Source organism: Oncorhynchus mykiss, chromosome 11 (genome assembly GCF_057628025.1).
Source record: "Oncorhynchus mykiss isolate SJ-2025 chromosome 11, ASM5762802v1, whole genome shotgun sequence".
Lineage (NCBI taxonomy): Eukaryota > Metazoa > Chordata > Actinopteri > Salmoniformes > Salmonidae > Oncorhynchus > Oncorhynchus mykiss.
The window spans coordinates 59748713-59820801 of NC_143032.1; the positions used below are offsets into that span (position 1 = coordinate 59748713).

At 43.9% G+C, this 72089-nt stretch overlaps 2 protein-coding genes and 1 long non-coding RNA gene across 6 annotated transcripts in view; all 3 read right to left on the bottom strand.

Moving 5' to 3' along the window:
* Positions 1 to 24886: 24886 nt before the first annotated feature.
* LOC110536046 (transcriptional activator MN1) lies at positions 24887 to 44051 on the bottom strand. Of its 3 annotated transcripts, XM_021621558.3 has the most exons (3): positions 39405 to 44051; positions 34110 to 34180; positions 24887 to 26638 (listed from the first exon to the last, which is right to left on the bottom strand). In XM_021621558.3, exons 1-2 carry the CDS (start codon positions 42973 to 42975, stop codon positions 34140 to 34142), a joined length of 3612 nt encoding a protein of 1203 aa, XP_021477233.3. In that variant the 5' UTR covers positions 42976 to 44051; the 3' UTR covers positions 24887 to 26638; positions 34110 to 34139. The 3 variants fall into 3 exon arrangements, with proteins under 3 accessions (XP_021477233.3, XP_021477232.3, XP_021477234.3); XM_021621557.3 differs by lacking the exon at positions 34110 to 34180; XM_021621559.3 differs by lacking the exons at positions 24887 to 26638; positions 34110 to 34180 and adding an exon at positions 30820 to 31122.
* A 6116-nt stretch (positions 44052 to 50167) lies between these two features.
* Positions 50168 to 68055, bottom strand: LOC110536047 (phosphatidylinositol transfer protein beta isoform). 2 transcript variants are annotated; one of them, XM_021621561.3, is made up of 8 exons: positions 66135 to 67547; positions 65780 to 65854; positions 65533 to 65616; positions 61094 to 61171; positions 58023 to 58133; positions 57775 to 57897; positions 54759 to 54827; positions 50168 to 52901 (listed from the first exon to the last, which is right to left on the bottom strand). In XM_021621561.3, the coding sequence occupies exons 1-7, from the start codon at positions 66159 to 66161 to the stop codon at positions 54780 to 54782; spliced, it is 546 nt and encodes a 181-aa protein (XP_021477236.2). In that variant the 5' UTR covers positions 66162 to 67547; the 3' UTR covers positions 50168 to 52901; positions 54759 to 54779. The 2 variants fall into 2 exon arrangements, with proteins under 2 accessions (XP_021477236.2, XP_021477235.2); XM_021621560.3 differs by lacking the exon at positions 54759 to 54827 and having other exon boundaries at positions 66135 to 68055.
* A 2067-nt stretch (positions 68056 to 70122) lies between these two features.
* The window catches only part of LOC149979649 (uncharacterized), a 24754-nt gene continuing 22787 nt past the window's right edge, over positions 70123 to 72089 (bottom strand). The window contains exons 3-4 of the long non-coding RNA XR_016484615.1: positions 71490 to 71635; positions 70123 to 71271 (exon numbers count right to left, since the gene is read on the bottom strand). This is a non-coding gene — a long non-coding RNA (uncharacterized LOC149979649). The remainder of the gene's footprint in view (positions 71272 to 71489; positions 71636 to 72089) is intronic.

Consider the following 72089-nt stretch of genomic DNA (forward strand, 5'->3'; position numbering starts at 1 on the left):
GCTGCCTACATACTGACTCAACTCCAGCCACTTTAATAATGGAAAAATGTATGTAAAAATGTATCACTAGCCACTTTTAACAATGCCACTTAATATAATGTTTACATACCCTACATTACTCATCTCATATGTATATACTGTACTCGATACCATCTACTGCATCTTGCCTATGCCGTTCTGTACCATCACTCATTCATGTATTTTTGTATACATACTCTTCATCCCTTTACACTTGTGTGTATAAGTTAGTTGATTTGATTTAAATTCACACTGAAAAAAATTGTGACTATAAGGTTCTATCTACAAAAAGATGATTCTGAGATAAGTGGCTTTAAAGTTCTTTAAATGTTGTCCTTAATTCCACAATGTTTATCTCGTATTCTTTTGAACTTATTAACATGAATTGGGTTATTTAGAGTACTATATAGGTAGAGAACATTGAACAGAAAAGGGCTTTGTCAATAACTCAATTTCTTCTTGTGGTGTAAAAATTATAAATATATTTTTGGGTTTCTGGGTTTGATTGAACTGAACCCAATGTCTGTCTTCAACAGGGACCAATCATCTATTAGCCTCTTTAGTTCCAGCCCTGTGTATTGTAAAGCAGCTTTGTATTGCCTGTGCATCATCACAGCTAGCATATAACCTTCCATAAACATCACTGTGAAGTTTTGCACTCTTGTGGCATCGCTCAATGACCACTTCCTGCTGTGCCCTGTGACCAGACTGTCCTGTGTATCACTTACTCCACTGACTTCCTGTGCCATGTCTCCTCTTCCTGTCTAGGTCTCTGTAGGTTCAAATAAATATTACAGGTATTACAGACTGGGCCAGGTAGAGGTTGAAAATATCAATGCAGACCAGTTGGTCAGCGCATGCTCTGAGAACGCGTCCTGGTAATCCGTCTGGCCCTGCGGCATTGTGAATGTTAACCTGTTTAAAAGTCTTACTCACATCGGCTACGGAGAGCGGGATCACACAGTCATCCGGAACAGCTGGTGCTCTCATACATGGTTCAATGTTGCTTGCCTCAAAGCGAGCATAGAAGACATTTAGCTCGTCTGGGAGGCTTGCATCACTGGGCAGCTCGCGGTTGGGTTTACCTTAGTAATCCGTAATAGTTTGCAAGCCTCATCCACATCTGACAAGCGTCAGAGCCAGTGTATTAGGATTCAATTTCATTCCTGTATTGAAACTTTGCTTGTTTGATGGTTTGTTGGAGGGAGTAGCGGGATTTCACTTCCGGATTATTGGCCCGCTCCTTGAAAGCATCAGCTCTAGACTTTAGCTCAGTGTGGTTGTTGCCTGTAATCCATGGCATCTGGTTGGGATTTGTATGTACGGTCACTGTCGGGACAACGTCATTGATGCACTTATTAATGAAGCCGCTGCCTGATGTGGTAAACTCATTAATGCCATCGGATGAATTCTGGAACATATTCCAGTCTGTGCTAGCGAAAAATTCCTGTAGCTTAGCATCCGCTTCAGCGGACCACTTCCTTATTGAACACGTCACTGGTACTTCCTGTTTGAGCAGGAATCAGGAGGACAGAGTTATGCTCAGATTTGCCAAATGGAAGAAAAGAGAGAGCTTTGTACGCCTCTAGTTGCACATGATTGACGGATTTCAGTTTTCCTGCATTAAAATCACCGGCCACTATGAGCGGCGCTTCTGGATGAGCGTTTTTTTGTTTGCTTATGGCCTTATTTAGCTCATTGAGTGTGGTCTTAGTGTCAGCATCAGTTTGTGCTGGTAAATAGACAGCCACAAAAAATATAGATGAAAACTATCTTGGTAAATAGTATGGTCTACAGCGTTACATGAGGTATTCAAAACTGGTTTCTCTTGTGGGTTGCTCTGGATGGGAGTGTCTGCTGGATGACTGAATGTAATATACCTTTTGAGCAGCTTCACTGCAGGTAGATGTGTAAGTTTCAAAATTCAATCAAATAAAAACTCAGGCTAGCAGAACCTAGAGACTTCTTTAATCAGAGATTGAGCACCAGCTGTTGTTAACAAAGAGACACACCCAATGTTCCCTCAAATGTTTTCATCACTGAGAAAATTTCAGGTCTGCTGACCACAAACTTGAACGTTGTGAAAATTCTGTGCAACTTCCGGCGTGCTTTTACTGTGAACATTTAGGCTGTACGCGCTTTAAGTTAGCCTACTTGACCATTGTTAAAACTATGGGGCTATTTGATCATAATGTAGGCCTACCCGAGTGGCTTACCATCAAAAACAATGGAGAAGTGCCTCATTATTACCATACCATTATAACAATCAGACAAATGATGCTACCCTCTGCCTATTGGCTACTTAGCTTATTCAATCCTGTCTCAACATAGAACATCGCCGCTTTATGACAAAAAAAGTTACTTACCTGACTTGCTTTTCAAAGATGTCGAGAAATGCAAACGTTTTGTGCCCTTGTGGGAAGGAATCACTCCCCCATTGCTGACTACAAATGATCTATAACTGAGCTAATAACTCACTAACTAGCAAAGAATATGAACACATGTACACACGTCGCTACATGTAGCTCTCGATTTGATCTCAAAACCAAGACATCTACACACCACTGCTGATACTGTAAAAACAGTCCAGTTCAAAGTGAATGGCACAGATCCATAAATGGCAATGGTCTATTTGCATATAGGCCTACTGCAGCTCTGATTGGTTATGGCGCACCGTGAAGAGTATGTGCCTGAGTCTGCCTGTCAATGCAGTAGAATCACTCTCCGGTGCGTTCTGCCGACAACAAAATCTCTTGCATAGTTCATTTTGTTTCAGTAGGTTGCATTGAAAGAAGCTAATATTGGGCTGATTCGATCACAATTCCCACAGTAAAAAGAAACATTGATAGTGTTAACTAACGTGGAAAACTCTAGATAATTGAGTGAAGTTCAATCTCGTGCTTCTCTGAGCACGTACTCAGTTTAGAGGGAACATTGGGCACACCCTACCCCCCCTGAGTTTAGTCGACGTTGTCGTTCTGTCCTGCTGACGTATAGAAAAACCAGCTAGATTTATATTTTCCATGTCCTTGTTCAGCCACGACTCTGTGAAACATGGGATATTACAGTTCTTCAGATCACATTGAGAGGATAGTCTGGAACGGAGCTCCTCCAGTTGTATGGAGAGAAGGAGAGAGAGAGAGAGCACACTGCTCATAGGGGACATGCAGCTGGGTTCACAGACAGTAGCAGTTCCTCTTCTGTGTGGATTAATCCTATTTCTCAGGGGGGACTTTAAAACTAGTGGCTTGGAGTATACTTACTCTCATAGCATTACATCAGAGTCAATATTTTAGAAGTATCTTTGTTACTATTGGTGCTGACCTGGGTACTCTAAACAAAGTTAACATGTGTACACAAACTAAACTAAATGCAAACCACGGCCACAAATTAAGTTGAACCACTACAAACACACTGTCAACTCTGCACACAAACGAAGATGAAAAGGCCTACAGTAATCCTCACATGGGCCCTAGATTTCCCTAATCTCCTGCTTTTGTTGTTGCTGGAGCCCAGGTCAGGGGTGAAAGTTAAGAGCATGGAGGGAGGGAGGGAGGGAGGGAGGGAGGGAGGGAGGGAGGGAGGGAGGGAGGGAGGGAGGGAGGGAAGAATGAAGTTTCAGTGGGCCATGCCTTTGGAAACACAAACAGTTCTTTGACTCCCAGAGGTCAAGGGTCAATGTGGGAACTTCCAGCAGTGTAACACATATCCCTTTTCTAGAGCTCCTCAAAAACACACACACACACACACACACACACACACACACACACACACACACACACACACACACACACACACACACACACACACACACACACACACACACACACACACACACACACACACACACACACACACAGAAACCCTAATGCATGTGAAACTGGGTGTTTTTGCAATATTAATTTAGTTTCATGCTGATTTACTTTCAATGAATTGACCTGAGTGGATGATGAAAGAGCATGCTTTATTCCTGGGTCTTGCAGTAACTTTTGTCCTGCTTCCCACCCTGAGCAGCATTGTGGTAGAAACATCCCCTGTATGCAGATGGACAGGAACCCGAAGATGTACAAAGAGCAGAGGCATAAGCAGAGCGAGTAAGAGAGTTTCTCTGACGTATGTCTTCACCTAGCTACTGCCTCCCTCCACACCCACTCTCTCCGTCTCCGCCCACACCCACACTACCTTCCACAGGCTGAGGTGTGAAGATTCTCCCCCTCCAGCCAAATACCTGTAGGATTATAAAGGCAGACCTTGAAACAGGCCTGGCCAATTGAGCCGTGGCTCTGTGTTAAAACAACAGCCAAACCAGAGCAGAAATCCCCTTGCTTTATGTCAGAGGAGACTGTGGGATATGAAGTTGCACTAGCATGTCTTCTCCTCTGTGACCCTGGGGGGTGATAGGTGGAGAACACTGGCCTGCATTGTTTTCCCATCCCTCCCCCCGCCTGCCTCCCCCTCCCAGTACCTAACTCAACTGAAGATGAAGTTAACTCTTGCCTGCGGTCACTCCACCTCGCTGGAACCCAATCCCTCTCTCCTTTGTGTCTCCTGGGCCAGTCAGCAAGAGGTTAATGCTGTGCTGCAGTCTCTGCCTGCCTGCCTGCCTGCCTGCCTGCCTGCCTGCCTGCCTGCCTGCCTGCCTGCCTGCCTGCCTGCCTGCCTGCCTGCCTGCATGCCTGCCTGCCTGCATGCATGGGTGATTCATTACCACAAGGCCTGAATACTGTAGATCAAAAACATAATGAAAAGCTATAGGTGGGCAATTCCAGTGTTATGGATGTGAAATTTGCACACAAAATAAGAAACAAAATGCCTCACAGAATTGACTTATCAAGCATAAATTAAAATTATATGTATATTTGTAGAAATGGCTAGGTAGTTAGCGGGGTGCGTGCTAATAGCGTTTCAATTGGTGACGTCACTCGCTCTGAGACCTTGAAGTAGTTGTTTCCCTCTGCAAGGGCCATGGCTTTTGTGGATTGATGGGTAACAGTGCTTCGAGGGTGACTGTTGTTGATGTGTGCAGAGGGTCCCTGGTTCGACCCCAGGTAGGGGCGAGGAGAGGGACGGAAGCAACATGCTCTTAGACGTAGACCCAAAATTACAACATTCTAACTAATACCAGTAACGGGACACCAAAACTGGACAGATATTTTTGGGAGCAAAATTCTGTGAATCTCAAAGTCTTGGTACTGCAATGGATGTGACATTCTCAGTTATGGATGTGATGCTGTGAAAAAGGTTGTGTTGATATATTAAATATTTCTTCACCAAACTTCATAATAATTATTTTCTTGTCATCTGAAAATGCAGTGTACCTCAAAGAACCAAGAAATCACCAGTATCTTGAATGGTTATTGCGTAGGCTATCAAAGTGGTCCTGTCTTAACCAACCATAAATTCACAAATGTGCTAAAAAAAAAAATGCATTTAGAATTCTTTATTTGAAAATCTCTATTTTCAATGTGAATTAGAGGGCTGCATACCTCAACAATTACAGAAATATTTGCACTTTCATATTAACACTAGAGGAACATTTCATTCTAGATCATTAATGACAGATGTTTTCTTTAAAATATTTAATGGTATTATCAATCACCTACTGAGTAACACAATAAACATACAAAAAATCAAACTCAATTCAAAAAAAATGTATGAGCTCCTGCTTTGTGTGAATCTCACACCCTTTAATCTGACAGTACAGGCTCTATGAAATGGTACCTCCTCCCCGTTGTCCACTAAAGGACACAGGGACTTGACAACTTGACCTGCAGCCACCCAAGCCTTGACGTCCTTGGCTGGCAAGATGTACACACATCCTGCGTGGTCGTTTCTCCTCAAGGACTGAATTTCAACCTCATTAGAGTCAGTCTTTATCTGTTACCAGTCCCACAAACTGCATTTTTTAAGTATTCAGACCCCTTTACTTTTTCCACATTTTAGTACATTATAGCCTTATTATAAAATATATATTTGTTTAAATGTTCCTCATCAATCTACACACAATACCCCATAATGACAAAGCGAAAACGGTTTTTAGATATTATTATTTACTTATTTACATAAGTATTCAGACCCTTTGCTATGAGACTCGAAATTGAGCTCAGGTGCATCCTGTTTCCATTGCTCATCCTTAAGTGGTTTCTACAACTTGTTTGGAGTCCACCTGTGGTAAATTCAATTGATTGGACATGATTTGGAAAGGAACACACCTGTCTATATGAGGTCCCAGAGTTCACAGGGCATGTCAGAGCAAAAACCAACCCATGAGGTTGAAGGAATTGTCCGTAGAGCTCCGAGACAGGATTGTGTCGAGGCACAGATCTGGGGAAGGGTACCAAAAATGTCTGCAGCATTGAAGGTCCCCAAGAACACAGTGCCTCCATCCTTCTTAAATGGAAGAAGTTTGGAACCACCAAGACTCTTCCTAGAGCTGGCCACCCGGCCAAACTGAGCAATCAGGGAAGGACCTTGGTCAGGGAGGTGACCAAGGACCTGATGGTCACTTTGACAGAGCTCCAGAGTTCCTCTGTGGAGATGGGAGAGCCTTCCAAAAAGACAACCATCTCTGCAGCACTCCACCAATCAGGCCTTTATGGTAGAGTGTCTAGACGGAAGCCACTCCTCAGTCAAAGGCACATGACAGCCCGTTTGGAGTTACCTGTTGTATTCGGCGTATGTGACAAATACAATTTGATATGATTTGATGAAACACTTTGACCTGAATTCCAAGCGTCACGTACCGAGGAAACATGGCACCATCTCTATGGTGAAACATGGTGGTGGCAGCATCATGCTGTGGGGATGTTTTTCAGCAAGCAGGGACTGGGAGACTAGTCAGGATCGAGGGAAAGATGAACGGAACAAAGTACAGAGAGACCAGACACGAGATGTACGTGGCAGGGTCTACAGACAATCACGGATTACAAAGGGAAAACCAACCACGTCGCAGACACTAACGCCTTGCTCCCGGACAAGATAAACACCTTCTTTGTCTGCTTTGAGGATAACACAACACCGAGGTGGCCCGCTCCCAAGGACTGTGGGCTCTCATTCTCCATGGCCAACGTGAGTAAGACATTTAATCGTGTTAACCCTTGAAAGGCTGCCGGTCCAGACGGAATCCCTAGCTGCGTCCTCAGAGCATGCGCAGACCAGCTGGCTGGTGTGTTTACGGACATATTCAGTCTCTCCCTATCCCAGTCTGCTGTCCCCACTTGCTTCAAGATGTCCACCATTGTTCCTGTACCCAAGACAGCAAAGGTAACTGAACTAAATGACTATCACCCCGTAGCACTCACTTGTCATCATGAAGTGCTTTGAGAGACTAGTTAAGGATCATATCACCTCTACCTTACCTGACATGTAGACCCACTTCTATTTACATACCGCCCCAAAAGATCCACAGACAATGCATTCGCCATCGCACTGCACACTGCCCTATTCCATCTGGACAAGAATGGGATGCTGTTCATTGACTATAGCTCAGCCTTCAACACCATAGTATCCTCCAAGCTCATCAGTAAGCCCTGGGCCCTGGGTCTGAACCTCGCCCTGTGTAACTGGGTCCTGGACTTCGTGATGGGCCGCCCTCAGATGGTGAAGGTAGCAAACAACACCTCAACTTCGCTGATTCTCAACACAGGGGACAGACAAGTGTGTGTGGTCAGCCCCCTCCTGTACTCCCTGTTCACCCATGACTGTGTGGCCACGCATGCCTCCAACTCAATCATCAAGTTCGCAGATGACACAACAGTTGTAGGCCTGACTAGCAACAATTCTAAGACAGCCTACAGGGAGGAGGTGAGGGCCCTTGCGGAGTGGTGCCAGGAAAATAACCTCTCCATCAACGTCAACAAAATGAAGGAGCTGATCGTGGACTTCAGAAAACACAACAGTTGTAGGCCTGGACATCAAGGACATCAACCACCTGAGCCACGGCCTGTTCACCCTGCTACCATCCAGAAGGTGAGGTCAGTACAGGTGCATCAAAGCTGGGACTGAGAGACTGACAAACAGCTTCTATCTCAAGGCCATCAGACTGTTAAACAGCCATCACTAGCCGGCTACCACCCGGTTACTCAACCCTGCACCTTAGAGGGTGCTGCCCTTTATGCATAGACATGGGATCACTGGTCACTTTAATAATGGAACATTAGTCACTTTAATAATGTTTACATGTATTCTTTTCTACTGTATTTTAGTCAAGTTCATTCCGACACTGCTCATCCTAATATTTATATATTTCTTAACTCTATTATTTTACTTTAGATTTGTGTGCATTGTTATGAATTGTTAGATATTACTGCACTGTTGGAGCTAGAAACACAAGCATTTCACTACACCCGCAAAAACATCTGCTAAATATGTGTATGTGACTAATAAAATTTGATTTGATTTGAGAGATCCTTGATGAAAACCTGCTCCAGAGATTTCAGGTCCTCAGACTGGGCCGAAGGTTCACCTTCCAACAGAACAACGACCCTAAGCATACAGCCAAGACAACGAAAGAGTGGCTTCGGGACAAGTCTCTGAATGTTCTTGAGCGGCCCAGCCAGAGCCCGGACTTGAACCCGATCAAACATCTCTGGAGAAACCTGAAAATAGCTGTGCAGCGACGCTCCCCATCCAACCTGACAGAGCTTGAGAGGATCTGCAGAGAAGAATGGGAGAAACTCCCAAAATACAGGTGTTCCAAGCTTGTACCGTCATACCCAAGAAGACTCAAGGCTGTAATCGCTGCCAAAGGTGCTTCAACAAAGTACTGAGTAAAGGGTCTGAATACTTATGTAAATGTGATTTTTCAGGGGTATTTTTCTTGCAAAAATGTCTGAAAACCTGTTTTGTGTAGCCGTTATGGGGTATTGTATGTAGAATGACGAGATATTATTGTAATTTTATACATTTTCTAATAAGGCTGTAACGTAACAAAATGTGGAAAGAGTCAAGGGGTCTGAATACTTTCCGAATACACTGTACACTGAGTATACAAACCCCATTTGCCCTCAGAACAGCCTCAATTAGTCTGGGCATGGACTCAACAAGGTGTCATAAGCGTTCGACAGGGATGCTGGCCCATGTTGACTCCAATTCTTCCCACAGTTGTGTCAAGTTGGCTGAATGTCCTTCAGATGGTTGATCATTCTTGATACACACGGGAAACTGTTGAGCGTGAGAAACCCAGCAGCGTTGCAGTTCTTGACACAAATCGGTGCGCCAGGCACCTACTACCATACCCCGTTCAAAGGCACTTCAATCTCAAAATGTCTCAATTCTCTCTAGGCTTAAAAATCCTTCTTTAACCTGTCTCCTCCCCTTCATCTACACAAATGTTACGTGGATTTAACAGGTGACGTCAACAAAGGAACATGGATTTCAGCTGGATTCACCTAGTCAGCGCTTGTCATGGAAAGAGCAGGTGTTCTTAATGTTTTGTAAACTCAGTGTGTACCTCTAACCCTAGACTCAAGGATTGATACACCTATTTCCTTCCCTTGTTAATTTGAGCTATCTGGACTCATTCCTCACTCATCCTTTATCATCTGTACTATATCTTGATGTCTTTCCTATGCAGGGTTACACTTCTTCATTTTCGTTAAGTGAAATGGCAACAAACAAAAAAAGAGGTTAGAACGAATACTGACAAAGAGAGACAGGAAACCAGTTATACATCACTTAAGCCTTTGATGAAAGTTAACTTTGCACAGAAAGTTTGATTGCAATCCTACTATCAACCTTTCCTCAAAAAAACGTTACAAATGTGACACTGCCTGTCCAAATCAGCTTTCTATCATTACTAGATTGTAGAATTCTGTATTAGCACTTAATGGATACAAATGTGTTTGATATTGTTTCATTAATCTTCAGACTTGGTCAGAAACACAGGGGGACAGATGTGAGTACCAAAACAAGTTCTGTGAAAATAGTTATTTTGAGACATTGTATCCTACTTTGTAGTAACAATTACATTCAATTTAGCAAATATAAAGGCCATATGTAGTCTTTACTTCAAAATACACACATTCAAGGTAAATATGAAAGTAGTTTAATTAGGAAAAAAGCAATTTAGTTTTTTTCATGCTCAGCTTGACCTTACCATGGAATTGCTGAGGTGCTAGCTGCAAAATATGGTTTAATTAGTTTGTTTAATGGGTGTGCACTGACATGTATTTTAGTGTAAGCTATCTGTATGTCTTTGTGGTCTGTCCATGTATTTATTTGTGTACGTGTGTGTTTGTACCCATAGGCACGTGTGTTTTGTGTTTCCCTGCACACGTGTGACTGTTTGTGATAGTGTGTACAGAGGGAGCATGTCTCTTTGTCTTGTCCCCTGTGCTAAGGGGCAGAGCAGAGGAGCAGGCCTGGCCATTGACTCATAAATCACAGGAGAGGATGGAGAGTAACAGCTCAAATTAAGATAAAACCTCCTTAATTATCACCTAAACAGCCTGGCGTATCCTCTCTCCCCAGGCTATCTGTCACACACCCAGCAGGCCCAGGCACCAGGGGACAGGTTGCACTGCTCCAACAGACAAAGTGGAGGGAGCTGGACCCACACACACATGCACACGCACACACACATACTGGGAAAACAAGACTGCACACTAGTGTATAAACACACAATGTCAATACACAATGACAAACAGGAGTAATACATGAACACACAAACTCATAAGGACTAACAAACATACACCAGAGTCAAAAACACAATTGTAAAGAGACTCACGGGAATAAAGAGAATTTAAAACAATCTTTCCCGTTCTGATTTTGCTGTCAGTCAACAAAACAAGTCGCAAATCATCCCCCATTACCTCTCCTCTGCCTACATCCACGCCCCCTTTCTCTCTCTGCTTATTCACCCTGCTAATTATCATTAGCCTAATGACTTCTCAATGGCCCTCACTCCTCTCCTTCTTCAAAGAATATCTCTACCTTGCCCTCCTCCCTCTCTCTCTCTCTCTCAATTTGTGTCCTGAGAAGTCCTTAAATTCCAAGCGACTGCCCCCTGTCACACACACAAACACACACACACAAACACGCACACTTAGGCTCCTCTCCCGCTCCCTAGGGATTCCTAATGGAATAGTAGATTGAGAAGTTAGGTGGGCTGGGCCTACTCCTGCTCAGGGCTGGAGAAGGTCAGAGAAGTCTGTGTGCGTATGTGTGCGCGTGTGCATTTGTGCGTGCAAGCAAGAGAGAGAGAGAGGAAGGGTGAGGGAGGGAGGGAGGGAGGGAGGGTGGGGGAGGGAGGGAGGAAGAGGGAGCGAGAGGGAGGGAGGGAGAGGGAGGGAGAGAGAGAGAGGAAGGGAGAAAGAGAGAGAGAGGGAGAGAGGGAGAGAGAGAGAGAGAGAGAGAGAGAGAGAGAGAGAGGGAGGAAGAGAGAGAGAGAGAGAGAGAAAGGGAGGGAGGGAGGGAGGGAGGGAGGGAGGGAGGGAGGGAGGGAGGGAGGGAGGGAGGGAGGGAGGGAGGGAGCATTCATCCTTCTCGTTTTTTTCTCTTGGAGGGAGAGTATTGATTTTATATTAGGTCTGAGCTGCCATCTGGCTGCTTTTTATTTCTCTGTTTTTACAAAGCAATTGAGTAAGAGAGAGGGAGCGAGAGAGAAGAAGAGAGAGAGTGAAAGCAACAGAGTTTAATTCGTTATGCGTTAAATAAAAACAGTGTGGGTGAAACAGAGAAGAATACAGTGTGTGTGTGTGTGTGCAACTAGCTCTCACAGTCTCACTTCAAAATTAGACGTTCATTCATGTTTCTCAAACATCAAATTTCGAAGTTGTTGCAAATGTCAAATTTCAAAGTGTTTAAGGTTAAGTTAAGGCATTAACTCCAAAGTCTTACTGTTAGGCATTAATGCCGAATGGTTAAAGCAGGTGTTCACAAACATTTTTGGCCCACTACCCCATTTTGATAACTGAAAATGTTAGCGACCCCAAGCATGTGAAAAAAATGATGTAATTAACAGCCAATGTTCACTTTGTATTTGGGGCTATGGCAGTCCATTGAAAAATATATATACATATATATAATATATAAATATAAATAACAGTATTTCTGATTGTCTTCTCAACTCATTATCACATATTTTTAATGTGGGGCTACGACAGTCAATTAAAATAAGTTTGATAATGTATCTCATCTCTCCACCACTAATGAGATGGGTGTGCTTGATGCATGTCGTGTCGTAGCTTCTCTTGGTCAGGGGGCGGACTTGAACCCGATCAAATATCTCTGGAGAGACCTGAAAATAGCTGTGCAGCGACGCTCCCCATCCAATCTGACAGAGATTGAGAGGATCTGCAGAGAAGAATGGGAGAAGCTCCCCAAATACAGGTGTGCCAAGCTTATGGCATCATACCTAAGAAGACTCGAGGCTGTAATCGCTGCCAAAGGTGCTTCAACAAAATACTGAGTAAAGGGTCTGAATACTTATGTGAATGTGATATTTCACATTTTTGTTTTAAACCTGTGTTTGTTTTGTCATTATGGGGTTTTGTGTGTAGATTGATGAGGGGGAAAAAACTTTGATTTTAGAATAAGGCTGTAACGTAACAAACAGTGGAAAAAGTCAAGGGGTCTGAAAACCTTCTGAATGCACTGTATGTTTATCCCCGTTTTCTTCCCTTTTATAAAACGTTTTCCAACAGAATCGGCCAAATGAATACACCCCTGATTACACGCAAACAGTTCACTTTCATAGCCACATACAAACAGCTTGTTGTATTCATTCTCGCATCTACGCACTCTCCTCCTCTCACCTTTTCCCTTCGCTTGTGGACTTCAATGCACAACACATCAGCTGTATGTGACCAGGCAAAAAAAACATTCCAAAGCAAACCTTCATATCATAACCACTACACACAGCCTACATCGTTGTCACCATATTAGCTAAAGTAATGTCATAGTCAACATAACTAATAGAACTAACGCGTTAGTAAACTCGCAGTAAGCAGTTTAGCAGTTACACCTGCAGGCCCCGGTTGCAATAAATTATTAAAACCTAAAGCTTACCTTGACTTGGAAGAGTTCCAGTGTTGGATAGTCATAGCCAGCTAGATAACATAGCATCCCTCTGTTTGAGCCATATGTTTGAGTATGCTAAACTAGCTACATAGTTGTATTTGCTAGCTGTGAAAGTGAAGGTTTAAACAATGACTCTCTCTCTCGCTCTCTCTCTCTCTCTCTCTCTCTCTCTCTCTCTCTCTCAATTTAAGAAATGCAGTGCTAGCTAGTTGTAGTTGTTGGGTGGATAATATGTCTGTTCATGCTGCAAAAGCTCTGATAGGTTGGAGGATGTCCCCCGGAAGTTGTCATAATTACTGTGTAAGTCTTTGGAAGGGGGTGAGAACTATGAGCCTCCTAGGTTTTGTATTAAAGTCAATGTATCCAGAGGAAGACAGAAGCTAGCTATTTGTTGACGTGAATATATTTTGTATAGTTTTATCTAAAAGGTTTACTTTTTAAATGTTTCACTTTTTATTTTTATAAAATTCACTGAGAACGATGGTCCTCCCCTTCCTCCTCTGAGGAGCCTCCACTGCTGTAATATCGTATAGCTTTGGAATCATGACATCACATACTTTCAAGAATAATAGGCACGTTTCTCTCCATATACACTGACTTTGAGAAGGGATTGCATGATGATTATCTTAGCAACTGCTTGACGCAGCATGACAACGTGAATGCGATTGGTCGACAGTCTGCTGTGTGGGGTGTTAAACATTCCTTCACCCTGGGCTAAAGAGGCAGACAAAGAGGGAAAATGGGCTCCGTTAAATTGCACATTTCTCGAGTTAGGAATCATAAAAATATGATCGATGGCTCATTCGAGAGAAGACATCCTCCCGCATTATGACATTGGCCAGTATTGAAATCTAACATGTATGATAGATGTTTTCATGATCTAAAAGTAGTTTTCCTATTTACTTCCAGTGTAGTGAGAGAGACTTTATCATGGTGCTAGGTCCTACCAGACGGATTTCTGCCTGCTTCAACGCCAATTACTCCAGACACACATGAAAACATGAAATGACCCAGGGAATCAAAAGATAATGACTCTGAGATGCACAAAAACAATTTAACATTCAAAATGGGTGAACCTTTCCTTTAAGGTTAGGGATAGACTTGAAACAAAAATAACTTTCTATCACCGTACTCAAACTTCCAACCTTTGGAATCAGAGGCAGCTGCTTACACCCATCCACCATCCCTGTCCACAACACCCTAACAAAACTGAAACCTACTTGAAGGTAACAGTGCTCACTCTTGCCCCTAGTGGCAGGTTTCCACGTCTTCTTCCGACGTCCTCAGATATGGATGGAAGTCGAATACTGACTTGTGTCAAAGGTGACCTGTGTGTGTGTGTGTGTGTGTGTGTGTGTGTGTGTGTGTGTGTTTGTGTGTGTGTGTGTGTGTGTGTGTGTGTGTGTGGACGGACAGGGAGACAGAATCCCTCTCTAAAACTACAAAGAGTTGAATTTTCAAAGGAGGGGCTCAGAACCCCGTCCATCCCCGCTCTCCCTCCATCCATACCTACAAAGAAAGAGACCCTTCCCTAGGGAACACCCTGAGTCCTAGTCAGTCAGGAATCCAGATTTTTCTCTGGCAAACCTCTCTCTCTCTCTACTTGAGGAACAGGATAAGCAAACAGCAAGCATGCAGCCTGGTCTCATTCTTTCTTATAATTTATTGATCCGTTCAATTGATGTGTGATCGCCTGATGACAAATATTTTACATCCTGCTCCATTATTGATTGGAATACTCAGAGTGAATGAGAAGTTCACACTGAAGCTTTGTTGTTTGAGTTAGGATTCAGCTAGTATTTCACCATACCATCCACTGGCACTGGCCAGAAACCTGAAGACTACACACACGTTTGTACCGTCGATGATTTAGCCTTGGCGATTGCAAAGCAGATAATCAAGATCAAAGCTAAGCATAAACCAACAGAATTATGGTAATTATGGCACGTTTCTTAAAGTCAGAGTCTTTTAGACTGTGCTAAGTTAGTAAGTTAGTGATCGGTTTGAGCAGACTATTGGTGTGTGGGTGCTGTCCCAGCAGTGAAGGAGTGTATCGGAGTCTATGAGCGGGGTCCTGAGCCGGCAGTGCAGTGATTAATGGTAGGGGACACGCCCCACTAATTGTGGTCCCTGACACAGGCACACGTCCCCCTGACACAGGCACACGTGGTGTAATGCTCAATCACCTTCCCTTGGTACCCTGTGTGCTGTGGTAGAAGGATCAGCTAAGGAGAGATCACATAGGATATCATCATACAACCACAGTGAGACAGAGGACACAGCAGAGGAATCAGCTCTTACACACTTGGCTAACATCAATCTAAGTTGGTCCCTCCGCGACGGCAGAGAGCTTCGGCAGGGAGAGAAAGGTTATATATAGAGGAAAGAGAGTAACACGGGAAGAGAGAAATGTAAAAACACATACGGTAAGGGCAAAGAGAGTAGAGCATGAAGATAGGCAGAAACTGCTTCTCCAATATAAATCCCTGATCACACTTGTAGGTGATGTCATGGTTACGTTGGCTCGCTAAGCTCATGCGCAGAAACACATCATCGGGTATAACGGTTGTCTCACGCCAAACTGTGAGAGCAGACAGGTGGAAGCAGTCATGAATCCCCTTTATAGGGGAATCCAGTCAGCCACCTCCCTTAGCCCAACCATAGGAGGATATTTTTGTAATATAACCTTTATTTAACCAGGCAAGTCAGCTAAGAACAAATTCTTATTTGCATGACGGCCTACACCGGTTAACCCCAGACGACGCTGGGCCAATTGTGCACCGCCCTATGGGACTCCTAATAACAGCCAGTTGTGATACAGCCTGGATTTGAACCAGGGTGTCTGTAGTGACACCTCTTGCACTGAGATGCAGTGCCTTAGGCCGATGTGTCACTAGGAGGTATAGACCACAGAGGAAAACACTCCTCAGAGCACTGGACTACTGCCACCTGTTACTAGCTGGTGAAATTTGGAATTCTGGCCTAAGAATATTGTACTTTCAATCTACTGCCTCAATGTTCTCTGCTGTTGCACTTTTACTTGTCTATTTACTTTGGATCTGAGATGACGTTGTGTGTTACAAAGTCCTTATTAAGCCTAGCTATATTCTTTATACTGTGTCTTAAGACTCTGAACTTTACACTAATGTACCCCAACCAGGGCCGGCCCGATCGTTAGGCAAGATAAGACAGCACATGGCGGCAGATTGACGAGGGCGGCATTTTCTGAGCTAAACAGACCAAGACGCACCTCCAACAAAAATTAAAACCTCACCTAACACTGCCCCAAAACAATGACAAATTCTTTCTCAACTATTGGCATATGGGCTTTTTAGGTGAGCGCTGATTCCGCCAGTAATAAACAGTACCCATCTTGTCAAAGGCAGTGACACAAAATATTTATCTTGTCCATTCCCAGCGCGCCTCTTCATGGTGCTGTTGGAGAGACGCATCGCTGCGGCGCTCCACCAACATTCAGTCAAAAAAAAGAATCGAACAAAAATCATGTAGCAGATATAGGATGTGGTAGAACGAGTATGTGGCCATTTCTGTAGCCTACAGGCTACAGATCAAATGTACGACAATGTAATGAGACGGAAACTTTCTCCGTTCAATTAGCCTAACCTAAACGGCGCCCAATAAAAAAAGAATGTGCTGACATGTTAACAAACAACATCTCCTAAAAACAGGTCAGGCCAAAGTTTAATGGACTATATGGAATGGATGGTCAGGCTACTCACAACCGCTGTCTAGGAGATTCATCTAGTGAGCTACATTTTCATGATAAGTGGTTTCAAGTTTGTGTCTGTACATTTTTTATGAGCTGATCATGGGGAAAAATAAAATACTTGTGTATTTCCCGCTGTGTAAACGCATTTCAAATAGGCTCAGGATAACTCCTCCTAATAAAGTTGGGTAGCTGATACTGAGATGAAATAGCTAAATTGATAAGTTACAAGGAATCAGGACTAATAAAGCCAATGCAACGGCCTGTTTTACAAATGGTGGGCCTACCATGTGGATGGGCATTCATAAAATTATATTGAGGGCCGACATGGTAGGCTACAACCCAGTAAGGAACGACTTTTGGACGTCATTTTTGGTGTTTCACAAACGGTAGACTTGCCACCAGTGGAGGCTGCTGAGGTGAGGATGGCTCATAATAATGGCTGGAACGGAGAGAATGGAATGGTGTTTGATGTATTTGATACCATTCCACTTATTCCGCTCCATTACCACGAGCCCGTTCTCCCCAATTAATGGAAACCATGTGTTTGATGTACAGTACCAGTCCAAATGTTTGGACACATCTACTCATTCAAGGGTTTTTCTTTATTTTTTTACTATTTTCTATGATGTAGAATAATAGTGAAGACATCAAAACTACGAAATAACACATTTGGAATCATGTAGTAACCAAAAAAGTGTTTGATTTCCACCGGTCTGATGTCCATTGTTCGTATTTCTTGACCCAAGCAAGTCTCTTCTTATTATTGGTATCCTTTAGTAGTGGTTTCTTTGTAGCAATTAGACCATGAAGGCCTGACTCACGCAGTCTCCTCTAACCACTTGATGTTGAGATGTGTCTGTAACTTAGTGAAGCATTTACTTGGGCTGCAATCTGAGGTGAAGTTAACTCTAATGAGCTTATTCTCTGCAGCAGAGGTAATTCTGGGTCTTCCTTTCCTGTGGTGGTCCTCATAAGAGACAGTTTCATCATAGCACTTTACGGTTTTTGCAACTGCACTTGAAGAAACTTTCAAAATTCTTGAAATTTTCCGTATTGACTGACCTTCATGTCTTAAAGTAATGGTGGACTGTCATTTCCCGTTGCTTATTTGAGCAGTTATTGCCATAAAATGGACTTGGTCTTTTACCAGATAGGGCTATCTTCTGTATACCACCCTTACCTTGTCACAACACAACTGATTGGCTCAAAGCATTAAGAAGGAAAGAAATTCCACAAATTAACTTTTAACAAGGCACACCTGTTAATTGAAATGCATTCCAGGTGACTACCTCAGTAAGCTGGTTGAGAGAATGCAAAGCTGTCATCAAGCAAAGGGTGGCTACTTTGAAGAGCCTCAAATATAAAATATATTTTGATTTGTTTAACACTTTTTTGGTTACTACATGATTCCATATGTGTTATTTCCTAGTTTTGATGTCTTCACTATTATTCTACAATGTAGAAAATAGTTAAAATGAACAAAACCCTTAATTGAGTTGGTGAGTCCAATCTTTTGACTTTTCTTTTTTACCAATCCACTTATTTTGCTCCATTACCACGAGCCAGTTCTCCCCAATTAAGGTGCCACCAAACTCCTGTGCCTACCAGATAGATGGGCATTCCTAAAATTGAATTTCAGGTGACACTGTAAGCTATACTTCAGTAAGCATGGACCGACGCTGATGCCTTTTGGACATCTTTTTTTGCAGACGTCTATGTTTCGCTCAGATTTGATCCGGTCTGGGCCAGCCTTTATTTGGCCCAAACATAGATGTCTATAAATGACGTATTTTCAACTTTCATTCAGAACCGAAAATGTACCTGATTTTAACATCCAGAAAATACGTATTTTCACTTTTCATTCAGAACCTAAATTGAACCTAACTTCAATGTCTGGAAAAATAGGTATTTTAATGTCATTTCAACATCATTTTGCTTACTGGGACAATTCTAGTGGGGGAAGCAATTCTTTTGTCTAGCCTAGGGTGGCAGAATGGCCAGGACTGGCCCTGACCCCAACTCTTCATCCCCGTTGTGCGTGCGCGTGCGTGCATGTGTGTATGGCTATCAGAACATTCCAGTGCCGTACCTTGGTCCCTCCAAAACGCCATCTTCCTCAGTCAAGCCATTCAAGGCTGTGCCCCCCTCCGTACCTCTCTGGCCCCCCAGTCCCCCGTGTGCCTCCCACAGAAAGTCCACAATGCTGTTCAAACAATAGACCAAGGGACAAAGAGCACATTTACACAAGTGGAGCTTTCTTGAAAGCAAAAATGCACTGTTTGGAAAACGTCCAAACCTCTCTCCTGAAAAACCAGAGCCGCCTCGCCCCTCGACCTCCCCTCCAGCAAATCCCTCTGCAAAAAAAAACACTGGTGTGCCATTCCAATGATGTGGGAGCCAAATGTACGACGCCAAGCCCCAGCCCACCCCCCCAAATCCACATGCACCCCAAATCAGCCAAACCCCATCTTTACAGGACAAAGGCCCTTTAGAGTCCCAGCGTATGCGAGTGCTCTGGTGGATGCCATAGTGACTTAAAGACAGTGGAGGCCTCTGAGAGGACGACTCTTTCTCCTCCCCCCAATCTCCCTCCATTTTCTTTCTCTCCCTCTCTCCCTGTTCCTATGCCCTCTACCTTGGTCACTTTCATTTTTATCTATATACATCCTCTCTCCCTCTCCCTCTCTCCCTCACTCTCTCTCTCTCGCTCTCTCTTTCCTTCTCTCACTCTCTCTCTATTTCTCTTTCCTCAGTGGTCAAGAATTTGTCAGGCATTGGAAGGTTAAAAAGTTGGGAGAAGAGAGAGGAGAGGGAGAAGGGAGGGTGAACTTATGTCAACACAGTGGTATTTTCCCAAAGATGCATATAGCCTCTAAACAAATAAGATGTATTTATAGGAGTGCATGGAGAGCTGCCTGAGAGGAGAGCGTTTGGCTCTGGTCTGTGGACATGGCCCCTTGGCTTCATGGATGGTCTTCATGGCGAGTGAAATTGTTATTCTTTAGATGCGTGTTGGCTGGGAAACACAGGAGTTCTCAGGCTACCATACAGCATTCTCTCCCTCCCAAGATGGCCGCTTCGCAGCCAGACCATTGAAGGAAACCTATACATCTTGACATCAGCCAACATCCCAAGCCCCTCTCCCACAGTGTCCCACAGTGTCCCACAGGGCTAACGTCATTGAGACATGAGGCATGTTCTAGGCTGCTGTGTTTCCCTCATCTACCATCAGCTGGTTACATGTAATGTATTGCAGTTTGTGTTTAAATTCATGAAATGTGTCGTAATATTAACCTTGGCATTTGGGGGCCATCACAACGATAGACCACAGAGTTTGTAAACCCAGAGGTGTAACATTGCAAGACTTCCGGGAATGCTTGCAAAACAGACCAAGCAGACCAGGCCGGGGTTTGGGGTTTGAGAAGTCAATGAGAGAAGTGAAAAAGCATGAATTAGTTGTTCATTTTCTCTAAATCTAAATGCACAACCTAGACCGGAGACAATGTCTTAAGTAGGTGAACATGTTATTACTCCAACCTTTGAAAGTCGCAATCTGACACGTTTTAATTTTTGTAAAAAAAAACAACTTTATCGAAGTTGAGTGCCTTTGATTTGACGGCCTGCACATGCACCGTTCGGCGCGAGACCCGATAATGTGTTTCTGAGCATGAGCTTAGCTAGCCAACGTTGCAATGATATCGACTTCAAGTGGGATCGGGATTTCTACTGGAGAAGCAGTTTCTGCCTATCTTCATTTTGACTTCTCCTGGAGGGACGGCCTGGGCAGTGACCTTCTCCTGTATTGCCACCCAAGGACAGGAGAGACAGGTAAACCAGACAGACAGACAGACAGACAGACAGACAGACAGACAGACAGACAGACAGAGGTACAGTAAGGTGAGACAGGTAAACCAGACAGACAGTCACAGTAAGGAGAGACAGGTAAACCAGACAGACAGTCACAGTAAGGAGAGACAGGTAAACCAGACAGACAGGTACAGTAAGGAGAGACAGGTAAACCAGAGACAGTCACAGTAAGGAGACACAGGTAAACCAGGCAGACAGGTACAGTCAGGAGAGACAGGTAAACCAGACAGTCAGACAGGTACAGTGAGGAGAGACAGGTAAACCAGACAGACAGACAGGTACAGTCAGGAAAGACAGGTAAACCAGACAGACAGACAGGTACAGTCAGGAGAGACAGGTAAACCAGACAGACAGGCAGGTACAGTCAGGAGAGACAGGTAAACCAGACAGACAGACAGGTACAGTCAGGAGAGACAGGTAAACCAGACAGTCAGACAGGTACAGTCAGGAGAGACAAGTAAACCAGACAGACAGGTACAGTCAGGAGAGACAGGTAAACCAGACAGACAGGTACAGTCAGGAGAGACAGGTAAACCAGACAGACAGTCACAGTAAGGAGAGACAGGTAAACCAGACAGACAGTCACAGTAAGGAGAGACAGGTAAACCAGACAGACAGGTACAGTAAGGAGAGACAGGTAAACCAGACAGACAGGTACAGTAAGGAGAGACAGGTAAACCAGACAGACAGGTACAGTCAGGAGAGACAGGTAAACCAGACAGTCAGACAGGTACAGTCAGGAGAGACAGGTAAACCAGACAGACAGACAGGTACAGTCAGGAGAGACAGGTAAACCAGACAGACAGACAGGTACAGTCAGGAGAGACAGGTAAACCAGACAGTCAGACAGGTACAGTCAGGAGAGACAAGTAAACCAGACAGACAGGTGCAGTCAGGAGAGACAGGTAAACCAGACAGACAGACAGACAGGTACAGTCAGAGAGACATGTAAACCAGACAGTCAGACAGGTACAGTCAGGAGAGACAATTAAACCAGACAGACAGGTACAGTGAGGAGAGACAGGTAAACCAGACAGACAGACAGGTAGAGTCAGGAGAGACAGGTAAACCAGACAGACAGACAGGTACAGTCAGGAGAGACAGGTAAACCAGACAGTCAGACAGGTACAGTCAGGAGAGACAGGTAAACCAGACAGTCAGACAGGTACAGTCAGGAGAGACAAGTAAACCAGACAGACAGGTACAGTCAGGAGAGACAGGTAAACCAGACAGTCAGACAGGTACAGTCAGGAGAGACAAGTATACCAGACAGACAGGTACAGTCAGGAGAGACAGGTAAACCAGACAGTCAGACAGGTACAGCAAGGAGAGACAGGTAAACCAGACAGACAGACAGGTACAGTCAGGAGAGACAGGTAAACCAGACAGTCAGACAGGTACAGCAAGGAGAGACAGGTAAACCAGACAGACAGACAGGTACAGTCAGGAGAGACAGGTAAACCAGACAGTCAGACAGGTACAGTAAGGTGAGACAAGTATACCAGACAGACAGGTACAGTCAGGAGAGACAGGTAAACCAGACAGTCAGACAGGTACAGCAAGGAGAGACAGGTAAACCAGACAGACAGACAGGTACAGTAAGGTGAGACAGGTAAACCAGTCAGACAGGTACAGTAAGGTGAGACAGGTAAACCAGACAGACAGGTACAGTAAGGTGAGACAGGTCTGAAACAGGTCTTCTGGCTGGCACACACAGACAGAGATGACAGACAGACAGGTACAGTAAGGAGAGACAGGTAAACCAGACAGACAGGTACAGTAAGGTGAGACAGGTCTGAAACAGGTCTTCTGGCTGGCACACACAGACAGAGATGACAGAGAAAATCCTGCATCTTGGTATGAAGCAACATTGTTCAAGGTTTAGTCAACAGAGAAGCTTGAAATGCTGTGTATTCAGTAAGCAGTCACCCAACCCTGACGAATAGGGTTGGACATATCAAGCGTCAGAATTCAACAATACTGCCAAATACCAGTCAAACCAGTATCATCAAGAGCTGTCGGGCGATCCTTGTCTTAAAGACACACACCTCTGAAGACGCTCAAGGTTGAGTTGTCCCCTATTTTACACTAGTCCAAAAATACCAAAAGAAGTTTAAGTAAGCCTTGGGCTGTATTGGGACACGCAACAGTGCATTCGGAAAGTATCTAAAGCCTTTCACTATTTCCACATTTTGTTACATTACAACCTTAATCAAAAAAAATATGTTTTTTTAAATCCTCATCAATCTACACACAATACCCCATAATGACGAAGCAAAAACAATTTTCCTGAAATTTTTGCAAATGTCTTTTTTGGGGAAATATCAAGGATGTTTGATCAGGTTCAAGTCCGGGCTCTGGCTGGGACACTCAAGGTCATTCAGAGACCTGTTTCCGAAGCCACTCCTGCATTGTCTTGGCTGTGTGCTTAGGATCGTTGTACTATTGGAAGGTGAACCTTTACCTCGGTCCTGAGCACTCTGGAGCAGGTTTTCATCTAGGATCTCTCTGTAGCTTGCTTCGTTCATCTTTCCCCCATCCTTGCTAGTCTCCCAGTCCCTGCAGCTAAAAAAAATCCCACAGCATGATGCTGCCATCCCCATGCTTCACCGTAGGGATGGTGCCAGGTTTCCTCCAGATGTGACGCTTGGCATTCAGGCCAAAGAGTTCAATCTTGGTTTCATCAGACCAGAGAATCTTGTTTCTCATGGTCTGAGAGTCCTTTAGTTGCCTTTTGGCAAACTCCTAACGGGCTGTGATGTGCCTTTTACTGAGTGGCTTCCATCTGGCCACTCTATCATAAAAGCCTGATTGTTGGAGTGCTGTAGAGATGGTTGACCTTCTGGAAGGTTCTTCCATCTCCACAGAGGAACTCTGGAGCTCTGTCAGAGTGACAAGCAGGTTCTTGGTCACCTCCCTGATCAAGGTCCTTCTCCCCCGATTGCTCAGTTTGGCCGGGTGGCCAGCTCTAGCAAGAGTCTTGGTGGTTCCAAACTTCTCCCATTTAAGAACGATGGAAGACACTGTGTTCTTCAGTGCTGTAGTGCTGCAGAAATGTTTTGGTACCCTTCCCCAGATCTGTGCCTTGACACAATCCTGTATTGGAGCTCTAGGGACAATTCCTTCGGCCTCATGGCTTGGTTGTTGCTCTGACATGCACTGTCAACTATGACTTTTATATAGACAGGTGTGTGCCTTTCCAAATCATGTCCAATCAATTGAATTCTCCAATCAAGTTGTAGAAACCACTTAAGGATGATCAATGGAAACAGGGTGCACCTGAGCTCAATTTTGAGTGTCATAGCAAAGGGTCTGTAAATAAGGTATTTCTGTTTTTCATGTTTAATAAATTAGCAATTTAATAAATTGTCTAAAAAACAGTTTTTGCTTCATGATTATGGGGTATTGTGTGTAGATTGATGGGGGAAAACCTTTGTTTAATCCATTATAGAATAAGGCTGTAAAGTAACAAAATGTGGAACAAGTGAAATGGTCTGAATGTGTATGTGGATTGACACTGCTAAAAATAATACATAAGCCGCATGCACAATAACACATGCATTAAATGTCAATCTCACCCAAACACTGATCAATATCTCCACATCACATCTATATGTGTGTGTGTGTGTGTGTGCGTGTGCGTGCGTGCGTGCGTGCGTGCGTGTGTGTGTGTGTGTGTGTGTGTGTGTGTGTGCGTGCGTGCGTGCGTGCGTGCGTGTCTCCCAGGCAGGACGATGGCGGGGATGCTGGCTGATCACTAGCCCTGTTAGACAGCATTGACATCTCCACCTCCCTCAAGGCTGGCACACTGGGGAGCTATTGATGACCATTAACCATCCATGTAGATGGCCCATAAAGAGCAGGTGAGTGAGAGTGAGCTGGGGGGGGGGGGGGCAGAGAAGACAAAAAGCGAGGTGAGACAGGCAATGAGGTAGGCCTTTAAAAAATGCTGAGAGGAGAGAGAGAGGAAGACTATTATCTAAGATATATAATATCTTCATGACAGTTTACTTTGTGTCGTTTTATGCTGCTGATTTAGACTACAGAGTCCACAACCTCCCCAGACAAACTTGTCACAATAAATATTTCTGTGATATATATATATATAGATATCTTCAGAGTATAGCAATATTTCCCATTATTATATTATTATACAGTATTAAATGTTATTTTCATTCATAAATTGCGACTTTGTTATTATGACAGACAAATATAAGGGCACAACATGAATAAAAACAAGCAATCATAAAATTCACCATTAACGTCATATTTATTGTTATTTAGTTACTCAATAAAACATATACAGATATATACAATATGCAGGAAAACAGACGACTGCACTTTACATATTATTAAAAAAAGAAAACAAAAAAGAAACAGTTCGCACGTTGCCGTCACAGGCCTCCATCTATTGTTTCAGAAATTCAAATTCAACAGAAGCTTTATTTAAAGGTTACAAGATTGCCTAACACACAGCAAATGTTCTCTTATTTTACATGTGCAATACCAATATTCCTTTTTTCAAATCCCTTATTAAATGGTTCCTTGACCTCCCCTACAGTTTACATTGGCTGTATTGTATAACTGTGTTGGAGCCCAAGCTAAATAGAAGAGGAAATGAGTGAAAGAGAGGAATTTGTATTCAGGAATCCCTTTTTGCAGATACCCACACTAAAAATAAACTATTTCTCTCTCCATCTCCCTCCCACTCTTCCTCCCCCTGTTTCAGGGTCCAGGCCAGTTCTATTGGACCAGGAGGATGGCCTGGTGAGGTTGTGAGGTACAGTGTCTCAAAAGGTCCAGATCTCATCAGGTTCCTGTGTCTCTGGGTAACAATGGGGTTCCAGGCCTGAGGGAGAGGTCCTGGTGAGAGGGCTGCTCTCCTCTCCCTGTACCCCTGAGAGCCATGGGAGGGAGGAAGGGCTGGTTCACACACATATCCTCCAAACTCTGGCTGACAAAGATGACCAGAGTCCCTCAACGGGTGAATATGGGTCAGGGTGGTTCTGCTTGAGGCCATACCCAAGCCCAGTCCCAGTGATCTATACACTAGGCTGGGGGCAGGCATGGTGGGTGGTACCACCTCCAACCCACAGAGAGAACCACGGCTAGGAGGTCACTGAGTACAGGTACAGGGTACAGCTGGTGAGGATGGGGTATTAATCACAGAGCTCCCAAATACTAAGAGACAACTTTCATGTCTAAAGAATGTAACAGAACAGAGACTCAACACTGTTATCCCAATACAGCCAAGGACATTTTGTCTTTCTGTTTTCTCAGTTTTAGTTTGTTCCTTTCCTCCATTGACATTTCTCCTGTTTTCTTCAAAAAACAACAAAAAACTAAAAGGGTGATTTGAGGTTTCCCAGATGTGGGCACCACTGAATAGAGCCCAAGCTGTATAGTCCAGCGATGCATGAGTGAGTGTGTATGTATTTGTGCCCAATAGTGTGTGTGAGTGTGTGTGAGCATGAGTGTGTATGTGTTGATGTGTGTGTATGAGTGTGTATATGTCCTTCTCTCCCTGAACAGGCGAGAGCCAATGCAGACGCCTCATCAGCAATACCTTTACATCATCCTCATCATCAATACCTTTATGTCATCATCAATACCTTTATGTCATCCTCATCATCAATACCTGTATGTCATCCTCATCATCAATACCTTTATATCATCCTCATCATTGCTGTCGTCTTCATTATCATCTGCCTCTGACTCTCTCCACCCCCCCCCCCCCCCATCTCTCTTTCTTTTGATCTTCCCTCCATCTCCTGGGCTGCCCTGGTTGTGTTCAGGTCAGGGCAGCCACGAAGGTCCCAAAGCGGTTGGAGATGTCGGAGTGCAGGGAGCGCCAAGAGGAGACGGGCCCCCCTCGGCCCTTACTGTCCCCCAGCTCATCTGTGCAGTGGACGGACAGGCACTGCAGGTGGCTCCCCCCATTGCCCCCTCCGGGCCCCGGGGCCCCCACCCCTACTCCAGCCTTACTCTGAGACAGCTCTGACTCTGCACAGGAGAAACAAACACAGAGAGAGGAGAGGGTTAGTGAGTGGGCCAGCACTGAGGAACATTAAGGATACATTCATTCATCCTCAACAACCAAAGTAAACTTCTTCAGTCAATATGTCAACACTAGAATTAATCATAAAATCCTATATCTAAATTTGATCCTAATTCTCATCCCACTCAAAATCTGTGCAGTAAAATGACCTCAACAACCCCTCTCCTTCTCCCTCTCCCACCCCCATCCTGCAGGCTGGAAAACGACAACGCTCTAAACCCATCCCCCACCTTCTCCTTGCCTATGAGGACCCCACACACACACACACACACACACACACACACACACACACACACACACACACACACACACACACACACACACACACACACACACACACACACACACACACACACACACACACTGTCGGTCCCGGTCACCCGTGCAAATGGGGAGCACTCCTCCCTAACCTCTGGTCATGAGGTCAGAGGGCTGTGAGGAGGCTGACCTTTAACTCTGCATGACCTAATTTACTGGTATAATGACCCTGCTGCAGAATCGACCCCACGTCACCAAGGTGTCAAACCCATATTAAATGGAACCAAGCTTCCAGAAAATCCATATATAGGTTTATCGAAGGTTGTATAAAAATCAGCCGTGCAATTCTAGAGGGACATGGGGAACGCTGCCGGTTGAGATGCATAATCCATCCTCTGAGTCAAATCGCATGCGTTGTGTAAGAAAACATTTGCGAGAGGTAGATTGACGAGGACAGAAAGTGCTAGGCTAAATTATACGCATCTGCCATGATATAGACCAGCAGCATTCTGAGAGAGTAGGAGGGGCAGGAAGGAGAGAAGGGCAAGGAGTTAGAGGTAGAGATGACGGGAGAGAGAGGTTGTCAGACTCTTACTATCGCTGGTTTCAGTAAGCCCCATTGGTGACTGCAGCATTGCCTCATGCGTTTGGGGTCTGCCTCCAAGCATGCTCTGAGCATTCTAAAAAAAGAGTGCGTGAACATGGTGGATACCTGCTGTAAAAATCAATCAGGCTATTCCCATCTGTCCTTAGCACTCAAAACACTGTTCTGCTGTGTTCCTCAGCCCCAGGTTGTTACTACTGCTTTGAGTGGGAGCGTAGCCGCAGAGACAGACAAGCTCTAAATAGCTCAGACATGCTGAGGTACAGGCGTCAGAGACAGGAGACTATGATACACACTCTGCTCTAGGCACAGGGCCTGTACATCACACCATCACTACTCTGATCTGCCCACCTCACTACTCAACAAAGTGACAGAACAGAGAGAGAGAGAAGAAGAGAAAAGATACTCTGACCTCAAAACAGTCTCTGTGTCACACTTTCCTTTTTATCTCTTCTCTCTCTTCCCAAATGCTTTTTTGTTTTTCTCACTCTCTCTGTATATATTTCTCCCTTCTTTTACTTCCCTGGAGCAACTATGACACGGTGTTAACAACACGCAGCCAGAGAAACAAGGCCAGGTCAGGACAGAGAGTGAAGGAGGCAGGGTGGACAGGCTAGGGCCAGGAAGGCAGGGAGGTAGTGAGGCAGCCTTGCCCCCCAGCCTGTCTGGGGAGCGACCACTGGAATGGAAAAGCGGAGGGATTTGGTAAAAGGTCACGCAGCCAAGCTCCCGCCGCTCCCGCATCTCTCTCCCTCCTCCTCCACACAAATCACCCAAGGACTCTGGAGACTAAGCGGAGCGACGGTGGGGGAGAGAGGAAGGCAGAGGGGGGGGGGGGACGGGTGTGTGGGGTTGTGGGTGTGGGGATTAGTGGTGATGGTGGCAAGAGCCAGCGTTTGCCAGAGGGCCCTGCCATACACCTCTGCATGGCTGACACCCACACTCAGTGAGCCTGGACCACAACCCCCTCTCCAAGTGCTTCCTCCTACCCCCCACCCCCATCCCCAGCACTGTGCCCTCCAGCACCCGCCGACAGCCCATGGTAGCTGGGCACAGCAGGGTCCACACCGGCCTGAATAGGCAGCCAAGCGTTCCCCTGGCTCTCTGCTGACACACAGCAATCTGACAACACAGCCACAAAACACACCGCCAACCACCGCCACTGCTGCCATATCCACACCAGCCCTCAGCTGCCGCTCCATACACAGTCTGCATGGTCCCAAAACAGACAGACATGGCCCCCAGCCTCATACATGCAAGGACAAGGACTGTAAACACACAGTCAAAAGCATCCACTCCCACTGTCCCAAAGCCATGCTCAGACGTGTGCTCATGTGACCACGTTACTTTATTTATCAAAATAAAAACATTAGCATTACCAATGATACTTTCACATAAACAATCATTTACAATGTAGTGATTGCCACCAGTTTCCTAGTTACATTTTTTACATGTTTTTATAATCAAAACACTGTACCTCTCAAATTGTATTATTACAAGCAGAAAAACATTTTCTTTTAAAAAATACAAAGCTCTCCATTTAAGGAGTAAGCCAGTCAATTGTAGTGTATCTGTGGATATTTCTAGGTAATACCCTGGGAGCCGAGAGAGATGGAATTTTGGTGGAAAATCTACACGCTACACTTAAATGTTAAGCATTATCCACGGCACCATATTTGTTCAAAAGTGGAAACGGCAGTGTGAAATTCTACATCACACAGGCCTAAATCCCAAATCACCGTGACATTTTACAAGCTGTGGAATCTCTTTTCAATAAAACCTTGTTAAGGCTGTTCAATGACTCACATTATTTTGCCATGCAGCGTACTGTTCATATCCACAGTGATATCTCAGTGATAGGCTGGCTATTCATTACAGAGAACGAGTGCTTAGCATCACACAGGGCGAATACCCAATAAAGAAGAAAACAATAATATCACAACCAACTAAGCTGAACCACAAATACAGTTAAATATCCCTAACCATATTACAAGTCAAAAAAGGTAACCATGGCAATTCAAACGCTCCATTTTTTAATCCACCTCTATTCCTCTCCTCTTTCTAAAAGTGTGTGATTTACAGTGTGACTCCTCCACGTAGGCTTATAGAGCCGTCACACAGACACACAGACACAGCTCGTGACGATATACACAGATGAACAGCGCTTTCCACTAGCGTGCTGTGAAGAGAACACACACACGCACAGCACAGCACAGCACAGCACACTGCTCTGTTTCGGTTTTTCTCTCTGGCTGACACCAATATGTCGGAAGCTGACGGCCTGAATCGAGTGCACGTCATGCCATCAGTTCTCTAAGTCTGTAAACAACACTGGGAAGGAATCCTTATTGAACGACAAAAAATGTCATATTCTCACAATCTAACTATAATTGCCAACCTAAACATTTTATTAAACGATTCATGTAAACTGATGAAGCTAAAGGTAATTATTATGTTGTAAATGCACTTAAAAATGAAGTGTTATGATAGTTAAATGCACATTGTGTACCAAGTCCTTGTGCAGATGTGTGCATTAGAAAAAAAGTCTATGCTAAATAACACTATGTATATGTGTGTCTTGGTGTTCGCTGGTCTCTCTTTCGGAGCCAGAGAATTTCACAGAGCCGTCACATTGATTTCCGAGGTCCATTCTATCCCAAGCTATACTTTTATGACGACACTTCACCTTTAACCCTGTGCTCCCCGGGGCTCGACCTTACCCTCACCGAACACAAACCAGCTCTCTGGTGAAAACACCTAGAGGCCTCTGCTCCTATGACAGTGAGTGAATTCAGATCAGATTCCTGTAGCATAACAACCATAGAATTAGAAATTAGAAGACATTTCATTTAATAGGATCGCTATGATAAAAAACTAACACTAAGGACATTAGAGAAGATTCTAAGTTCGGGAGCACAATGCATCTAAGGAGTGATGGTAAAGAACACAGAAAAATGATGTAACATTTCTGTTATCATAGAACATACTTTAAAGGTTAGTCATTTAGGTCTTTAACACGTTTCCTGAAGGCTCATGGTACCTAAGAGCAGGACATGTGATCCGGCGCCTCTCTACTGCACTAAGCAGACCGACCAGCAGAGCAAGGCTTCACATTAAATCACAATCACCAAAATATATATACAAAATCATTAAGTTATCTGCTTTCAACTAGCTTGGTGAGGGGCTACAGGAATCCCTGTGTGAGGAATACGGGAACTACTGGAGGTATGACCCAGGTATCTGATGGTGGCCTGGGGGTTGGTAGTTGGGAGGCATGGGAGGCCTTCTCCGACCCCCACTCAACCCCACTGCCACAGGTTGACCTTTCCCCTCAAAGAAGGGTGGATATGGAGGGGGCACATTTCTCAATCGAGGGCACAGGGGTTATTTTGGTTTGAATTTCCTCTCTGTTCCCTGGCCTGCAACAAGAAGGAAAAAAACTTGCCCAGGCAGGCAGGCCTTGGCCCGGTCGCTCCTCCTCATCCCTTCTCTAGTAAACTCTCTCCCTTCAGCCATCCCCTCGTACACACACACCTCCCCCTCAGGCTGCAAGACGCGCTTAGGAAACTAGACACAAAAGGGAACACGGGAAGTGATTTAGTACCTCCTGCATAAATCAAAACCATGTCCAGGACCTGTCATCCATGTCATCCAAGTAGGTGACATATTGATCTACGTCTCGCTCTCTATTTTGTTTCAGCCCGTCACTACACACTCTGTGTATGTATTTTTGGCCCATTTGGAAACCCCAACCACTCATGAAAACAGTGGAAATGTAGGGATTAGGAGCATCTGCTAGGGAGACGCTAGGAGAGGAGGGGGGTCGGAATGGGTTTAGGGGGCTGACTTGCACAGCCACAACCCTTAACATACAATCCCTATTTCAGCTAGTCCTCAATGTGGGAAGGTAGCTGGTCAATTCAAGGAATCTTACACTTTCATGTTTTTGTGATAGAAATAGTTTAACACTTGAAATCAAATGACTGAATATAATTGACTGAAATAATAATTATCCTGTTATTTATTTTTAATTAATTGACCCTTGATTGAAGAAAATAAAGATTTACTTGGAAATGTACATATAATGTCTTCAAAATAATTAGCACTGGTTGCACAATTATTCTTTTTTATGTCAAATATAATCACTCCTTTTCCATTTCCAAGATAACAACACAAAGTTGAAAAAACACAATGTTAAAACTGTAAATAAAATATAATTAGAATTATTGAGTTAAAGGTGATATTGCTGTGTGGTATAATGACAGTATTAAGCTTTAGTGATGACAGTTCCACTGTTGAAAAGACTCAAATGTGCTGTTAAAAAAAATCCGAACCATTGTTTCTAACATCCGAGTATCTAAACTGCCCTAAAAAAATAAATAAGGAAGGTCCAGAGGATGGAATTGTGGAGAAAATGTAAGACTTATTTTCTCTCTTTCTCTCTTTACAGTGAGGCAAATGACAGCCATTACCATCTTGCTCGACCTCGCAAGTCGAAACCTAAGATGTTCCCAGAAAAAAAGAGAAACTTCTTTCCATCTCTCTCGCTTTCGCTAGTACTCGATCAGTCTCTCCTCTTCTCTCCCAAGAGAAACAGCTCTGGTGTCATAACTCATTTGTCAATTTTTCAATACGAATTAAAGAAATCTGACGACTACCTGTATGCCAAATAACATAACTGCTGCTGGCGTTATGACAACACCTCCACATGCACGCACGCACACGCACGCACACACGCACACACACACACACACACACACACACACACACACACACACACACACACACACACACACACACACACACACATACATACACACACACACACACACACACACACCCTAGTAGCTTTAGCATGGTACACCTCTGCTGAACAGAGGGAGTGTTAAGGATTATAATCTATTTAATTGATAAAGACAACTTGCATTTCTCACAAACTATGTTAAAATCATCTCGACAGGGATTGTTGGTAGCTACATATAAAAATATACATCATTTTCTACAGGAATAGTAGATGCCTTGTTTTTCCAGTCCCTCTGGGCACTGGCTTATTAAGACCCTGGACATTAGGAAACGTGTCACATACATCCAGGCAACCGGAGCCTCCGGTGCCCACCCCTCCCACCCTGCATCACCAGACAAACTCAGCCTTCCATTCCAAGGGGAATATTCACACCCACACACACAGACAAGTTTGATTTTATTTCAGCGCTCTTCTCCAGGGAAAACAAAACACTGCTATTTTGAAGAGTCAAAAATCCAGCTAGCAAAAGGCATGGAACGTTTGTTCATCTTTTTCTCTCTACATCAGTCACAAAGATATTTTTTAACACGCCTCCTTTGACTGTCACTGGTGGTAAATGTATTGCAAAGGCCTCAGCATTCAATGGATACACACATACACAGTAACATCTAGACAATCAAAACTACAGGCAGAACTACAAGCAGAAACCATGTAATGTCCTGTTATGAGCTGCAATATCTATAAGACAGGAGACTACACACTTTCCCACAGCTTAACTATGCTACTACTGTACTCAGCTGGGCCGGTGTTATACGTGCTAGCAGTTCATCAGTAGTAGTGATAATTACAAATGTATTGGGGTCTGCTGTGGATGTACTACATACTAGCGGGGATTGTACTTCAAGCAGGCCAAACTGACGTAAAGCAGGCCAAACGGACGTAAAGCAGGCCAAAAGGACGTAAAGCAGGCCAAACTGACGTAAAGCAGGCCAAACTGACGTAAAGCAGGCCAAACGGACGTAAAGCAGGCCAAACGGACATAAAGCAGGCCAAACGGACGTAAAGCAGGCCAAACGGACGTAAAGCAGGCCAAACGGACGTAAAGCTAAAATAAGTTGTGATGAACCCTGACATAACTTGTCAGATAATTTATCATACTGTGATGAATTCTCAGAGCTGGAACTGAGAGAGGTGTGACTACCAGCAACTATTTCCATTTCACTACAAGTCAGAGAGTCTATTCCAGCATACAAGACACCTGAGCAAAGGTCTGAAACCACAAGCCTGTGACCAAGTCTGCATAAATCAAACATGATGTCACACTATCGAGATTCCATGTCTTCATCACACACACATACACCTCTGGTCCCTGCAGCTGATAAACCCACACTATCGAGATTCCATGTCTTCATCACACAAACATACACCTCTGGTCCCTCCAGCTGAAAAACCCACACTTTCGAGATTCCATGTCTTCATCACACACACATACATACACCTCTGGTCCCTCCAGCTAATAAACCCACACTATCGAGATTCCATGTCTTCATCACACACACATACACCTCTGGTCCCTCCAGCTAATAAACCCACACTATCGAGATTCCATGTCTTCATCACACACACATACATACACCTCTGGTCCCTCCAGCTAATAAACCCACACTATCGAGATTCCATGTCTTCATCACACACACATACACCTCTGGTCCCTCCAGCTGATAAACCCATTTACATGCGTCTCATATTTGTCTTAGCCCCGGTAACTGTCGATGGGGGGGGGGGGGTAAGGAAGAACAAACACACTTACATGGTGAAAGCAGTCCTAATGCCCACTGATTCATGCTGATAGTGTAGGAATTGTGTGACATTCCTTCAACCCTAGGGATCAATTCACAAAGGGAGACAGAAATTACTTTGTGAAGAGACATAAGAAATTAAATGCATAAAAATGAGGAAAGGTCCAACTTAAAATATCTCAAAGTCTGCACTTTTGCGCCGTTTCCGGCTATAGCAATAATATGTTCCTCACAAAAGACACGACACACACACCTCACTAGCCTCTCTGTATCTGTCAATAACCAAGTTAACTCACAGAAGGTGCCAGAGGATGAATTGGCACTTTTGAGAACAATATTACCAGGGCTAATTGCTATGATTATGATAATGATCATTATTACTGCAGTATGGGAGAGTGCAGAGAACACTATGCTGCCTGGGTGTGTGTTGTTAAGGAAGTCAATACGCAACGCCTTGCAAGGAGGGATATGGAACATGGACCGCCCCAAGCTGTTTTCTCTTCATTCAAACACATGTCAATCACATCTATTTTCTGCTTTAAGAAAGGAAAAAAGGGAAATAAAAATTACTCATGTGATTTATGAGTTGTCGCTGGAATGAAATGTCAATACGATAAGTATGATTTCAACAAACTAAGAGAGGTGGGAAGGTGGGGTGGTCTTATAGGAATATTCTCCTTTCTTCCTAGGTCTCTTTAGGTGGCATGTCAATATGCCTGTTGCGCTGTATTAAATTGCCTCCTAATCAGGGTGTCTAAGCATGAAAATCCCCTCTCTACCCACTGCTCTCCTACACATGCCAACAGCAAGCCAGCGCATGCTCTAACTAATAGTCACTCCACCACCACTAGAACAGTCACTCTGTTGCATGAGACACCGTATTAATCCAGAGGACAGATCCTGGCACAGTATGTACAAAGTGATAACACACACCGTAAATAACTTTCCCTGTGTGGTCAAACCGGAAGCAAAAACTAAAAAAAATAAAACCAACTGAATCATTTCCTAGGGTGACAAGTTGCTTGTTATCAAGAGTGTGCACGTCTTTCAGAACAAACCGTCAGGTCCTGGCTATAATATCAGGAGCAGAGAAGGAGGGACGAAGAGGGTACAAGAAGACGAGATAGAGAAAAGGAGATGAAAAAGGAGGGGGAAATGCATTCTCATCATTTTGCTGAAAACGCAACCAAGTACCTTCATTCACATATACACCCACTGGCATACGGAGGCCATACAGTATATGGGCCTCATGCCTACAATAGACATGACTATGTCTTAGTGAATAGCTTTGGCTGAATGGCAGTTTATCACACAGACAGAATAAGCTACGGACGGGTCCAATGGGGGAAGTTACTGACAAACACATCAGTCTCTAAACAACCACAGTGGGAACTCATACAGGGAGAGCTGAGACACACAGGGTAAACAGACATCAACACAGAAAATACAACACAACACACTCCCAAACAGGCAACCTGGACTTTCTCATTATCTATGCTCAATCTCATATTTTTCTTTAACATTATTGTTTAATGCAATAATATTATCAAATCCCATATACCTATGAGGCACTTCTGGCACCACGTTCTGGCCTGAAAACATCCCCCACTACCTCCATTAACTATATATATGAGAATACAGTCTGTTCTGTGATCCCAACTCCTGCACTGGCTGAGACCTCACCTATAGTCACAGAGCCCCAAACACCACAGCTCCTGTCCTCCCCATGCCACTACCACCCGTACCCCTGCTATAGACACAGGGAGGCCTATTGCCAAATGTCACTTCAACCATCCCCCTCCCCAAATAAACAGAGGCCCATAACCCACCTGTCTCAATTGGGCAGTTAAACTCAACTTCCCATAAAAACACTGAATGCAGTCTATAAAGCGCCCAAGTAACACAATCACTCAGGACTCCCACTATTAAAGCTGTTCCCAGGATGTAAGGACCTACGCAGGCCCCCCCCCCCCCCCACCCCACCCCAGCTTCAGGACACTGTGATGGGGTATAGGACAGGGGCATGAAGACAGATACCAAGAGAGTGGGTTGCCACAATATTAAACTAAATTGGTTTTAGTGGTGCACAACACCTACACACGGGTGTCATATGATCAATTCCAAGGGTGACATAGAGAAATTTGCAAAATGCAGAAAGAAACGTAACTTCAATACAAAAAAAACATATGATCAGACCACAGCAAAATGTGCTGTGTATTCAATTGAAATGTGTGATCTGATTGATTAGCCACATCATGCAGGAATTATAGAAAGGAACCATGATGAAATTGTGTGGAAAAAAAGTGTTATTTAAAAAAAAATGGTAGACCAGCTATCATTACCATTATAACATTATTATTATTACTACTATTATATAGGATAACTATAAGTTATCTTGTGAACTATACTGAGAACCTTGATAACTAACAAGACAATTCGAAAAAAAAAAATCTTTAAACTGTCACTGTAAATCTTAGGCTCAGGCAATGACCATTAGTGTTCACCTGTTAACCAGTTGGTGGACTTGCAACAAGACATCAATAACAAACATAAATAGATTCCCCAACTTAAAAAATACTGACATATTCCTACATTCATCAATATTTTTCTTTAACTTCTACGGAGCTCAAGTTCAAATTTATATGACAGGGTCGTCAAACTCATTCCCCAAAGGGTCAAGTGTCTGCGTTTAAAAAATAAATAAATGAAGACCTAGACAACCAGGTGAGGGGAATTCCTTACGAATTAGTGACCTTATTTTGTCAATCGTATACAAGGGTGGAGCGAAAACCCGCAAACACTCGGCCCTACACGGAATAAGTTTGGCACGTGTGTTCTATGAAATCTTCCAAAATAACTTTCAGAATCCTGGTCTTTAGCATTTTCCAAGAGAATATAACTGTTCATCGATTGTGCCTATAGGGGTAATATTTACTAGCCTACTGAATATGTGCAACTAAAACCATAAGGCCCTATTTATCTTTATCTGAAGCGTAGCGTTTCGTTGAATGCATAGGATTTCGCGCGTCTCTTGAAAAACATCCAATTCAATCTCAAAATCCAGCAACACACCTCAACCCTTTTTCATCTTTGCCGTCTGCAGCACTCAAATGAGAAACTGTCAAGATCCGTGATTTGTGCTAACTAGCTATCGATCGAGCCGAGCAGCATGGGTTTTGTGCTTGCAAGGAGCTGAATTGAGGAAGGAAAAAAATGTGCGGAGATAGGAGAGACGAGAGAGAAATACTTTAACAAAATCGAAGTGGCTGTTGCTGTGCATTTTCTGAAGAATAAGTGCGCCTTGCTAAGACATGTGGATCTTGAAAAAATGAACTATGGACAAGGCGAGAATGTGGCTGCCTGGTCTGGTTGACTGCTCTGCCTCCTAAACAATGCGCTATGACTCCAGATTCCGTGCCCTGCGCCCCCCTCTCCTCTCAGCTCCCGCAGTTAGCCAGAACAAAGGGATAGTGAATACGCGCTGGGGGCTACCTATTCACAAGAGAGTTTTGGTGTCTCGTCTCTGGCGGTAGCGATTTAATAACGTCTCACTGCGACCTACCGCCTTTTGCAGCACTGACTGACTACCATTTCATTCTTGCTATAGATTTTCAAATGTCTATAGAAAAAAAGAGTGGCCTCAGAAAACAATATCGAGACACAAAAGACATTACAATTGCACAGAAAAATATTGCGACATAAAATACGACATAAATCAGCAATATTGAATTCATAATTTAAATATTTATTTGAAGTAGGTTTTGTTTGATGAAGGAGCAGTCAATAAAAAGTAACTTCAGCACTGGAATAAATTGAAGGGAAAAAATGTGCTTTTAAAAAAATTATCCTGTTGTAGCTATAGCACAGTCCTAATATAAACAATAATAGGAAATAATAATAGATCATAATAATTATTATTATTGTTATTATTATTTTAAATGCATGTTATTTCATTTCCTATTTATGAAATAAAACAAACCAGATGCCTTATGTATGACCGGTAATCCAAAAACAGGAGAACATTTTTTGTGTTGTTAATGTCAAACCTTGATTGACAGGATTTCAAACCGCTTACGTAAAATGTTTTAAGTGCCAGCCAGCGTCTCTAATCACACTATACCAATTTCAACAAGCACTTAAAATTAAAGGCTACAACAGTTTCGTGGCATAGGCTACTAGAATACTAGAATTTACATTTGTTCGTGAAAAAATAAGCATTTGTATCTCACGACCAACCATTTTATTCCTGAACCATGTTGGCGAAAAAGTGGTTGGCAATAGTCTACAATAAAACCAAAAGTTTTAAACCAATTAGAAAAAGTGAATGACGCATCCATTATTATTATAGTATTATTTTATATTAGTATCATATTATCATGTTCAATGAAAATCTGTTCTTCGAGGACACATATATTCGAGGACACATATATTAGGAGAGAAAGGAGATTAGGAGAGATTAGGAGAGAAAAAAGGTTCGAAATAAAAAAGATTAAGGTAGGCTACTCTTGTTTATAGTAATATCACTCTTCTTCATATATCCTGACAATGCTGCCCTTTCCAATAGTAGGCTAATCTAAAATCAATCCACTTTCTCCAATCCCGTTTATTATCCCATAGTAATAACAAAAACCAACAGATATATATGGAGGGGAAGCCCTGCTGTGAAAACGCATCTCAGAAACCTATTAATCTTCTCAGTGTAGTTGTTCACCCTGAAAACCCTGATAAAGCACCACAGGAAATGTTTACTTTTCTCGCGCTGTTCCTTTGAAGTTCCTCAACAATAGAATAATCCATAACACGCACCAAATGATAATTTAATGTTTATTTAGAACCACAATAAATCCGTTTTAAAATGTTTTCCTGATTAGGGCTTTTTTATTTCGAATAGTTAATTAGCCTGTGGTCCAATAGCCCTGTGTAGTCCTATAGGCACACAGAAAAACATAATAAATTATTTATGTATTTTTCTAGCCTACATATAAAACTCAATATACCTGATCTACCTGTTTCCACAGAACAGCTACTTTCAAATAACTGCAGACATAGGCTACACGCACAAAGGAAGTCCCGACTTATTTTAGACTAGCATTCATATCATTTTCTGCTCATCGGGGATGCAAAACAACATTGGGCTTATGTGCTGATATGTTGAGTGACAGCCTTAGACGGGTGTGTGTGTGTGTGTGTGTGTCTGTGTGTGTGTGTGTGTGTGTGTGTGTGTGTGTGTAAATACAGCAATAAGACAGTACTAATCAGATAGTAAAACAAAGTGGGAAATATAACCATAGAGCATATTCAATTACCTTCTTTGCTGTTGTTCTGGCTCTTGTTTTTTTCCCAGGGTGCCATGGCCTTGTCGTCCTCTGGCCCATCTATCAGGGCCTTGTCACTGGGCACGTACCAGGTGGCGTGCTGCTCTGCCATCAGAGTGTCAAGGTCAATAGTGCCCATTGAGCCCTTCCCAGCATCCGGGCTGCAGTTCGCCAGCTCATTGTCTCCGTTCTGTGAGAGACAGTCACCACTCTTCTTGCCATTCTTCATGCCCAGAGGCTGGTCCTCTGAGATGCTGAACTGCTGGCGCTGCAGCTGGATCTGGGCCTGCAGTATCTCCAGAGGGTGGATGTCATCCTGGCCAGAGGTGCTGGATGGAGTGCGTACCTGCTCCATCCCAGGTGTGCCCGGGTGACCAACTCCATTGCCACCTGTCCCCACACCAGCACTCAGTCCATAGCTGTCGGGTGTCGAGGTAGTGTGATTGGTGATGTCCTGCATGCCTAGGGGCTTCTGCCCATTCATCAGGCCCTGTTCCCCCCTTTGCAGCTTGGGTGAGCCGGTGATGTGCGGGCTGCGGTTGGGCTTGGAGGCAGGAGCACCTCCTGCATCTGAGCTAGAGGACACCTCATCCTCGTTGCCGTAGTGGGCGCTGACATCATCAGGAAAATCTATGCGCGGTGAGTTACTGTTAGATTTGGTGACACTCTGAATGCCACTGTCCAGAGAAGACATCAGGTCTGCCTGGTCCCCCAGCATAAGGTCACCTCCTTTTCCCCAGGAGGGGGATGGGAGGGGTTTCTCATGGGGCGTACCCCCACCCCTCTCCCCAACGCCAGCTGAAGGGGGTTGCTGGCCTGGACTTACAACAGGGTTTCCGCTGTCAGAGGAAAAAAAGATCCCAGGGCTCACATGCCCGCTGTCCCTTTTTCTCCTCCCTCTCCCTCTCCCGTTCCCTGTTGCTGCTTTCCCCTCACTGCATGGGGTAGCGTCCATGTTGAAATTTGGGGAGAGGGCACTGGCTTCCCCCTGCAGCGTCTGGTTTTGACCTGCAGGCTTAATGTTGCTATTCCCGTTGCCAGGCATCTGGCTGTTCTGGGAAGTGCCGCTCTGAAAATATTCAGGACCAGCACTGCCGGTCCCGTTAACTGTGCTGCTATTAATGTCCTGCTCCGTCTGACTCAGTTTTCGCTTGCCCTCATTTTGGTTCTTCTTGTTGAATGTTACGTTTAGGTTGGGGGCCCCTAGGCTAGCTATCATGTTCTGGCAGGCCGTGGAAAGGGCCGCCAAGCAGCTCTGTCCAAAAACATTGTCTTTAGTGCTGGTTTTGCTAAAGTTCCCCAGGGAGAGTGCCCCAAGTTTACTGACAGAGGATCGCTGGCCTGGGGGGAACTCAGACTGTGGAGGGTAGCTCCCTGGTGAGGTGTTCACCCCCTGGGGATTGCTATGTGGTGCCCCCTGACGGTTAACCCCTCCATAAGGAAACGTTGATTGAGATCCCATGGGAGGCCCGGCAGGGAAGTCAGTCGGCCGCCTCTCTGATGGTGCGTTGGGGTGTCCTACCCCGGCTCCGGGGGACTGCATCTGGGAGAGATTGCCCATGTTGTTGCCAAACTGGGGGTGCATACCAGGAGAGTGGAGAGCTTGAACGTGTCCATCTCCAGGTATCCTCATTGGCTCCTGCATGCTCATCCCATTCATGCCCGGCCTGAACATCATACCGACTCCGTTCTGCTGCAGCCCCATGTCGTGGGCTACAGCCTCCCCACCCGTTATCCCCATACGCCGCGACATGATCTCTCCTGGTGGGTGAGAACCGGGGAACCAGTTCTCCTGAGTTATATGAGGGTTCTGACCCTCAAAGTTGGGCATCCTGCCCCCATTCTCCCTGTCAAAGTTGGGCTGAGGCAAGCTCCCCACTGGGCCTCCATGAACCATGGGGCCTGGAGGTACGTCGCCATGGTGACCCAGCTGCTGCAGGCTGGGCTGCCTCATCCTCTGCTGCTGGTTCCGAGAGGCCATCTGCTTGATCATCATGGCCGCATTCTGCCGCTGCTGCATTGACTGCTGCTCAGGCCCAGCGTGCTGGAGTGGACCCGGGGGGAAACCATCTGTCACAGGTGGCGTGAACTCCCCAGGTAGGCCAGGGTAGGCTGAGGGAGAGAGGTGGTTCTCCATGCCCTGCACATTGTGCATGCCACTACCCCACGTGCCGCAATTCTCCCCTCCGTGTGCGTTAGGGAACTCAAATCTGGGCCTTTTAGCCATGTTCATATAAGGAGAGTCAAAATGTTGCAGCCTCTGATTCGGAGGCTGTTGGGCGGGAGGAGGGGGAGCCGGCTGTTGCATATTAAACATGGGGTCCCCATAGGGGTGCAGGCCCCTATTTTCCAGTCTGTGAATAGGATATTCAAACTGGTTGTGTTGGACAGGCATCATGACACCACCGTCCAGCATGTTGGGGTTAATGGAGCCCGGCTCAGACTGGGGAGGCCGGGGGAGGCCTGGGGGGCATGAGTTCTGTCGCGCTATCAAACCAGCCTGCTGCTGCTGCATGAGAGGGTGTCTAGCACTGACCCCCAGCTCCATCCCCACGGGAATCTTACGGCCATTCCCAAAGCGCTCAAAAAACACTCCATGCTGTGGGGGAGGCTGAGGCTGCTGGGGCTGTGGGGGTGGCTGCTGGTGCCCTTTGGAGATTCCCTGTATACCCGGTGTCCGAGCCATGGCAGGGTTTCCAGGGAAACTGCCACCGGCCACTGGCCTTCCTGGCCCAAAGTGGGGAAGCTGAGACTCTGATTCTGAGGGGGAAAATACAGGTACTTCAAAATGTCCAGTTGGGGGTTCGCTGGGGAAATTATACTCTAATCCCTCCACAGCACCCTGATTGGGCATCCGTCGAGGCTCCAGACCATGGGTCTCTGAGGAGGAAGAGGAGGGCAGACCATGGAAGGATGCTGCCCGGTTAGGTGACTGGTCCAGGGGTAGACAGGGGGCAGGAACAGCGTGGTTGCCGTTAGGGGGGCCGTTGTGCTGGAACTCAGACATGTTACCAGATCTCTGCTGCTGCTGGGAGAAGCCGTCCCCTGCTTGGCCCTCAGCGATGGGGTCAAACCCCTCTCCAAAGCCCTGCTGAGGCCCCATGCCACTGTTGTTGTAGCCCATCAATCTGCCACCATGCAGACAGGATGATGCTGGGTCTGGCCCTCCAAAGTTACCATTGAAATGAGGGTGGTGTTGGTGAGGGTGAGACTGGTGGCCGTGGGGATGGCCTTGATGAGGTTGCTGGTTGTTGAAAAATCCATGCATGGGTCCTTGCTGCTGCTGTTGCTGCTGGAGTCCGCTGCCTGCATGCATGTCCGAGTGGCCCCGTGGGTGAAAGCCACCGTACTGCTCCCCATTCATGTTCATATTGAGCCCGAGCATCGGGGGCTCGTTCAAAGGGCCCATGCCCGGCTCCACGGCTCCTGGCGGGCCTCCGGTATGAAAGCCGGGGCTTTTGTAATGGGAGCTCATGTTCAGTCTTGGCTGGTTTATGTTTCTCTCTGACTGGCCAGGGTTTATGCTATTAATCTGAGAACCAAACTGCTCCAGCCCAAACATACTTCCCGATATCAATCCTGCATGACAGCCAGCTCGCCTGGCATAGGCAGTCTAGCTTTAGTCTGGTTTTCTGTGAATCTCCACACAAAAAAAAGAGGACAAAAACGAAAATAGAAGAGAATGCCCCAATAGATATTTTGATATCTTAAAAGTTCTGATTTAAAACGTAGCCAATGGATCTTAAATCGGTTCACTCACCCAATAAGTTCTCATAGTTTTTTCCAATATCCAACTTGTCCCTAAAGTGTTGTGGCGAAAATAAACCGGAGAGGACAACGAAGCAAGAAAATACAGTCTGTCCTTGCTCGTTTCCGTCTATTTCTATAGGCGTTTGATTATTCCTTTAATTTACAAATGATACAAAATATTTTTCGCTTGCAATGTGACTTTGATATAATATCATATTCCAAAGTTTTCTAAGCAAATTTCTTCTTTACAAACTTGACAAAAACCCCTCCTTTGATTTATGATGACAGAGATCACAAGGCTTATGAAAATTGAAATAAACACATAACTATCTTCTTCGTCCACTTCATTATTCCAGTTCGTCAAATGTCCCAGGACGCACAGTTTGGAGTGTCCTTTCAAGATCCCATTCTATAGAAATCCACCGGCAACCTGCACAATTCTAATTGGTCGTTGTTTTGCAATCAAAAGAAAACATTTCCCACAGTTCTGTGTGAAATGTCTTATTACTGAACTATAAGCAATTTTACAAGTCCGGAGGGAAAATCCATCCCAGTCATGATGGCTATCTGGAGAGTCGCTTTTGCACCACCGTGTCCCGGAGCCTCCAGCACTCACTACCCGTACTCCACCATCACAGAGCGGCTTGACAGCATAGTCCAACCTGTCCTGATCATGTGCCCACCAAGCGCCCAGAAGGCGCGGAACCTCTATCGGCTGTTTCCCTCACTCTCGCACTCTGTAGGCTATAACGCACTCCTTTTGCTCCCGATTCTGATGTGGTCTATTCCAGCTTGGAGCGATTCAGAGATAGATCACACTCTTGTCTGGCGCTTGGCGCTGTGTGAGATCAACGCATTCAGGGAACCAGCAACAAGTTTTGCATTTCTGCAACCAATTCCATCCATGAGGTCCTCGCCAATCGGAGGCTGCGGAGCGCCAATGCCGAGGGAGGGACCATCTTTTAAGGTGGTCCAAGATGTGGATAAGAAACACAGAACGAGAGAGCAACGTCGTGTATCTTAAAAGAGCGCCGTTCTCAAATAAAGTGTATTCTTGCCCATGTCAGGTGTTACTTGCTCCATTGTATTTTAAATGTATGATCTATATAGCCTATGCAATTTAAACTTTCATTTTTTGTTTGAGATCAGTCTCATTGTGGGTTTTTAGATCACATACACTTGTGAATGAATAAACGCCCATATGTTAGTATAAATTAAGCCTATGTTATTTCCTTAATTGTTGATAGAAATGGAGATGTAGAAAATTAATTTAAACTCAGTCAAAGGGAAATGGTCTCACAATAGCTTTTCTTAAACAAATGCCGGAGCACAATCACTGGCCCGGAGTTTGTATTGTCAACGCAAAACAGATTAACATTTCCATTCAGATTAACTCGACTATTACCATAAATCTGTTTACTTTATAAATGAATAATTCAAATCGCCATTTATCTTATGTTTATTGGAATGAAGGGGACAGCCGGCAAATTAAACGACCAAGTCAACCTTTCTAAAACGTAGACTCCTGTAATACTTATGTTATTATAAAAACTCTGAAAATAACAATCAAATGTAAATGCATCATGCTATTTTCAGAAGCGTGATAGGCCTATCTATAGACTAATCCTGAAACATTGCCCTCTAGGCTAATCCTGCAACATTGCCCTCTGAGGTCTTTTAAACGGACTGGCCTATTGTTGCACAAGAGGGGGTGTTCTTTGATTTAAAGCCTGCTGCTGAGAGATAAGATGTATCCGATCAAAATACAAGCGCCAGTGATAATAGTGATATATTGATGTTTCACATCCCATCGCGACAACAGGGCTGTAGAACTATTGAAATGAATATGGCCCTATGGACGATTGAATGTTCATGTATTTTAGGTGATAGGCAAGTCAATAGTTAGAGTGTGTGTGCGTGAGAGAGAGAGAGATAGAGAGAGAGATAGAAAGAGAGATAATTGAAATTGAATTGAAATTGACAGACAGAGAGCATTTGTTTGTTACCCCACGAAAAAAATCCCCCTTAAAAGATCAATGGCATCGGATCTACTGGATTGTGTTAGGAGGATACCATAATCGATAACAATATTTTGCACTCTATAATATCTCACATATACGTGTTTTCAAGTTTGGGCTTTACGGATCCGCAGGCTTGAAATGGTAGGCTATCAACTTTTACAAAAAGAAAAAGTAATCTCTTGTGAAATATGCACTGTTCAAATAAGTAATGCACGGGAAATAGACCATAAACCACAGTGAACATGTAATGTTATTTTACTGTTTGCTAAATATATTACAGCAATTCAAATGTAATGTCCTCATCAACTTTTGTAGCCTACCCTATATATAGTTCTAATAATAATGTGTTTGAAAGAAGTCTTCAAAATGATTTACCTTTGCGCTTCTATTAAATTAACTCTCATTCAAAAGACATCCAGCTAATTGCCCAAGTTAATGTTTTTTCTAAATTTCAATTTAGACAGGCGCATCTGCAATTGCACAGGATGCACTTTGTCGATCATAAAATGACTCGTCCGACAAATTTAGACATAAATGGAAATAGTTTATGAAAAAAAAATTAAACTCCAGATTCTGCTTTGTTTCCTGTGGTGCGCTTGGGTTCTGATCTGGCGCTCTTTGACGCGTTGGATCTAAATTGTCACACCGTGGGATTGAAAGATTTCAGCAATGTTAGTGTTTTTCTTTTGCAATTTAAGAATAATTGTAGGGGATGAAGTATTTATTTAGCTGCCAGCCAACACCTACTCTCCATTGGACGATGTTTTCCACTCCCTACAAAAAAAGAAATGGAATAGGCTACATGAAACCAAATATGACTGAAGTAGTTTGTTGTGAAATATGCAACAATTTGAAAGACAGTCAGCTCCGTTGTAGGACAGTTTTTCTTATCTTATGTCTACCATACCCTGAGCGTTGTTGTACTACTCCCCCATTCCTCTAATGTTTAGTTAATATGGAGCTAGAACGTATCTGAGATAAGTATATGGTGTTGCATATTTGTATTTAATCTGAGATTATATGTTCTAGGCTACTACTGGCCTACCAATAGGCTATTGCTTATTCATTTTTCAACGCATATATCATACTCCATTCATGTGTTTTATATATAGGGAGTGGAAAACATAGCCTACCACATATGTAGGACTAACATATCCATCCTTGTGAGTTTCTCGAGGGGTACGGTGATTTTTTTTGTTTGTTGTCTGCATAGGACTAGTTCCTCGAGAGGTGAATAAGAGTGAGTATTTCACTTCTATCAAAAAGGCACAGTGCCACCTAGCGCTAGACATCAGAACAAGGTATTGAGACAGCATCAACAGTGTATGAGGTGAAGGCAGGAACAATATACTTTCGGTATAGCCTAAGATTATGTTGCTAGTGCTAGACCTATATCAAATAATCTTTGAAATAAAGTTGATATCATGGGATCATTTTATCCACAAGAGGGTTTGTATCACCAAGTGTCTTTCCCACAAACTTAACCCCTGATCCAAAACTCAAGTCAAAGCAAATGTGTGCTATGAAACTAGCCAGTAATGCAAGTGTCTGAAATAAAAAATTATATACAAAATGTCACTGAAAGGATGTTCACTCAGTACATGCACTGTCATCTAGACAGCATTTTCTCTCCGCCTGAACCCCCTAGGTATAGTTGGCCAGGTCTGAGATGTCAGACGAGTAGATTCAAAAGGGAGGCCAGGTTAGGGGTGAAAAGGTGGGGTATCGTTTTAACATGGCCATGAGGATTGTAACTCTAGCAGACAGGTGAAAGTACAGGAACAGGGAGTGAGGCAAAAGAGAAGAATAGCAGGAGTGGACAGATTTTCTCACACAAATATTCTGTAGGGAAAGAAAATAGGTCTAAAGTGTGCTGAAGCAGGCCCTCCATCAGACCCTGCCTTCCGCCGAGGGGAGCAGGCTGTGTGCCAGGGCAGGGGTTATGGGCAGAGTGGTGGACAGGTCAGGGGGTGCCAGGGGTAGGGGCAGGGGGCAGGCAGGCTCTGGGGTGCTTGGGGCACACGCCAATGCAGCTGACAGGATGTTATGTGAAGGAGAGGAGCACAGCGCTCGGAGAGAGATAAACAGAGCAAGAGAGCTAGAAAGAGAGAGAGATGTGAGCGAGTGTGTAGCTGTATACTGCTCGTCAGGGAGTTTGGAGTATGCTTGATGATGAATTCACTACAGAATGAAGGCTGATGGAACAGTGTAGGATCCTGAGATGTTGCAGCATCACCTGGGTTTTACCATAGCAAACATTATACACTCTTATTACTGGGTTTTACCATAGCAAACATTATACACTCTTATTACTGGGTTTTACCATAGCAAACACCATACACTCTTATTACTGGGTTTTACCATAGCAAACATCATACACTCTTATTACTGGGTTTTACCATAGCAAACATCATACACTCTTATCACTGGGTTTTACCATAGCAAACATCATACACTTATCACTGGGTTTTACCATAGCAAACATCATACTCTTATCCCTGGGTTTTACCATAGCAAACATCATAAATCTACTCTGAAACAAAAGTATACAGTTTACACACATGGTTATGGGCTTAGAAAAAGTACACAAATGTAACATGTCAGATACAGATTAGAAATGTTTTCAATGTTAAGTTTGCATCCTAATATTACACTTTATATACTGTACATCACAGAAGACTGAAATATAACAAAACCTTTTGACATAGAAACACAGAATTTTCTGTGTTCTAATTTATTTTACTTGATTATGAAATAATGAAACATATGAATAATATTCCACCCATGAGGACACTAGAGAGCAATTTGGTCATGTGACTGCAGGAATTAAAGTGAGCTTAAAGAGCAACTTGGACATTTTGTCTTATAGGAGTGGTTGATTCATAATGAGTTATTCTTAAATTCCATGAACTTGGATTTATTTCCATTTTCCATTTCAATATTTCTAACGTGCCTTATTTCTAACTGCTCAAAATAATTGTAACTCTGACCAAACTTAACATGAAGAAAAAACACCAAGATTAGTCAAACAAACTAAACTTCTCCTTTACCCTCAGAGTTCTCTGTGATGATGAATCCAGCATGACAATGGACAGTCCTGAGGCTGGTCACCACTGTCACATTTCCACACATTTCTATAGTGATTTAATAGCCAATTTGTCTCAATATTCTGCTCAATAAGACAAGATAGTCAAAGTAAATGTCCCTCATTGCCCCTTTTTTAATGGCTGGTGTTAACACGGCTCTTCCTCAGTTAGACATATATCACCAAGGGGGCGACACCCAAAGTGACAGTTCCTTCCCTTTTTAGGGTCAGCGTCCTGTGCAGTGGGGAACTGTGCAGCAGTCTCTCTCTGTCCTCAGCTGTTCTGTCAGTCAGCTCGGCCATCTCAGCACACAGGGTCACCAAGGGTTAAGCAGCATCTGTCATCCAGAGGAACGCCATTCTGTTGGGGGGAGGAGGGGTGCGGTGGGCAGTGAGGTCCCCGTCTGTTTTAAAGGTCCCCACCTCTTCTACCTCTCTCTGCACAACAGGAAGCTCAGGAGAATCTCAGGGGCTAGACTCAGCCCAGCTCCAAAGATGAGGAAACACTGACATCATTGCCATCCAAACCAGGCCAAAAATAACTCCCCACCCCTTGGAGACCTGTGGCCCCTGCACAAATACAGTCCCAGGGGGGTCAAAAGAACAAGGCATGATGCAGGGACTGAGCCAGTAGTTAAAGGCTCACCAACCATGCCTCTTCCTCTTAAACACAGCCTCTCACCCTATATGGACAGTCAAGTGGAGGGCACAGTGCAGCAACTTGCAGGAAGCATTTAGTCTTCCTTCAGTGTAATACTATATGGACAGTATATACACCACCTGTTTAAGGAGAACTTGTTTCTTTAGAAATAGTACTGAGAATGGAGGTGAGGGGTCAGCCCATTACATTTTTGCCATTATCCATGTATTTGAGTCAGCATTCTAAATCAATAGCCCCTAACAGGCATCAATCCCTGGTCCATTCCTGTGTTCGCCTGTGCGTGCGCTTGGGTGTGAGCTGCCTTAAAGTGTGGTTGACTCTGCCCATGTCCCCTTTTAGAAACTGTATTATTTGCCTGTTTTGTTACAGATATGACTTTTTTTCCATCCACATGTGACCATTCTCCACAAACAAGAATAAAACAGTGAATCTCTCCCGGCAGACTTTCTGCTCTTCCTGCTCTCCAGCGCCGACTCTTGTGGCTGCAGCAGTACTGACGTCCAGGAGATGGATGTGGCGGTCTGGTGTCACAAATACACCAACACTCCCAAGGAGGTGTATGAATGAACTAGATGCGACTCCAGAGGTGTGTGAGCAAACTTCTTTAAGAGGGGAGAGAAAATAATAAATTTACACTTACAGTGACCATTCCCACGGCTCTTTGACATGTTTTTATTTTCTTCATTCAAAACCAGTCCAGGAATGTCATTGTATATTTACTTGATCAACCATTGGGAATTTTGATTCTAATCTGAAACCATGTCATCTATATGTCCAACATCAGAGCCTTCACATGTACCTCATGGGGGTAAGGAGAAAAAGACAGTATGAAAGAGGCACAAATATAAGTAAAACATTGACAAACACTGCTAGATGCCTATAGCTCATAGATAATCTCTTACCTGAAAATCCACAGCGACCATACAGTGTGGCAGAACACGAAGGTGCAAATCAACTGACGCTACCTTGTTAGTCAGGCAGTTACCCATCTATTATCTATGTGACCACACCAGGGCTGTACTCACTTCTCCACATCGTAGCAAAATTGTTCAGGTAGTTCCTCCCCGTTTCGGTCAGTTTCCTTACGTTTGGTTCCTAGACCCAGTACTCTCAAAATGAATGCCATTTATTAAGCTTCAGTCACACAAACGCTCCCCAAGACGTAGAATAACAAAAGAGATTAAAACAAACTAGCCAAAAGCAGACCATTGCAGAATAAACCACGCAAAAGCAGTCATTTTGCAGCATTTTGTGTTGAAATTTATTAGGCATTTCGATACATTGTGTAGACTTTCTGTGGCACAAAAATCGACAGACAGAAAAGGCTAAAGAAAATGTCATACATTCACTACCATGTCCCCTGAATTTCAACAGATCAGAAACATTTAAAAGCACGTTTTAAAATTATTCTAGAAATGTAACAGTATATTTAATAAATCATGATCATACTGTACAGTTTTTCTTGCAAAGACCATCTCCACTCTGTCCTTTCCCCACATCATTGTCTCTACAGTACAGGTCGTAAACCATTGTCCTCTGATACACAAGCTGGGTTGCATCATAAGTTACCATAAGCGCACTACTCAATACAAGCAAGAGGCTGTAGACAGACCTTAAGGCATGAATCATATTCAACACTCCTCTCTTACAGACTTTCTTTGAATGCAAATAGTAACTGATGGGAAATCTGGACTTTGTAAGTCCCATTATGGCCTTTTCATGTCCTGTCAGTGACTGACACCGACATGGGTACTCATGATATATCCTCTCAGTTACGGGGTGCAGGAGAGTTCAGCCATCTTACTTGTCTATCCGCTGGTGAGTTAGTACTGCCCCTCGGAAGTGTGGGGTTGAGCTAGGGTGGAACAACGCATGTAAACAAATGACATCACCCAGATCCATTCATACTCTTTGGGTGAGCACTAAACCCATAACTGAGAAGGTTCTCACAATCCCCCTGTGAGGCTTACACAATATAAAAATATACTATCAATACTGAGCTCTTCATAAAAAAAATATTCCATCGGACTTGGCAGCAAGCACGTCTGTTTATAAAAAGAGGCTGAACGGCTGAGGTTGAATGACAAGCTAAGATACACATGATTGTTTATTGTCCCACAAGCACGCCGACATGCACACACTAACATGAAGGCACTTACGTGCTTAACCACACAGAGCAGCATTCAGGCTTTAGCATGGCACTGTCTGACTGGCTTGCTGCTGGGGAGTCATGTCTACATCAGTACAGTATCACTGAAGGGAATAATCACCCCACCACAGCCCAACAGAACAAACATACAGTACATTAGTGCCATATATAAAAGGACCTTGAGAACATAGTGAGGTTCAGTTAAAATAGAGGTCATAAAGTCATTGCAAACCGATCAAGCCTAATCTAACCCCCTCCGCTACAATGGATGAATACCCTGCTGATCAGTGTCCTAGTAGTAAAGCCTAAATGACCAACTGGTGCCAGAAGGAAAGGCATGGTGGTGTAGTAAGGCACAGCGTGGTGCTGAGTGAGTAGGGTTGAGTAGAGTGAATAGCTGCTCGCTCTGTAAACAGGCCCAGTCAGGAGAGGCCTGGTATGGGCCAGGGTGGTGGCCTAGGCGGGCTGGTGGTCTGGTGTGGGTTAGGGTGGTGCTGGGTGTCTGTTTACCTGCTGCCCATGCTCAGCAGGATACGACAAGCAGTAGAATTCCATCCCAGAGAACCACAGGAATAAGGCAGGCAGGCAGGCAGGCTACTGTTGTGGTGGTGTGGTGGGGAGCAGGGCGGTGTGATCAGGGCGGTGTGAGCAGGGCGTGACAGAGACTGGAGGTGTGTAGCACCAACTATGACTGTTTTTCAGTGCGGTTTCTCTCTGGGGGCATCCGCTAGGGAGGAGCGGAGTGAGTATGGGGAGTGTGGGAAAAACAGTGAGTGCACCCAAACAGACACTTCCCTTCAGTTGAAGGAGCCTGCACGGATCTGCCCAGCGTGAGCTTGGGCCAGATCAGTCACCGCAAAGGCATTCACACCTGTGAGTGTGTGTGTGAGTGTGTGTGTGCGTGCGTGCTTGTGTTTAAATGTGCGTGTTTGTACGGGTGTGTGTTTGTGTTCATTTGCATTGGAGTGAGAGTGAAATACCTGTGTGGACAAGATTGTCGGCATTAATAAGAAGCAGTGCAGAGAGAGGGGGAGAGATTAGGATAGGCACAGGCGCCAAGGGTGTCAGTAATCTCTTAATGAATGCCATGGCAGGAAGGGACATGTAAATGGAGAAAAAAAAATAAAAACTGACAGGCTCTCTCTCGCCAGCTAACGGAAAACCACAAAGTTATGAACAGCTAGAAGAGGACTGAGGAGAGAAAGGACATTGTCTTGAAAGGAATGATCTGGAGAAAATATTCACAAATACAAAAGGAAAACTAAAACTGGCAAAGGCAAAAGGCCACAGAGGAACGATCCTCTTTGACTAGAATAGCAAACTACTTAGACCAACACCTGCCATAATGCAATCAGGCCAATTAAATGCTTAAAAAAATATTAATCTCTATATCAACAACCAAGCAGGCCTCTAAGCATCTATAAAGAGAAGATATAGGGACTAGTCTTTCAACAACATGGAGGTGGTAGCTGGCTTTACAGAGGACATTGTCGCTTGATATCGTTATTAGCCTAGGAGATCAAAATGAACTGGAGCCTTATCAGCTAGGATCGTGTCACTTTCAACAAATTAATTATTCTGTGGATAGAATGTCTATGATTGGGTGCCGGCAGGTCAGGGTGCTGGTCTATTGATCAAGTGGAGCAGAGCCCTCATCCTCCACATCCTGAATCAGTAAGGTAAAAGTGGAACGCAGGGAGCCCGCTTCGCATTCTTCATCATCACCACCTACACTCTTCATCGCTGTCGTTGTTCAAAACCCTCCTCAGTCTCATTCAGCATCGGCAGCACTGGTTCCCCGTACATTACCGTGTTTGCGAAGCTGAGGCGGAGGAAATGGGAGTGGGAAGAAATAAACAGACATTTATTACATCTTTACAGAGCCCAAACAAGTGGAGGCAGGTTCTGTGAGAGCATGCGTCAACAAGTGGAATTCTGCAAGGAGAAAGGGTGTTTGTAGCTGTGAGAAACTGGGATGATGTGGCCAGAACGCCCATCATTCTGTTCACTGACAAACATTAAGTTCCTTAGTCTGCATTAAGAATATCTCTGAAAAATGTACACGTTTCCCTTTGCAAACTGCAAACTGTTTTTTTTCTCCAGGAGAACGTTTCTAAAATGGTTTGTAATCAAGCCCTTGTTTGTCTTGTAGGTAGATCAAGTCATTGTTTTAGGTCCTCACACCCTAAGGCTTAAGAAAGTCAATTAGTGGCTGAATCTGATAGCAGAATACCTTAATGGAACAGTCTAACCACACACTGGCCCTAAACAGAGGACTAGACATCTGATGAAATGTGCATGAGGATTCTACCTACCACTTCTCCATCTTTTCTTCCCTCCCTCCCTCTTTCTCAATCACAGCACAGACTCCTTTTCAATTGCAGAATTCCATTTGTATGTTAATGAGGCAAAGGGAGCCATGAAGGGTTTTTCTCCCCCACCCTCCATCCCCAGCACCTCCCCCCTCCCGCTACCAGCCAACCCGTTAGCCCACAAGCAGACAGACAGGCCTGTTAGTGCATCATCTCCAAACCATGGTGTTTCACACTCACAGTCTAGTCCAACCACAACACTTTTGGTCTAAGATCCTGATACACCATTACTACACAACCTTTGCTTGAGCCTCGTTCACCTGAAGCACATGTTCAAAAGTCTGTATATAACCTAAAAAGCTTTCTCAGCAATTGAGCTGGACCATCAACAGGAGTTGGGAGTGTTTTGTTGTGGAACTGGTAAAGAGTAGAAACTCTATACTAGTCGTTATAATGGTATTCCACTCCTACATATGGGTGCTGTCCTCTGGAGCCTTACAGTACTGGCACAGTGTGACCCTGGCGACCCCTCAGTTCTGTGGCCCAGGCTAAGCACTTCTCCATGCCGAGGGCCTCTTTGATGGCACCCGCCCGTTTACTTACTCCAGGAGAAAATGGGAAACACATGCAGGATTGGGCGAGATGTAGAGGAAGAAACAGAGCTCCAAATGTTCAGCATTGGTGCCAGGTCAGGAATGCTCGAGCCTGGCCAACTTTGGCCCGTCCGGCCCAGATTCCTCAATTTTTTCTCCATGTACGGCCAAAAGCGCTCACATTGATATTTCAAGTGGGGCCAAGAAGGAGCCAGTAGTAAGGCCTTACTGAGAATGTAATACACAGACAAATGAGTGTGCCAGAATAAGCTGTTTTTTGTGTGTTCGTTCTCCATATTCTCTATGGCGTTTTTTGGACTACAGATACAAGGCCAGAAACCAGTGCTGACTTTTAGTATGGCTTTGACTAGCTGCCAAAGCCTTTTTAAAACCTGCTCTCTCGCCTTCGTTTTGAGAACAGGCTGCACAGATGTCTGCCCTCACATGGGGAGATTGAGTAGGCACTTACACACTGTTCAAGGCAGAGAGCTTTTCGCCATGTCAGCAATATACTTAACGATCTGGCAAATGCTACATATTTCTCTGAGATCTGGTGTTATGGATTAACTAATACAGTCAGTTATGGAAGTTCACGTGAGAACACGCATACATACACACTCACACAAACCGTGGCCCATAAAACCTTGTTATGCTCTAACACCACTGTATAAGGAGTGAAAGCAGTGTAGCCATGCAGCAACACAAAGATAACCCAGTGGGAGGAGGAACTAACATGGCTGCTATCAGTTCAACTCCTCCACCAGTTGCACTTACAGTCTCCCTCAGACCTAGCAGCTACTCGTCTGAAGCCTTCGTGCCTCGCACAGAGCCCTTTCTTCGCATCTAGATTGTAAATTATAGAATCAGGGAGGCCTTTCAGAGCAGAGTTTGAGAATGGGCGAAGGGAAGGGAGGAGCAGGTTCCCACACAAGTTACATTTCTAATGTCTACGACTTTTTAACGACTTAATGGATGAAAGTATAGTTTAAATTGGTAATATTTATATTATCTAATAAACACTCAAAATGGACCAACACCATGCCTGTTCCAAAAGGGAGTGGTAGGCTATATTTAAATCATCATTATTTCTCATCACAGTTGAGGCAGAAAATGTGTTTGAAAATAACACATTTCCCAGGTTTTTCCAGAATAAACAATGTGTGGGAACTCTTGGAGGGGGGTTAACAGGGAAATGACAGACAGACGGGCAGGAGAAGGGGGCAGCAAATGACAGGAATGTTGAATTCCAGAACCATATCTTTGGGTCAGCAGTGATTGTACACATGGTCAAATCAAACATTAACACATGGTAAAAAAGGGCTATCAGTAGGGGGCAGGTACACAAGAAGACATGTTTGTAATCAACATTAATTAAAAAAGGTCCAATGCAGCCATTTTTATGCCAATATCAAATTATTTCTGTGTAACAATTATGTACCTTACTGTGATTTTCAATTGAAAGTGTCAACAAAAAAAATCTTGGCAAAGAGCAATTTCTCAAGCTAGAATTTTGCTAGGGCTGCAGAGTGGTCTGAGTTGAAATGGGAAAACTAGCAGTTATTGGCAGATGTTCGGGAACTATTTCTTATTGGTCTCAGTATGGAAATATAAATATATAAACAAAAAACAGAGGAAAACAGAGGAAAATCACATTTTTGACTGCACTGGATATTTAAAGAAAATATGGTCATTAAATGAATCAAGAAAGAGCAAAAACCGCCATGTAACTTTTGCAATATTATGATAAGCAGTAAATTAATTCATAAATGTGACATACAATGCATTCAGAAAGTATTCACACCCCTTGACTTTTTCCACATTTTGTTACGTTACAGCCTTATTCTAAAATAAAACGTCTTTACCCCTCAATCTACACACATAATAACAAAACAAAAACAGGTTCAGAAATTTTAGCCATTGTATTAAAAACACAAAACTAAAATGTCACATTTACATAAGTAAATCAGATCCTTTACAGTACTTTGTTGAAGCACATTTGACAGCGATTACAGCCTTGAGTATGACACTGCAAGCTCCTATGTTGTCTTGGCTGTGTGCTTAGGTTCGCTGTACTGTTGGAAGGTGAACCTTCGCCCCAGTCGGAGGTCCTGAGCACTCTGGAGCAGGTTTTCATCAAGGATCTCTCTGTACTTTGCTCTGGCATCTTTCCCTCAATCCTGACTAGTTCCCCAGTCCATGCAGTTGAAAAACATCCCCACAGCATGCTGCTGACACCATGCTGCTGACACCATGCTTCACCGTAGGGATGGTGTCAGGTTTCCTCCAGACGTGACGCTTGGCAATCATGCTAAAGAGTTCAATCTTGGTTTCATCAGACCAGAGAATCTTGTTTCTCATGGTCTGAGAGTCCTTTAGGTGGCTTTTGACCAACTAAGTGGGCTGTCAGGAGTGGCTTCCGTCTGGCCACTACCATAAAAGCTGATTGGTGAAGTGCTGCAGAGATGGTTGTCCTTCTGGAAGGTCCTCCCATCTCCACAGAGGAACTCTGAAGCTCTGTCAGAGTGATCATCAGGTTCTTGGTCACCTCCCTGCTCTTCTCCCCCGATTGTCCAGTTTGGCCGGGCAGCCAGGTCTAGGAAGAGTCTTGGTGGTTTCAAATTTCTTCCATTTACGAATGATGGAGGCCACTGTGTTCTTGGGGACCTTCAATGATGCAGACATTTTTTTGTACCCTTCCCCAGATCTGTGTCTCGACACAATCTTGTCTCGGAGCACTACGGACAATTCCTTCGACCTCATGGCTTGGTTTTCCTTCTATAGACAGGTGTGTGCCTTTCCAAATCATTGAATTTACCACAGGAGGACTCCAATCAAGTTGTAGAAACATCAAGGATGATCAATGGAAACAGGATGCACCTGAGCTCAATTTCGAGTCTCATAGCAAAGGGTCTGAACACTTATGCGAATAAGTTGTTTTTTCTTTTTAATATATTTGCAAAAATGTCTAAATACCTGTTTTGTTATTATGGGGTATTGTGTGTAGATTGAGGAAAAACAAATGCAATCCCTTTTAGAATAAGGCTGTAACATAACAAAATGTGGAAAGAGGGAAGGGGTCTGAATACTTTCCGAATGCGCTGTAAGATGGGGAAAAATTACGTCATAAACATCATACATGCTTTTAGTTTGTCATAAAAACATGAACAGCTGATTTATTTACAGCAGTGTAAGCGAGGGGATCATTGATTTGACATATTGAAATAGATAAACAGGGTAAGAATAATATTCAGAATTTGACTGGGGAAAAAGCATCTAGGGAGAGATAAGAATTAAGAGTGAATGTTGTGGGTTTCAGCACCACAAAAAAAACACTAATGAAGAAGAGGCCAACCAGCATCACTCCCAGAGGTCCAACTGGGAGATATCTGATGACTATTCTAAGAAGCTTCCAAACATCACTACTCTGTCTCTCTCAGAGGGATGACACCACAGACAGATCAAGACAGCCTGCTACCCAACCATGGTCAAGACCAAGGTTGCTAAATTCCCTGGTTTTCCAGAAATCCTGGTTGAAGGATTCCGGATTTCCTGCTTATTCCCTCCTTATTCCGTGAATCTTCCAACCAGGATTTCGGGAAAACCAGTGCATTTATTGAAGGCAAACACCACACCCACACTGCACAGTATGCTGGGATCTGCCACCATGACAATGCCTAAAACGGCACACTCGCTCTAAAGGTTTGGGAGGTTTTGAGCGTTGTAAGCCCTGGTAAATATTGAACCCTCCTCCTGTTGGTAGTCATATATACACATATGTTCCTCTACATACCTCCTCCAGCTCCTTTTGTGTCTCCGCCTCCATCCGCCTGATGTCTTCCATAGTCAGCTCCACCCACTTGTCAATCCAACAGAACAGCTGGCGATGGAAGTTAGTGAAGATACGCTTCTCTTGCTGGAGGAGAAAAGGACATGTAAGAGGCATTTAGAGGGAAAGAAAGCAAGATTACAAGGAAAAGGGAAGAATGTGTCAGATAGTGACAGAAGAAAAGGATGGGATGAAGAAAACAACATCCTTACCTTGTGAATAAAGCTCTCCACCTTGTTCTGCAGGCCCCACCACTTGAACTTGACCGTGACCAGTTTGTAAGCACACATCCTCGGGCAGTCAGCCTTACTAAGCAGCTCCTTCTGTTAGTAGCAACACAACAGGAGAACAGACACTGAGCAAACACTGCACAGCAGGAAGACACACTCAATCACCCATCACTAAATCATTTACGTTGACACATGATATTACAAAACTGTGAATATGCAAATAGGCAAAGTTTATGCAAACTTTCCAATAATGGAACTCTCAATGAGAAGAAAGTAGAATGTGATTTGAGAAAATAAAATATCGATTTAGACCAATCACAGCTGTATTCCAACCACTAAAATGTCATTAATACATAATGTTTTGGAAACGAAGCTTGCTAAAATAATTATCGATATGAGAATATGCAGTAGACGGATAAAAGTCCTCTCATCTACAAAACAGTTTTAAATCCATCTGTAGCTTGCGCTCTGTCTCCCTGAGAGGAAGAGGAGAGAGCGATGAGGAGGGCGAGAGAGCAAAGTGGATAAACTCCAGATGAAAGGACCATTTCTTTCGCTCCACCCTGACAGTGACACTGTTCCCGTACAGGCAGACCTTTTGTGGCTGGGACGCCATTATCGCATCACGCAGCGATAAGAGCGTCTCGGCACAAAGCCGGTTCCAATATTAACACCCAGGACCTGCTTGCCCCCAGAACACACCATCCCAGAACACCTGTTTAATTAATCACTTCATTCTAGTGCTGCACACAGGGAGAAATGCCTCAGACCCACATCCCGTCACTGTTTGATGCTCCCATCACGGAAGGGAGAGGAGAGGGAGAGAGAGAAAGAAAGAGTGGAAGGAAGGAGAGGGAGGGGGGAATGAAAAACATTCTACATACACGTAGGATTTAGCTAAAGTTGTCACCGCTAAAAGAGAACTTCGGATAAAACGGATCCCACATCAAAACACTTACGGTGACATTTCTTCACACCGTCTTTCGTCGCCCTGCTCAAAGGAGCAGGAGATTTCAGAAATACAAAGTGTGACGATACGTGTGCATGCAGTGATAGACTTACTGCTCTGAGAAGCTGGCACCAATTGTTTTCTCTTATGTTACTTTAGCTACGATTTTTTTCTCTCTAATTTCTTTCCCCAAAATAAGTGTTTCCATGTCCAAGGCTGGGGGAAAATGATCTAATTAAAAACCCCAAATAAAACGTTTATATTATTTATTCAGACTTCATAAAGCTGTTCAGCAGTCTTTAATCTGTGCAAGTTGTCACAGTACAGGGAAACTTTCACACGGTGAAACTCTTGAGGGCTCTTTTGCTGGGTGGAGATTCCAACATGTCTGCCATTAAACAGTGTGATCCTGGACCTGTTTGTACGGCTGTAGATGAGGGGTTAGGGACGAGACCACTAGTGTCTCTGGATGAGCCGTTTTCATTACCTCTCACTTTTTTACAAACAAATACCTCCCAGACTCATTTTACTGAACTGTTCCTAGCTCAAACTAAGATACCACACACAAAACCCGGAGAAGACAGCCACGTACATACACACCCTCTCCTGGCTGGCTGAAAAGAGAGTATGAGGACGTGGGCTAAGACAGGAGGGCCTAATCTGACCTGATCCCTTGTGATTTCTATTAGGTCCAATTAGAGCAGGGAGAGCGGTGATTTGTCTTCATCAAACTGCAGCCTACAGCTCTGCCACTCAGCCCTCCCTCTCCTCCACCCTGTCTGAGGGACTCCTTCTGTCTCACTCACACACACACACACGCTTGTCCAATACTAGCCATACACTCCGTGGTCAATTTATTACCCCGTTTGTGAAAATGATTTGCTCCTACAGACAGTGAGTCACGTTGAGTGGGATGCTATATATAAAGGAGGCAGACAGGCATCGAGGCTTTCAGTTACTGTTTGATTGAACGCTAGAATGGGCAAAACAAGTGACCTTAGTGGATTTGAGCATGGTATGATCGTCGGTGCCTGTTCCAGTAGCTTAGATACAGCAGGGCTCCTGGGCTTTTCACGCATAAGTGTCTAGTGTTTAGAGAATGGTGTGACAAAGAAAAAAACATCCAGTCAGCAGCAGTCCTGTGGGTGAAAACAGCTGGTTGATGAAATAGGTGTTCGGAGAAAGGCAAGAATCGTTCAAGCTAACAGGCGGGCCCACAAACAGGAAAATAACGGCGCAGTACAACAGTGGTACGCAGAACAGCATCTCGAAACGCACAACTCGTCGGTCCTCGTCACGGATGGGCTATTGCAGCAGACGACCACACCAGGCTCCACTTCTTTCAGCTAACAACTAGAAGAATTGGAGCCAGTGGGCACGCGATCACCAACACGGGACAACTGAGGAGTAGAAAAACATTGCCTGGTCTGACGAATCCCGGTTCCTGTTCAGTTATGCTGATGGCAGAGTCAGAATTTGGCATAAGCAACATGAGTCCATGGCACCATCCTGCCTAGTGTCAACGGTACAGTGGTAGCAGTGGTGTAATGGTGTAAGGAATGTTTTCCTGGAACACATTAGATCCCTTGATACCAATATATCAACATTTGAACGCCACACCTTGTAGAATCCGTGCTCCCAATAATTAAGGCTGTTCTGAACAGCCAAAGGGGTCCGACCCGGTATTAGATGTGGGCACCTAATAAACTGGCCATGAGTATATACTGTGTGATTGTGCCACGAGTATACCACCCCCCCCAAAAATCCATATTCATTTTGGTAACATTACTTAAAGTGTTATATTTAAGGCTTGGAACCGGTTCAGGGAACAGAACCCAAAAACCTGATTATTTTTTGGAAGAAGAATTCTGTTGATAAACAGAATCATAACCGGGAATGATAGTGAGACAGATTATTTTAAAAGCATGGGATATGGTAAATAACGTTCTGAACTTTATTTTGCTGGTTAGAACAGTGGAACGGAACACAATTATGTTTCTGTTCAGAACAAAACGACTGGAAATTAATTTAGGATCCAACCCGTGGTTACATTGCCAACAAGCTCTTTCCCCTCTAACCCAGAGTGCTTCAGTGAGAGGTGTACCTTCCAATTAGGTCCCAGGGGCCCTCTACCAGTCTTAGCTGACTTGAACAGAGCAGGATCCTCCTCTGCCTTGTAGTCCTGGAAGAGAAGGATAACAGTTAAGACTAATAAATCAGAACAACAAACAATTCCAACACATCTGCATTCAACATTAGTGATAGAGGGCCCTTGAATCCCCCTCTAGCCCATGTGTCTGTGAGCGCTGGCCCGGCACTAATGTTGACAGCCCTCTGGGCAAAGGGGCAAGGGGAGGCACTGCCATGGTAGTCTCCCAGGCCAGGTCTGCCCCTTTGTCCTGGCCCCAGGATGCAACACCAAAGTCCAGCCCTGTGCCCTGCCCAGTTCATGACCTGCACCCTGTCTGGGCTGAGCTGAGTAGGGTCTGGGGTAAGGGATGGGGAGGCTGTCAGGTTGGAAGTTGTTGATGCCACCAGCAAATGGCTGTGCTGAGATTACAGATGGCAGGAGGACGCTGGCTGATACCCGTATTTGCGAGTGTGTACGCATGATTGCATGTAGGGCAGCTGCCTGCCGACAGCAGATGACCTAGTGGCCCTTGTCTGACTCCTCCTTCAAATCAGGGCCAGGCTGAGGAGAGACTGCTCCTAGGCACAGGGCGATCCTACTCACGTCTTGTGACACACTGTATAATGATGCTGGGGGCACAGTGGCACTACTAAACCTCTTCACTACCACAGCCAAACATACGGTTCTAACTAACTCACTAGTGCAGAAGGAGAGTAGATTCACACTCCAGTAGCATAACGCACAAGCAGAACACACACACACACACACACACACGTGTTGTTACGATGCCAGAATTTTGACTTCGATACCAGGTTTAGTACCACAATACTCAATAACATCACAATACTCAAAACAATCCCACGGAACAAAAACGAGACATATTAGCTAAAGCTGCAGAATGGCACTTGATGCAGACAGAAACTCAGCTACCGCTCGGTTCAATCGTTTGAGTTCAATATTATTTTCAACTGTTTTATGTCAGACTTTTTCAGAGACAGCCATGTATGCATTTAAATGAAAACTCTACCCAAAAAAACAGATTTTGGTATTTGTTTCATTAGTACATTGTTGACATAAGTCTCAATGTTTTGCACATCATTAATCAAGTTTAAGATATCCAACTTTCAAAACACAAAATCTGGCCCGTATGATGCAAAACGCATTATAGTGGCCAGATTTCTGTATTGTGAAAGTTACATATCATGACATTTTTGGGTGGAGTTTTGCTTTAAATGAACCAATTTGACTGTTTTTACCAATCTAAGCTACATAATGGTAATCATTTATTTGAATGGTAAATCTCTATTGATAAACTGGATAAATCTAGATGTACCCTAGTCCTTTCACAGTAGAGGTGAATGCATATTTCAATAGGAGTGTGTGCATGCATTGAGTTATTGAGCTTGTTTTGGCTGATTTCATAGAGCTACAGATGACAACCAATAAGTTTCCATTCCATGAGGGACTTCATTTTATTTTACTGATCAACAACATCCACATAGTAGTAGCTCATTTTATAAAAGTGTGACTCTTTTTAACCAGTGATAACTATATGTACGAGCTATGAGTGGTGCTGACTGTCGGAGCCCCAAGTTAGCAGAGGCAATAAGTCTTCGGCTGAGGGAGAGACGTGAGGGAGTGAATATGTTTTTGGTGGCAATCAGCTTTGAAATCAGAATATTTTTGCTTTATCACCAAGAAAGTACTAGGGTAGTGAATTGAGGTTAGTTTCAGCTGTAAGCTAGCAAGGAATGATAGCCTAAAAAACTGGAAGCTACCAGTATCTTATTGCATTGTAAAGTGTTCTAGCCTGTATAGACATTGTTTTGCGAACAGTAATGAACGGTTTCAACATGCCGTGTTGCATTATTCAAGTGTATTTACTTCTGCGCAGTATAAGTGGAGAGCGTAACATGATGCAGCCCAGACTTCCAGTGCAGGCTAGCATTGAGTTCGTGGAGCAGGCACGGTGCGCTCCGTGGGGGACATCGGCAGCGCTGATGCAGACTTGATCCATGAGACACATTTGATAGAAGTATTGAAAGTAACAAATTCTAGTATCGAACCGTTTTTCATCTTCTAGTTTCGGTATACCATGCAACACACACACATCTAATGGTCTTACTCTCTTCTGGTTGCATTCTTCACTATAAAGAGCTCAGAGAGAGAAGTGCAAAGTCAACTGGTGTGGAAAAAAATTACAAAACAAATAAACAAAACGCCTTTCAAATAAATTACCAACAGCTCAAGGGCCCAGCAATTTTAAATAAATCATGATGCGCCCGCAGCTAAAAGCTGCTTTTCAGGGCTATCAGCCGACAGGAGGGAGCCAAACGAGAAAAAAAACGGGAGAAACACAAACACACTTATTCATTAGGCCGTTTTAATGCAGAAAGCTCCTTCACTATAACAATATACTGTGCTGCTTTAATGAGTCTGTGAATCGATGTGCCTGGGCCGAGGAAGAGGAGCTGCTGCTCACTGAAGGGGTGTGTGTGTGTGTGTGTGTGTGTGTGTGTGTCATTGACCAGCGTATGGAGCACTGTGAGCCTTAATTACACTAACAAACTCATCTGTGGTCCCTTGGGGGCCCAGGTCTTGCAGTCATGCCTGAGGCACAGAGCTGATAGGGCCCTCAGACACAACACTCCTCCAGCAAGGCAAACACATCCGCCTCGTTAGACACCTACCACAAACACACTACTGCTACTCAGGCAAATAACCTCACACACTTCACTTACCAACAGACTCCGTGAAATGAGGCAATGCCATGCTAAATAATAGCAATGAACTACCCACCATTGGTACAAGGAACCCTTTGGATTTGAAAGGAAGAAACCTAACCATATGAATTATAATTGCAAAGCTTCCAACGTCATAGTGAATTGAGGGGTTTCAGAACCTGCAGAGAAGAAACTCTGCACCATAGTTTCCTCCCTGGTAGGTAGTGCTGGGCGGTATACCGTATTTTACTATATACAGGTATATTTGATGCACGGACCGGTTTGGGTTTTCACTTTACCTTCTACAGCGGTATTTCAATGTTTGGTTTGTTAAATGTGATACGCCACTCCCACGCGTGTCATGTACATTTTTATAGTTTACTCTGTTTACTACTTGAGTCATCCCTCTCCTCCTGCATGCTGCTTCCCCATGCGCCTCCGACACCAAGCCCTGCCCCCTGTCACTCAGAGAGCAAGTTGTTGCTTTTAGTGATGGGAAGTTCGACTCTTTTTACTGACTCGGATCTTTGATCCTATATGTACTCAGTCGGAGCAAACGGAGCTAGCTAACAAAGCTGGCTCTCAAGAGAAGACAGGCTATGTGCACACTGCCCACAAAAAGGTGGAAACTGAGCTGCACTTCTTAACCTTCTGCCAAATGTATGACTATTATAGACACATATTTCCTCAGATAACACAGACCCACAAAGAATTTCAAAACAAACCCAATTCTATTGGGTGAAATACCAAGATTTGTGACCTGTTGTCACAAGAAAAGGGCAACCCGTGAAGAACAAACACCATTGTACATATAATCCATGTGTTTATTTATTTTCCTTTTTGTACTTGAACTATTTGCACATCTTTACAATACTATATAGACATAATGACATTTGAAGTGGCCTTTGAAACTTGAGTGTAATGTTTACTGTTAATTTTTGATTGATTACTTTACCTTTATTTATTATCTATTTCACTTGCTTTGTCAACGTAAACATGCCAATAAAGCCCTTTGAATTGAATTGATAACGAAAACTCATTAAATGTAACATCTAATTAGGGTCCACTGGGAAACACTTGACCAACACTTTGGTTCCTACCCTGTGACAATAATTTGTCCCTGGCTTTTTAATTTGTTGTCAAACATTGTATTTAAAGTGCTGCCCCCTATATTCCAACTACATAATTAGAATAATTACTATATTTTCATGATTCCAACAGTACACCTAAGTGCTTTGATCTAATTCGCAATAGTCCTAGATTTTTTTGCCCATATCATCAAGCCCTACTATATAAAGCAAACAGAATGGAGAAAACCCCATTGAAATAACTTAGGATGTATGTGTTGCCACCCTAGGGTCAGGCGCCACTGAAAGCATATTTAGAACTTTATTAATAAATAAATAAACAAATAAACAAACAAACAACAACTGTCCCAAAAATGTTGTGTGTCGTGATAGGATATTTTGGCCATACCACCCAGCCCTACCGGCAGGTGAATACAAAACATCAACTCAGGAAAAGATTACCAGGAATGTGTGTATTTTCCGTTTTAGTGTCAGATCTGAGCATATTCGGCTTACTTTGCAATGCCAAGTCTCTCCACATGATGTTGCCAAACAGTACTATCCAGGGCTTTATTGAGTGTGGGACTGTGGCATGACAGCAGTATCTGTGGGGAATACTCACAGCAGGGGCCACTTGTTCTCCATCTGCAATGTCAATGGGCATCACCTCCACGCTCTTCCATATGGGCGTGTCCAGCTTGTGCACCTGCCAATCAAAGCCAGGCATAAGCATGCAAGCTACAATTTAAAAATGTACACTTCAAACTCGATATTAGCTGACACAATTCATAGACTTCTCTTTATAAGAATCTCACTGTAAATGCAAATGGTCATTAATCAAACTCATTTTGAATGACAAAGGTACTCACGTTTTCTAATGTGCCAAGGTCAGGTTTGTGCCATGTCTCAATCTTAATGATGAAGTCATCTTTCATATACTCATTCTGGAGGAAGGTGGTGGGAAATCATTAAAGCTCAAGGCAATAAAACCCTCTAAAGTACCTAGTAGATTTACATTACTAGCAATGTCCACAAGAGGGACCTCTTGCCCAATAAATATGTACATGCATTGGCTTAACTGCTACATTTCTCATAATTGAAGCAGTAAGTTATATTCACAAACACTGACGCACATTCACACAGACGAACTATCCACCCACCCACACGCACAAACAACCAGTGAGATAGAAACTAACAGAGGGAGGGTCATTTGAAGCTACTTACCGTTACAACTGGCCCCAGGCGAAGCATGAGAAGATAATCAAAGAGAGATTAAATTGTTAGATATGAATCCAAAACAGGAAAAGAACGATCAAATCATGCAACTCATGTAGGGCTGAACCCAAATAGTTGACTGGTCGATTGGCTTTTTTTTGTCAAGGAGTAGCAAATGCTATTTTTTTATGGCACACGAGACACCTGTCTGATTCCCGCCCATCTCAGTGAACTAATCCCTTGCGGAGGCCGTGTGGATGGCACAGTCCAAGAAGAAGGGGAGTGTGGCTAAAATGCACATCTCTCTCCAGAACGCGCTCTCTCTCTCTTTGGGCACATTCATTGTTTCATAACTTCATTGTGTGAATTGTTTGCCTTGATTGTTAGTGTCTATAAAATCCCCATTACATACATCACCAGCAGTAGCCACATTTACCGTTAATTCCTATCATTTCAAAATGTACAATGTTGGTTTAGTAATTTCTGTTAATGCATTCAATATACACTGCTCAAAAAATAAAGGGAACACTCAAACAACAGAATGTAACTCCAAGTCAATCACACTTCTGTGAAATCAAACTGTCCACTTAGGAAGCAACACTGATTGACAATAAATGTCACATGCTGTTGTGAAAATGAAATAGACAACAGGTGGAAATTATAGGCCATTAGCAAGACACCCCCAATAAAGGAGTGGTTCTGCAGGTGATGACCACAGACCACTTCTCAGTTCCTATGCTTCCTGGCTAATGTTTTGGTCACTTTTGAATGCTGGCGGCGCTTTCACTCTAGTGGTAGCATGAGACGGAGTCTACAACCCAAACAAGTGGCTCAGGTAGTGCAGCTCATCCAGGATGGCACATCAATGCGAGCTGTGGCAAGAAAGTTTGCTGTGTCTGTCAGCGTAGTGTCCAGAGCATGGAGGCGCTACCAGGAGACAGGCCAGTACATCAGGAGACGTGGAGGAGGCCGTAGGAGGGCAACAACCCAGCAGCAGGACCACTAACCTCCGCCTTTGTGCAAGGAGGAGCAGGAGGAGCACTGCAGGAGCCCTGCAAAATGACCTCCAGCAGGCCACAAATGTGCATGTGTCTGCTCAAACGGTCAGAAACAGACTCCATGAGGGTGGTATGAGGGCCCGACGTCCACAGGTGGGGGTTGTGCTTACAGCCCAACACCGTGCAGGACGTTTGGCATTTGCCAGAGAACACCAAGATTGTCAAATTCGCCACTGGCGCCCTGTGCTCTTCACAGATGAAAGCAGGTTCACACTGAGCACATTGACAGATGTGAGAGTCTGGAGACGCCGTGGAGAACGTTCTTCTGCCTGCAACATCCTCCAGCATGACCAGTTTGGCGGTGGGTCAGTCATGGTGTGGGGTGGCATTTCTTTGGGGGGGCCGCACAGCCCTCCATGTGCTCGCCAGAGGTAGCCTGACTGCCACTAGGTACCGAGATGAGATCCTCAGACCCCTTGTGAGACCATATGCTGGTGTGGTTGGCCCTGGGTTCCTCCTAATGCAAGACAATGCTAGACCTCATGTGGCTGGAGTGCGTCAGCAGTTCCTGCAAGAGGAAGGCATTGATGCTATGGACTGGCCCGCCCGTTCCCCAGACCTGAATCCAATTGAGCACATCTGGGACATCATGTCTCGCTCCATCCACCAACGCCACGTTGGACCACAGACTGTCCAGGAGTTGGCGGATGCTTTAGTCCAGGTCTGGGAGGAGATCCCTCAGGAGACCATCCTCATCAGGAGCATGCCCAGGCGTTGTAGGGAGGTCATACAGGCATGTGGAGGCCACACACACACTACTGAGCCTCATTTTGACTTGTTTTAAGGACATTACATCAAAGTTGGATCAGCCTGTAGTGTGGTTTTCCACTTTAATTTTGAGTGTGACTCCAAATCCAGACCTCCATGGGTTGATAAATTTGATTTCCATTGATAATTTGTGTGATTTTGTTGTCAGCACATTAAACTATGTAAAGAAAAAAGTATTTAATAAGAATATTTCATTCATTCAGATCTAGGATGTGTTATTTTAGTGTTCCCTTTATTTTTTGGAGCAGTGTATTATTATTCCAGTCATTTACCGTTCTCATTGTCAGAGTGGACACGTTGGTTTGCAGAACCCACAACCTATGCTACACTTGTGAGAAACAACTTTCGGTTTTAAATCACTCCATTTCCGAGTGTTGTCAATTTAGTCATCGTCTTTTCTTTGGAGCACTACTGTCAATGTTGAGTAAGGACACGCACCTGATTATGCATAGAAGTAGGCCTATAGACTGCCTGGCCTGCGCGCAAATGTAGACATATATGTGCCCATTTGGGGGATCTGATAGTATTTCTGATTGGCTTTATGCACCATCACTAATGAGCTGTGGACCATCTCAAAGTAATGTTTTCACCTCAAACAGAAAGCAAACAAAGTCTATTTTTACATTCATTGAGAATGACAATAGTTCCTCAATGCATTTGAAAAATCTTTCCAGCTCTCTCCCTTTCAATAACCACTCAGCGTGAAAGGGAAAAATGTCATGGTCTGATCGAGGTCTATCTGATGAACTCTTATCCCTTGCACAAAATAGCCTACAGCTGTGTCTCTCCTGAGCTCACTGGCGCAGGATACCGAGGGCCCAGAATATTTTATACAAGTTTGCTAATGGGAGTTTGGGCTGGACCCAAGTGACCCAAGTGGACAGTTGATACCTGCGGCTGCAATGTTTTTATTTGTTGGCTTTATGTAGGCTATTTTTACATAGCTGGCAATATAAGTTACTTTTTAGGTTTGTATCATTTTCATTTGGATAGAATACTTATTTTCCACCATAATATGCAAATAAATTCATTAAAAATCCTACAATGTGATTTTCTGGATTTCTTTTCTCATTTTGTCTGTCATGGTTAAAGTGTACCTATGATGAAAATTACAGGCCTCTCATCTTTTTAAGTGGGAGAACTTGCACAATTGGTGGCTGACTAAATACTTTTTTGCCCCACTGTAGAGATAGCTATATATATATATATATATATATATATATATATATATATATATATATATATATATATATATATATATATATATATATATATATATATATATATATATATATATATATATATACACACACACACAGTGCCTTGCGAAAGTATTCGGCCCCCTTGAACTTTGCGACCTTTTGCCACATTTCAGGCTTCAAACATAAAGATATAAAACTGTATTTTTTTGTGAAGAATCAACAACAAGTGGGACACAATCATGAAGTGGAACGACATTTATTGGATATTTCAAACTTTAACAAATCAAAAACTGAAAAATTGGGCGTGCAAAATTATTCAGCCCCTTTACTTTCAGTGCAGCAAACTCTCTCCAGAAGTTCAGTGAGGATCTCTGAATGATCCAATGTTGACCTAAATGACTAATGATGATAAATACAATCCACCTGTGTGTAATCAAGTCTCCGTATAAATGCACCTGCACTGTGATAGTTTCAGAGGTCCGTTAAAAGCGCAGAGAGCATCATGAAGAACAAGGAACACACCAGGCAGGTCCGAGATACTGTTGTGAAGAAGTTTAAAGCCGGATTTGGATACAAAAAGATTTCCCAAGCTTTAAACATCCCAAGGAGCACTGTGCAAGCGATAATATTGAAATGGAAGGAGTATCAGACCACTGCAAATCTACCAAGACCTGGCCGTCCCTCTAAACTTTCAGCTCATACAAGGAGAAGACTGATCAGAGATGCAGCCAAGAGGCCCATGATCACTCTGGATGAACTGCAGAGATCTACAGCTGAGGTGGGAGACTCTGTCCATAGGACAACAATCAGTCGTATATTGCACAAATCTGGCCTTTATGGAAGAGTGGCAAGAAGAAAGCCATTTCTTAAAGATATCCATAAAAAGTGTCGTTTAAAGTTTGCGACAAGCCACCTGGGAGACACACCAAACATGTGGAAGAAGGTGGTCAGATGAAACCAAAATGTAACTTTTTGGCAACAATGCAAAACGTTATGTTTGGCGTAAAAGCAACACAGCTCATCACGCTGAACACACCATCCCCACTGGCAAACATGGTGGTGGCAGCATCATGGTTTGGGCCTGCTTTTCTTCAGCAGGGACAGGGAAGATGGTTAAAATTGATGGGAAGATGTATGGAGCCAAATACAGGACCATTCTGGAAGAAAACCTGATGGAGTCTGCAAAAGACCTGAGACTGGGACGGAGATTTGTCTTCCAACAAGACAATGATCCAAAACATAAAGCTAAATCTACAATGGAATGGTTCAAAAATAAACATATCCAGGTGTTAGAATGGCCAAGTCAAAGTCCAGACCTGAATCCAATCGAGAATCTGTGGAAAGAACTGAAAACTGCTGTTCACAAATGCTCTCCATCCAACCAACCTCACTGAGCTCGAGCTGTTTTGCAAGGAGGAATGGGAAAAAGATTCAGTCTCTCGATGTGCAAAACTGATAGAGACTTACAGCTGTAATCGCAGCAAAAGGTGGTGCTACAAAGTATTAACTTAAGGGGGCTGAATAATTTTGCACGCCCAATTTTTCAGTTTTTGATTTGTTAAAAAAGTTTGAAATATCCAATAAATGTCGTTCCACTTCATGATTGTGTCCCACTTGTTGATTCTTCACAAAAAAATACAGTTTTATATCTTTATGTTTGAAGCCTGAAATGTGGCAAAAGGTCGCAAAGTTCAAGGGGGCCGAATACTTTCGCAAGGCACTGTATATGTGTGTATATATAGAGATAGATCTATCTATATCTATATCTATATATATATATATATATATATATAAAAATACACATTTAAAAATGTTGACCAATCGATTGGTTGAAAGAACATAGGATTTTCAGTGGACCAAGATGTTTTTCTGTCGGGGACAGCCATAAACTCATGCAAACAATACCAACAATGAGTCAAATTAAAATGTCTAAATACACAAGGCTGTGGGTCAGAGTGCAGGCAGGACAGGGGAGGGGTGGAGGGAAGGGCTAGGGCAGGAGAGGAGAGAGGAGGAGAGGACTCACTGGTTCGGCAGTAAGGGTAAGCGTTCCAGGCCTTTTCATGGAAGACCAGAGAGCCCTCAGGAGCAATCATCTTGACAAACGCAGGGACTTTACTGTGAAAGCCAAGAAGAGGGGAGGAGCATAGATGAATACACACATAATCACTAACTCCAGTCATACAGGTTCTACAGTGGGATATCATAATGTCATGGTCTTGAAGGCCTCTCAGGTACTATAAACCTACAGTAAGACAGGGATGACTACACTGCCACTTGGTGGCAAGATAGTGATGGTGCACTTGGAACATACTATGTGTGTGAGTGTCACTTACCTCTTCAGATGGTAGATTTTGTGTGTGTACTGTCCTTTCTCGCCATCCTTCTCATAGGGTTCATTCTTGAGGACCTCAATGCCCTCTCCTCCACCTGTCTCATTCTTACTGGCCACTGCTACAGAGTACAACTGGCCCACTTGATACTGAAACAAACACACGTTACCTTACCATTACAATACAACAAATACTTGCACTCATGCAGGTCAAAAACAGTCTCGAAAACCAGACTATAGGCAACAGTGACTTAAAATGTTTTTAAGTTAATCGGTATTGGCTTTTTTTGGTCCTCCAATAAATCGGTATCGGTGTTGAAAAATCATAAAATCGGTCGACCTCTAATGTAAACTTCTGACCCACTGGGAATGTGATGAAAGAAATAAAAAGCTGAAATAAATTCACTGCTATTATTCTGACTTTTCACATTCTTAAAATAAAGTGGTGATCCTAACTGACCTAAGACAGGGAATTTTTACTTGGACTAAATGTCAGGAATTGTGAAAAACTGAGTTTAAATGTATTTGGCTAAGGTGTATGTAATCTTCAGACTTCAACTGTAGGCAGTGACAGATCCTCTATGCCTAAAGAGTGTCATTGAAA

Coding starts and splice junctions, on each gene's coding strand:
- LOC110536046 (XM_021621557.3), bottom strand. CDS start 42,975: ATGTTTGGGCTGGAGCAGTTTGGTTCTCAGATTAATAGCATAAACCCT. Junction 26,639..39,404: donor CCAGAACAACAGCAAAGAAG/GTAATTGAATAT, acceptor TCTCCTGTGCAG/AGTCAGAGCTGTCTCAGAGT.
- LOC110536047 (XM_021621560.3), bottom strand. CDS start 66,161: ATGCTTCGCCTGGGGCCAGTTGTAACG. Junction 65,617..65,779: donor ACCTTGGCACATTAGAAAAC/GTGAGTACCTTT, acceptor TTTGATTGGCAG/GTGCACAAGCTGGACACGCC. Junction 52,902..57,774: donor CACAAAAGGAGCTGGAGGAG/GTATGTAGAGGA, acceptor CCTCCGCCTCAG/CTTCGCAAACACGGTAATGT.